Source organism: Quercus suber, unplaced genomic scaffold, assembly GCF_002906115.3.
Source record: "Quercus suber isolate HL8 unplaced genomic scaffold, Cork oak 2.0 scaffold_944, whole genome shotgun sequence".
In the NCBI taxonomy this organism is placed as follows: Eukaryota; Viridiplantae; Streptophyta; class Magnoliopsida; order Fagales; family Fagaceae; genus Quercus; species Quercus suber.
In genome coordinates, this window is record NW_027070365.1 from 127,399 (window position 1) to 198,996 (window position 71,598).

General features: G+C 33.9%; 2 protein-coding genes and 1 long non-coding RNA gene across 6 annotated transcripts; 2 read left to right on the forward strand and 1 right to left on the reverse strand.

Annotated features, from left to right (window-relative positions):
* Window positions 1-36,825: 36,825 nt before the first annotated feature.
* LOC112028973 (nudix hydrolase 7) lies at window positions 36,826-44,981 on the forward strand. 4 transcript variants are annotated; one of them, XM_024061661.2, is made up of 10 exons: window positions 36,826-36,931; window positions 37,019-37,136; window positions 41,769-41,986; window positions 42,103-42,168; window positions 42,439-42,576; window positions 43,155-43,232; window positions 43,321-43,371; window positions 43,482-43,516; window positions 43,787-43,895; window positions 44,529-44,981. In XM_024061661.2, exons 3-10 carry the CDS (start codon window positions 41,798-41,800, stop codon window positions 44,736-44,738), a joined length of 876 nt encoding a protein of 291 aa, XP_023917429.2. In that variant the 5' UTR covers window positions 36,826-36,931; window positions 37,019-37,136; window positions 41,769-41,797; the 3' UTR covers window positions 44,739-44,981. The 4 variants fall into 4 exon arrangements, with proteins under 4 accessions (XP_023917429.2, XP_023917428.2, XP_065624540.1 ...); XM_024061660.2 differs by lacking the exon at window positions 36,826-36,931 and having other exon boundaries at window positions 36,938-37,136; XM_065768468.1 differs by lacking the exons at window positions 36,826-36,931; window positions 37,019-37,136 and adding an exon at window positions 39,714-41,620.
* A 2,055-nt stretch (window positions 44,982-47,036) lies between these two features.
* LOC111988862 (MDIS1-interacting receptor like kinase 2-like) lies at window positions 47,037-47,984 on the forward strand. The gene is made up of 2 exons (XM_024020671.2): window positions 47,037-47,405; window positions 47,643-47,984. The coding sequence occupies exons 1-2, from the start codon at window positions 47,037-47,039 to the stop codon at window positions 47,982-47,984; spliced, it is 711 nt and encodes a 236-aa protein (XP_023876439.2).
* Window positions 47,985-48,575: 591 nt separating this feature from the next.
* LOC136065368 (uncharacterized) lies at window positions 48,576-51,425 on the reverse strand. The gene is made up of 3 exons (XR_010627001.1): window positions 51,171-51,425; window positions 49,925-49,993; window positions 48,576-48,610 (listed from the first exon to the last, which is right to left on the reverse strand). It is a non-coding gene; the product is annotated as an uncharacterized LOC136065368 (long non-coding RNA).
* Window positions 51,426-71,598: the final 20,173 nt, after the last annotated feature.

The following is a 71,598-nucleotide window of genomic DNA, read 5'->3' on the forward strand; positions in this document are numbered from 1 at the left end:
CATACTCATAAAAATAGGTGATAATTATCTTGGAAAAAATTGGTAAATGCCCTTTTTGAGCAAAAATTGTTGCGTTTTGCCATATTTTTCAAACTAATTAGGGAAATGTTCCTCTGTTGTAACTCGATTTGAGATAAATCAAGTTTTAAAAAAAAAAAAAATTATGAAGCCCTATAGTGCCATTCTAAGAACTTATAGTGGCGTTTTGTAACTCGACTTACATGAACTCGAGTTATAGGCAATTTTTTTTTATAATTTTTTTACCTATAACTCGATTTCATGAAGGTCGAGTTACAAAACGCTACTATAAGTCCTTAAAACGTCACTATAGACTATTTAAAAACGTCACTATAGGGCCTAACTCAATTTATCTCAAATCAAGTTTCAAAAGAATGTCATTTTCCTAATTAGTTTGGGTAAGGGGGCAAAATGCTACATAATTTGCCCAAAAAGGGCATTTGCCCATTTTCTCCTAATTATCTTTTTATTCCTTTCTCTTTTAGAGAAACAAACTAACACGCACACAAGGGAGAGAGAATGAAGTTCTAACACAATGACAAATTACAAACTCTACTATTAAAAGATAAATGAACCAGCGTAAGGGTCTGCAAAATTTCTTTTCTGCCTTTAGCTCTCTCTCTCTCTTGGCTCTTTTACACTGTATCACGGACACCAAATGAGCTTCTTATACAATGCAAGTGTATTTTAATCTTTCAGGGTTTTATCTTCCATATATATTAAGCATTGAAAGTTGAAACAACCAGAAGCTAGGTTAAGTCCAACTTATTTGTATATGATTGAAACATTGGCATCTTGCGTGTTCAAATTATTTTGTAATAACTAATAAGTTGATGTTGAAATGATGTGTACTGATTCTGTGGAGATTAATATTTTTAGCACGATGAACTTCATACAAATGCGTAAGCGTACTTGAATCAATTTTAGGTTGCTGATTTCCGCCTGTGTTTATTATTATTATTTTAAGGAAACAATTTGACTCCAAACTAGTTTATAGCTAGCTATCTTGCTCCAACCTATGATGTGGCGATTAAATGAGTCATCTATGTATAATTTTAGTCACATAACTTTTTTAATGAGTGATGTGACTTATTTAAATAAGGACAAGATTTCTCCCCAAATCTCCCCAAACTAGTTTGGGAAGAAATCCTTCAAAGTATTCCCTATATCAATTTATTTGATGTGAATTTTAAAAACCTAATCTCTAGGTTGCATTTTCTTTATATTATTAACAAGCATGTCAAATTTTGTATAAATTGGAAGTTATTTTACTATTTGATTAAAAAACTTATTTTTTATGCATAATTTTTACTATAAAAAAATTCAAATTTAAACATTTGATTGATGGCATGTGACTATTGATATTTGATCTTCTTGAAATTTTACAAGTATGAAAGATATAGTAAAAACATGAAATCCAATCATTAAATTTTCACAATTCACATTCAATAAAAAGATATAAGGGGAGTTTAAAAGATTTCTCTCTAAATTAGTTTGGAGAGCAAACTATTCCTTTAAAATATAATACAATGGATAACTTTATAGATAGCAACATAATAGGTTATAAAAGATAGTTCCAAACTAATTTGGAGCTATCCTTTCCTAGTTTAGAGCCAAACTTTGTCTTGTTTGAATGGCACCTAATGCTTACATGGCATACACTATTGGGGGTTGAAACTTACATTTGCTAATTCTGTTTTTCTTTTTCTTAAAAAAAAAAAAAAAAAAAAAAACACATTTCCATTTATAAGAATTATTTGTAATTTTTTTTTTTTAAAAAAAAAAAAAAAAAAAAAAAACACATTTCCATTTATAAGAATTATTTGTATATTTGATAGTCTTCATTCAAAATTATTCATTATTTATTTTTAAGAAGCCTTATGCCATGCCAGCATGACCACTAGATGATGCCTTGTGCCATGCGATTAGGGATGGATACAGGGTTGGTTTAGGTCAAATTGTGGGTAACCGTCCCCATCTTGTTCCCTCTTTGAGACGGGGAAAATCAATGCATAGTAGGTCAAGTTTAGAATAAATTGGAGATGTTTTATAATGCTTAATGTGGCAGATGAGCTAAAGATGAAAAATAAAAGGAAAAAGTGTATAAGAGTACTAAGAGATAATACAAGACAAGTACTTTGAAAATGGTAATAGAATATATATTTCTAAGAGTGTTGTTAAGGATACTACAATTAATTATAGTACATAATAGAGCTTACAAGCTAATGTGTTACCAATTAATCAAAAAAAAAATTTAATGTTTATTTATTAAAAAAAAGTACTCCAGACACATTTAATTCATAAGTTTTATGTAGTAAAATTTGTAGAAACTTTAGCATTTTTATTTTTCTAATATTACATGAGTTTCATCTTTGTCTTATTACTTATTAGTTAGATTTATTTAAGTGTAGGCTTTGTTTAGATTGTCCTCTTTTAGCCAAAAGATCGAGCTATTCTAAGCCATAAAGTAAGAGATGGGCATGATATATTCATATGTCCCATTGATACCAGACAAAATGGGCTTTTGCCCTTTTTGGGCAAATTAAATAGTTTTATACCCCATTTCTTAAACTAATTAGGGAAATGCCCCTCTTTTAAAACTCAATTTGTGATAAATCGAGTTATGTCTTATAGTGGCCTTTTTAAGGAGCTTATAGTGATGTTTTAAGGATCTATAATGACCTTTTTTAACTTGACCTCAATGAAATCGAGTTATAGGTAAAAACGTCACTATAAGTCTTTAAAACGACACTATAGGCTCCTTAAAACACCACTATAAGGTTTCAGAAATTTTTTTTTCTAACTCGATTTATTATAAATCGAGTTTTAAAAAAAAAGTATTTCCCTAATTAGTTTGAGAAATGGGATATAAAACTATATAATTTGCCCGAAAAGGGCAAAAGCCCATTTTGTCCCGTTGATACCAAATAACTTTCCCTCAATTGGATTACTTTTTTTATAGTGTTGCTTTTAGCTTTGTTTTTAACATTGTTGTAATTGTATACCATCTATGTTATGCTACATCAATTTATGAAGTCTTTTTCTTAGAAGAAAAAAATAGGGACTCGCATGTGTAATTATCGTGCACACCCCATGAAATTTATAAAGCTCTTAAGTAAATTTGCAATACATTAACATTATTTCATGAGTTCTTATCTCAACTGTCTCTCTCTGCCTCTTTTAAATGGAAACAAATAATATGAAAAGAGAAAAAGACTAATAAAGATGTATTTCCATATGATGTGAACATAATTCACGTCCCCGAAAAAGCAAAGATATGATAAGGAAATCTCAAGGAAATGACCCATTAGCCAAATAAAACAAATGAGATTTGACTCTTGAATGAGAATTGCTGAAACTTGACACCGATGGCTTGACACCAAAGCATCATTCAACATTTTGAGTTTTCCGTTAGCACTCTGCACAAGATATTGCCTTTACAAGTTTCCGAACTCCACGCTACGCAACTATGCATCAATTCCCTTGTATTTGTTTGTCGACCATTTTATCACGCCAAATTAACAACTTCATTAAATAAAATAAATACCCCCATCTCCTCAATTGCATTTTTATGTTATGTTAACAAGATCTGCTCTCATATGAGAAGGGTGTGATATATCGCGATGATACCAAATACTTTTTCCCTCAAATGGAGTATAACATGTAGGTAGAGCTCTAGTTGTAAAGATTAGTATTTAGTAATGAAGTTTTTGCAGTATAGAGCTTCAAGCCTTCAACTGAAATTTAGTTTCGCAAATTATTGTGAATAATAAATTGTAAAGCTTTTTCGTAATATTTTTTATTACAAAAGTTGTAAATATTTTTCTTGAAATTTCTCAATATTTCAATTTTTCCCCAAAAAATTACAAAAGAAATTTAACGAAATTTATTTATTACAATTATTATTATTATTTTTATTTCAAGAATTAGAGATTTACAAAATATAAAACCATTTTTTTATAATGATTACAATATAATAAAAATAAGTATTACAAAGAATAGAAGATATTAGAATGGAATAATAATTCATATTCAATCATTTGAATAGGAATTATATATTTCCACGTACTGGATTAGGCTTTGAATTAATTTTCAATTTCTTATGACATCAAAATAGATATAAATGACAAAACAAACTGGAGTTTCTCAATTTAAAAATATTAAACCAAAATATATATATATATATATCAAGAACCTAATTTTAATCTCATCTTTGCACTTTGCACCATAGAAAGAAAGTGATGCTGGGAATAGTTGAGTATTTTATCTTTTTTTGTATTAGTTTAAAATGATAATTAATAGGAAAAAAAAAATAAAAAATGAAAACTATCAATCTAGAATTGGTTCTATCATGACAGCCAGAAAATAAAGTTGGGTCCCTTCCCTGTGGTACTGGAAATAACAACAGAAACTAATAAAAGAAATCTCATTAATTAAGAATAAAGCCAAGAAAGACTACATAGAGAATAAATGAGTTAGAAAAATTACATGGTAGGGAAGAGTAGGGACTTTACTTAAATTTGTATAAATTAAGGAATAACAATTGCACCTCTTTTATAAAAAAATAATTATTTCTTATTTTAAAAAATAGTTATTCCTATGTATTAAAACTCCTTTAACTCTCCCTTGTATGTGTGTTTGTATGTTTCTCCCAAAAAAAAAATTTCCTAATCATTTGAATAAAAAAAAAAAAAATCAAACAATCGAATGGTTATTCTTAAGGAATAGCCACCCTATTACGGGATCTATTACAATTTACCAAATATACTCTTAACGTGACCAATTTAATTATAGATATTATAAATACATACCTAATTTTCATATTTACTTAGATTTAATAAACATTTCTGCATAAATGATGATAAAATAAATTAGTATTATTAACTGAAAATTTTACAAGTTTGTAACAAACATTCCTTATATATGCTTTTAATCTCTTTCATTAAATAAAAACAATTTATAGAGGATGTACGCAAATATATGATATATATATATATATATATATATAATAAAATTTAATTCACAATACGATTCGGATTTTGATAATTTTTTTTTAATAAATACTTTAAACATTCTATTAATTTAATTGTAATTTGTGGAAATTAAATTCTTTGACTTGAATGGTTGTCACTTGTCACTGCTGTCAGTTATATTAAGCTTACAATAGTTTTTTTTTTTTTTTTGAAAAGATCTTACAATAGTTTCTCTAAAACAAAATTCTTAAAATAGACCACCTATTAATTTGGATGCTTAAATTTATTTATTTTTTTTATCACTTTCATTTTATTTGTTTTAATGTTTTTTGACTTGGTTCATCACAGGTCCAAAAGTATTAACCCTATTTCCGGGTAATTTCGATTAGAACACAATTATAGCCCAAACCTGAGTGGATCAGTGGATCAAAATAAAACTTAAACAAAATCTTTTTTCTTTCTTTTTTTCTTTCTTTCTTTTTTGAGAAGATGATCTAAATAAACAATTGCCAAGTTTACAAAATTAAATTCTTACTCACTGCACCATTATCCTCATCTTCCCTCATATCTAAATGACAAAGTTATCAAGTAGCGATGGAGACTACATTTTCTTTGACGACTTCTGTTGCCTTTCTTTTTTCTTTTTCGTTTTCATTTTATTTTACTTGATTCAGATGTGTTTTGGTTTCACTGGATGTCTTTACGGTTTGGTATGTTTATCTAGCTAAGCTGTAAGAGCGTGGTTTGTTTGTGGTGGATGAGGTTGCAATTTATTGCCTATTGAGTATTTTGAAGTGATCATGCATCAAATTTTATCATTTTTTCTATAAAAAGAAAAGGAAAAAAAAAGGTATTAGTGAATTACTAATTATTGAATAATAATTATATGGGAAGTGCTAACCATGCCCTTAGGATAATGGTTAAGAATTCATTTTAAAAAGTTTTTATGGGAAAAAAAAAAAAATTAACATTTTGACAGCTTTTTTCATTTTTTATAAAAGTGGCATCAAAATATTCCTAATATAGGTTATTAATCATTGCCCTAAAGGCGCTCGTTAGCATAACTCTAATTATATTAATCTCATCAATGTACAGTTCAAATTCTCAACGCACTCAGTTATGTTCTCATTCATTAGTCAAAAGTTAATCTTCCAACGCTAGCAACACTATATTCTTCTCTGACTTTTCGTTTTACCTTTGAAATGGTCAAAATAAAAAATCAAACTTCTTTCCCCCTCCTAGTCTCATTCATCTTTACTTTACAAAATTAAATATAAACCTGAGTCCACCAGGACATCATGACTAGTTAAATTTTTAGAGGTTTCTCTATTAATTTTAGAATGTTTTACTATTTACTAGAAGAATAATAAGAAATTACAGTAATTAATTTATATTTTAAAATGGTAATGCGATGGGAATCCAATATATATATGATAATGAGATGCATGTGATATGTGAAGTAAATGATAATGCATTACATGTGAATTGTGATCATGCATAACATGTGAAACGTGTCAAGGACAACTTTAAACGTAATGTTTGGTTCATTCTATAATAATCTTGACTTGTTTCTTGGAAGTTGTAATGCAACTAGCTTTTCTTTTCAATTCAAAGTCTTCACAGAAATTGTACTATAGAAAATTACACTTTACCAACTTAAATTATACCTTAAATTATATTTTGCACCCTAAGTTTTTCTAATGCACATTTTACACTTTAAACTATGACCCTTATTACACTTTACATATAAAGTGTAATCGAGAGTATAGCATAGGATGATTCTAAAAAAAAAGTATAGTTTAGAGTAGTAAAATGTAATTTTTTTCTTTGTTCTTAAGGAATTGAGAAGAGGGGCAATTCAGTCTTTTCAAGTGGTGTCATACTTTTCCATCCAAGTTAACTGCAAACTTAATGTCAGGGTGCAAAGTGTAACTAGGATTCTAGTTTATGGTGCAAAGTGTAGTCGGGATATAGTATAAGGTTGTAAAATATAATTTCCCTCTGCAAATTTATGAAACATAGGTTTTCTTCAGCCCAAACAACAATATATATATATATATATATAGGTAGAATATGTTTGTGTACACTTTTCTTGTAAATACTCCTTTGGTCTTCTTTGAGTTCTTTCTCTTCATCCTTTTTATTTGATTATCTTCGATCTACTTTTTTTTAGAAGTACTACATTCAAAATATTTTTACAACAAATTAAAAGTAGTTAGTTGTTATTGATTCTAATTTGACCTTATCAGTGAAATTATTTTTTTAACCCACTAATAATAACATGTAACAACCGGCCACCTATGATTTGTTGTGAAAATGTTGTGTACACAACATTTCTCTTTTTTTTTCCTCTGTTGTTATTTATTCAATAACTTTAGCAATGGCGTTGGTTCCAACACATTTTGATGGCCGGATCAAATTTAGATTTTCTAGTACCCTTAATTAGGAGTCAACTTTGGGTCAAAGTTGACAAAAATCTCTAACAAGCTTGGGTTTGATATAAAAAGCATGAAAGATGTTATTTCAAGATGATTTTGACCAACTGTGACTTTTGGTCAACCTAGGGTTGACTAGGGACATTTTGTTCAATTTAGGGGGATTCTAGCCTTTTACCCATATTTTAAAAAATATTTGGCAATATGCCCCTGTTTCCAAATTATTTAGATCTGTGCCCCTGTTTCGAAACTCGATTTTATTAAAATCAAGTTTCAATAAAAAAAAATAAAAATAAAAATAAAAAAAAAAACTCAATTGGTAGAAAAATCAAGTTTGGGGCAATGAAACCTTTAAAAAAAAAAAAAAAAAAAACGCATAGAACTCGAGTTCATGGAGTTTGAGTTCCATGCAAATTTTTGTTTTTTTCCCAGTTTGATGGACCTATAGCTGCATTCAGGAACGCCTATAGTAGCGTTTTAAATGGAACTCGAGTTCCATGAATTAGAGTTCCATGCAATTTTTTTTTTTTTTTTTTAAGTTTGATTGGGCATAACTTGATTTTAAACCAATCGAGTTCTTCATTGAAACTTGATTTTGAGGAAATCAAGTTTCAAAATAAGAGCATGGACCTAAATAGTTTGGAAACAGGGGAATATTGACAAATATTTTTAAAAATAGGGGTAAAAGGCTAGAATCCCCTCAATTTGACCCCAAAAGGCACTTCGAGTGCCCTGATGCCCAAACGGGTTGTACCATGTTAGTCTAAATGTTCCTATGGTCTTCCAGTGAAAAATTAATATTTTTGGACAAAATACAATACCTACAATATATATATTTCAAAAATATATAATAATAAAAAATCTGCAATTTAGTGAAATCATTTGACATAACCACAGTTTTTAAGTCCAACTTTTATTATATAGTATACTAGTCGCAAACTCGTGCAGTGTATGGGAAAGCTATTAAAATTTAGAAATAGGAAATTGAGTTAGTAATATGAATATTATAGACATTTTGCAAGGTAGCATTTAAAAAAAAAAAATGAACAATCGTAATAAAATAAAATACCTGACATATGTGCTTATGCTATCTTTTTTTTTTTTTTTTTTTTTGGTAGAAAGGGTAGTAACATAAAAACTAAAGAAGAGGTACAAAGTTAGTAGGACAACGCCGTTTAAGTCCAGATCAAAGTTGTCAAACTCAATTAATTCAACTACATCCACAGGCGAACTATCAAATAAACAAAAATCTTCAGATTGTTGAGTTCCCTGCCTAGCCATAAAATCAACACATCTATTAGCTTCTTTGTAGCAATGGCTAAAACGAATCTGGGAAATTTGGGAAGCCAGTTGCCTGCAATCATCCAAAATAGAAAGAATGAATTTATTAGATTGAACTGGGTTCGCAAGCACATCAATGATAGCTTTTGCATCTAATTCCTCTTTAACAGTAGGATATCTTCTGCTAGTGCAAATCAACAACCCATCCTGCATATGTGCTTATGCTGTCATATATTCACTGCAGGTGCATAGTTACTAAAACCTACAAAGTAATTCACAATTCTCAAAAGCTATACAGAACTAATACATTTTAAACACATACATATTATATAACCAAGTCTTAATTTTCCCATCAACAACAGCCTTTGAAAATATAAATGGCAAAAATATAAACAAAGTCCATGACGTAAGGACACATTGAGCTTCAAATTTGAGCAAACAACCTTCTGAATTTTCTGTACTTATCACTACTGTTGCACTAAAAATATTTATAATTAAAAAGAATAAAAAATTAAGCTCATCTCCTAAAAATTAATGATATGTCTAATTAAGCAAATAACCTTTTGTCTCGATTTGCTTGAATGTCTCTCCTTTAATTCGCCAATCATCCCAAATCCACATAACGCATGAAATAGAGTACCATATGTAGACAAATCTGGAGTACACCCATGATTAGGCATATCACCAAATATCCGAAGAGCATAAATCCATTGTCCCAGCATGAGCGAGACGACCAAGATGGGTTGAGTTCTAGCGTGATGCCACCATAGACTGGCACCAGAGGAACTCTTCATCATCTGACTTGATGCCACCTAGATGGATAACTTTGCCTTACCAAGTTAGGTTTAGGGTTTTGAGATGTGGGAAGAGAAAAGTCCTAACGTGAGTCTCTTTCTTTTTTCTTTTTAATACTAACATGAGTGAATCTCTTCTTCTATTTTTTTTTGAATATGAGTCTTTTATCCTCTATTATTGAATAGATGATATGATATGATATGATATGATATATATATATATATATGTGTTGAGAATTAAAATTCCCATGTAGTATACTATTTTCACTCTCCCACACGTGGCTATATTATTCTAATTATTGATAATATTAAAATATTTTTGCATATAAAGTTAAAAATTCCTAGGAAAGTTTATTTTAGAATTTACATAAAACTCTAACTCTATTATATAACAATTTCAAAAAATTTAAAATTCTACTTTAAGGTCGGTTATTTACGCTTAAGGTGAATGTTTCTCTTAAAAAAAAAAAAATACTGTACTTCAGGAGGACGTAGTGGAGCTGGATACAAACCCAAGACCTTAAAATTGTGCCACCACCATGACCATAGAGTGAAAGGAAAGATATACGCAGTCTATTAATGCTGACTTCCTCCCCTTCCATGATGTCTCATTATGTACCGCCAGAGCTAATCAACAGTATACTACCCAGATTACCAGTGAAGGCTCTCATATGTTTTCTCTGTGTTTCTAAGGAATGGTCCGCCTTAATCAACGGTTCAAATTTCATCAAGAAGCAGCTCAATCACTCCATCGAGACCAACAGCGACCGCACCCTGATTCTCAAGGAAACATACATAAATCCGCCGTTACAATCACGTTTCTTCTTCGTTTCTTACTCCGACAATGATCAGTTCGGCAAGGCCGTCCAAATTTACCAACCTCTACATAATTGGGACATCTTGGACTTTTGCCACGGCTTGGTTTGCCTTCTCTTTCATAAGTACAGTGTTGGAAAAAAATTGAAAAACAATTGCCAATCAAGGAGATATGGTCAATGCAGTCAGTTTCATTGAATGGAGCTTTCCAATGGATAGTTGAACAGGATGATGGGTGGAAATATATCCTTGCTTTTGATCTTGCCAATGCGAAATTCCAACTTTACAGAAAGCCCCTTAATGAAGGGGTGCCCATTTTGGATGTGTTGGGAGGATGCCTATGTTTTATTGAGGTTGTTGAGGAGACTTAGAGTGATTTTTGGTTGATGAAAGAATACAGGGATGAGAGTTCTTGGACTCGGATTTATAAACTTGAACCAGGTGCAGTGCCTTGGAATATTGACTATTTCAAGCCTCTACTCTTTTCCAAGAATGGCAAAAAGGTTTTGATGGAAGAAGTCAATCTTTTTTGGTATGACATAGAAAAGAAAAGAGGCAAGAAGGTTAAGAATCAGAGTTTTCCTAAGCGGTTTAGAACCGCAACTTGTATGGGCAGCCTTCTTTTGCTTGATGGTAATAATGTGATTGATCTGAAGTAGACGAAGAATAAGAGGAAGAGGTAAGACAATGAAGTTTAATTAGATTGTTTATATTTGCTTAATTGGCTTTCTTAGTATTGATTTACATATCTTTAAGTTGTGGTTTTACATGCTGGGGAGTTTTTTGTGAATTTCTCATTGTTTGAGTGGTAAGCGTTAGATTTTATTGGCTTTTCTCTTTTCCAATATAATTCTAATGATTGAGGTGAATTTTGTGTACACCTTTTGTTTATTTTGATAAATGTTAGATTTTAAATATTCAGGATTAAAAGTTTAGATTCTTAATTTATGTATGTTGGCAAACTGAGAACAAAAACTTGTCTAGATTAGGTATTAGACATTACTCAAGATTGTACAAGTCAAGATTCAATAACATGCAAACTGCAAAAAGAAGAAGTTAATTTCTGTGAATCTTGACCCATCGAAAGAAAGATTCGACCCATTGAAAATTTCAGTTTGTATAATTTTAATTAGGCCCAAAGCTTGTGAAATGTTTAGGGTTTTAGTCCAACACTACTAAGTATAAAAAGAAAACCCTAAATACGTTTCAGAAATTCTTGGAAGTCTTGTGAGTTACTCCAATGAGATTTGTAAGGTTTCTGTTGCCTTCTAACTCAACAAGCATCTACCAGAAGCTGGATCTACAATCAAGAACTGATGGAAACAAGTTGCTACATAAAGATCAACTCCTTTAAGTGGGATCTCAAAGTGACAAACGGGGGTGTTTGTTTTTAGCAAATTCAAGATAAAAGTCCGTGGAGTTGAAGTTGCATGGGGTTGTGTGAGTAAGTTCTACAAGAGGTAGTTTTAGATTTAGGGAAAATTTTATTGTAAACATTCATTCTATATATCATAGTGAATTTGTTTACTTTGAGAATGGCTAGGTCAAATCCTCCCTTTTATTACCTTGAAACTGTTGGTTTCATTGGTTTTTCTTGGTCATCATATTACTTGCCTTCTTTACTTTTCCATACTAGTAATATGATTGCATGTGTTTAACCTAAGTAACTATTTGGCTTTTTCATTAGGTTAAACTAATCTAATTTAAAAAGGGTTTAAACAAACAAACAAATGATATCAGAGCCAAGGTCATAAATTCGAGTCACAAGAGTGTCATTATGAGGGATGGATTGTTGGGAGGATCACAATTCGACTCTCTACAACCATTCTAAAAACAGGCCCACAGGGTGTGATGTTAAATGACATAAAAGATTTGAGTGTGTCTTCCTTATCACCAAAGGGGGAGATTATTAGATTCTAAATATTAGGATTAAATGTTTAGATTTTTTTAATTTATGTATGTTGGTAGTAGAGCCAAGGTCATGGGTTCAAGTAATGGGAGTGACATTGTGAGGGAGAGATTGTTTGTGGTGGGGGGGGGGGGGGGGAGGGGGGGGGGGGGACCACAATTCGATTCCCTATAACTATTCTAAAAGCAAGCCCATGGGGTATGATGTCAAATGCCTTAAAAAATTTAAGTGTGTCGACCTCATCATCAATTGATTTGTTTGTTTAGACCCCTTTTAAATCATATTAGTTTAACCTAATGAATTAGCCAAGTAGTTAATTAGGTTGTTTATTCAGATCTAAGTTAAACATATGCAACCATATTACTTAGTACGGAAAAGTAAAGAAGATAGTAATATGATGACCTAGGAAAACCAATAAAACCAACAATTTCAAGGTATAGAACCAGGGGAGGATTTAACCTAATCTATCCTTAAGGCAAACCAATCCACTATGATAGAATGGAAGTTTACAATAGATTTTTCCCTAAATTTAAAGCTATCTTTTGTAGAACTTACTCACATGACCACGTGTAGCTCCGACTTCATTGATTCTTCTATCTTGAATTTGCTAAGCCCAAACACCCCCGTTTGTGACTTTGAGATCCCACTCAAAGGTTTTAGATTACTATAAAGTAGTTGATCTTTATGTAGCAACTTGTTTCCACCAGTTCTTGATTGTAGATATAGCTTTCGGTAGATGCTTGTTGAGTTAGAAGGCTATAGAAACCTCACAAATCTCACTAGAGTAGCTTACAAGACTTCTAAAAACTTCCAAAATGTATTTAGGTTTTCTATTTTACCTAGTAGTGTTGGACTGAAACCCTAAATATTTTTGCAGTCTTTGGGCCTAATTAAAATTCTATAGACTGTGGTTTTCAATTGGTTAAGTCTTTCTTTCAATCAGTCAAGCTACATAAAAACTGGCTTCTTCTTTTTGCAACTTACGTATTCTTGAATCTTGACTTGTACAGTCTTAAGCAATGTTTAACATCTAATCTAGACACATTTTTGTTCTCAGTTTGCCTACATAAATTAAGAATTGGTAATGAAGAAGACACACTCAAATCTTTTATGGCATTCGACATCATACCCCACAGGCTTGTTTTTAGAGTGGTTGTAGGGAGTCAAATTTTGGTCCCCTATAACAATCCCTCCCTCATAATGAAACTCCTATAACTCGAACCCATGTCCTTGACTCTGATACCATTTGTCGTATCATGAGTTGTGTCATTCTATCTCAAAACCAATTGGTGATGAGAAAGACACACTCAAGCATTTTATGGCATTCGACATCACGCCATGCGAGCCTGTTTTTAAAGTGGTTATAAGGAGTCAAATTATGGTGCCCCCAACAATCCCTTCCTCACAATGACACTCACTGACTCGAACCCATGACCTTGGTTCTGATACCATTTGTTAGACTGTGAACTATGCCACTCTACCTTAAAACTAATTGGTGATGAGGAAAACACATTCAAATCATTTTTAGCATTCAACATCATGCCACGCGGGCTTGTTTTTAGAGTAGTTGTAGGGAGTGAAATTGTGGTCCTGCCAACAATAACTTCCAAGAACTTCTGAAATGTATTTAGAGTTTTTCTTTTCTACAGACTACAATTTTCAATCAATCGAGCCTTTCTTTTGATCAGCCAAGCTTCACAGAAACTAACTTTTTCTTTCTATAGCTTTCATATTCTTGAATCTTGACTTATACAATCTTGAGTAATGTCTAAAACCTAATCTAGACATGTTTTTGTTCTTAGTTTGCCAACATATATAAATTAATTAGAATCTAAACATTTAATCCTAAATATTTAAAACCTAACAATCCCCCCCCCTTTAGCAATCCATGACAAAACACACATAAACATGAATTGCTTAACTTAGGAACTATCCCAATTACAAAGTATTGCCCCAATACAATTCTATCACAATCTACTATCTATCAATTGCTAAAATAGGCAGCATTTGATGGAAGAATTAACCTGTAAATTCCTGAAACACTAAAAAAAACCATATGCATATGTGTGGAAAATACAATATAAGCCAAAAACTGAACTTGATTTCACAAAATAGAAATAAGAATCAAAGATCAAATACCATCAGTATCATCAATGTATCAACAATAGATATCAAGTTTGTGAAAAAAGAACAAAAGATAAATATATATATACACACACATCAAAAAAATAAAAATCAAAAATCAAAATTTCATCTACTCTCCCCGTAAATGCAAAATCTCTCTTCCCCTAAGTACAAGAATTCTCTTCACATCTACTTTCCCTTTTTTTTATGTATTGCCAAAGGCAATCATTAAGGATTAGAGGGTGGAGAAGGTGGAAAAGCTATCCTATACTCAGATTAAAATCCACTCTCAAAGCAGCAACCTCAATAATAAGCTCATCTAGAAGCTATCCATGAGTTGTTTGAGTCATCATAAATATCTACATCATAGCACGAAGAGAAAGAGGAGGAATAGTAGGCTCAGCATCAGTAGTGTCAACATCTACCTCATCAACATCATCATCATCAGCAACAACAGCTATAGGATCAAAAGGAATCTCCTTAGCATGCACATCTTCAGGGGTAGACTATACTTGTGATCTCTTTAATAAACCAACACTTGGCTCAACAGCCTTCTTTTGAGCATTCTGCTGTTTAAGAAAAAGGGATCTTATAGGTGCAATGAGATGAACATAATCGGAGGAAGGAAAATCCTCAAGCTCCAAGTATGCTAAAATCCTACTGATGAAAGTAGGAAAGAATAGACAATGTTTCCTAGACTTGTTTCTGTGCACCTCAACTAAGGTTTGAATGAAAAGAGATGACGGCATATAGAACCATAAAAAATGAGGGCATATAGAAAGAAACATCTATCGATAGGAATCATATGCATATTAGAGATAGGGAAGATGTTGTGTCATGCTATCCTAAAAAGCATATAGTTAACCTCAGTTAATTCACGAGAGTTAAGTCTCATTTCAAAACCCTAAGTCACAGTTCTTCCACAAAGAAAAGGCATGACATCATCTATGGGAGGAGTCTGAGTATATGGATATTTAGGCCTAGGAACAAAAGGCACTTGAAGAGCTTCAGAAACTATCTTCTTAGTTATCTGAAATTATTAATTATAATGCATTGAAACAACCAGATGCTAGGTTATAAGTCCAACTTATTCCTAATATGATTGAAACAATGGCATCTTGTGTGTTCAAATTATTTTGTAATAATTTGATGTTGTAGTGATGTACTGATTCTATGGAGATTAATATTCTTAGCACTATGATCTTTATACAAATTCATAAGCATACTTGAATTAATTTTAGGTTGCTAATTTTTGCCTTAGCTACATTGTAAATTTGTGGTGGAGCATCCTTCACCCACACAATAAAATTTGAGACATTCCTAGCATACCTAGTTAGATTGTGAGCAACCATGGTTCCTCTCCAAACTAATTTAGAGAGAAACCCTTTAAACTCTTCCTATATCATTTTATTGGATGTGAATTTTGAAAATCTAATCCCTAGATTGCATTATCTTTATGTTCTTAACAAGCATGTTGAATTTTGCTCAAATTGGATATTATTGTTTGGTCAATAAATTTATTTTTTATGAATAATTTATACCACAAAAATAAGAAATCAAATTTAACACATATGATTGATAGCATGACTATTGATATTTGATCTTCTTGAAATTTTGCAAGTATGGAGAATATGATAAAAACATGCAATCCAACTATTAAATTTTCAAAATTCACATCCAATAAAAAGATATAGATAAAATTTGAAAGATTTCTCTCTAAACAAATTTGGCGAGAAAAATGTTCCTTTAAAATATAATACATGTGGATAACCTTATAGATCGCAACATAATGGGTTATAAAAGATAGTTCCAAACTAATTTGAAGCTATATTGTCCTAGTTCAGAGTCAAACTTTGTCTTGTTTGAATGGCACCTAATGTTTACATGGCATACATTATTGGAGGTTGAAACTTTCATTTGCAAATTCTTTTTTCTTTAAAAAGAAAAACATTTCCATTTAGAAGAATTATTTGTACATTTTATAGTATACATTCAAAAGTATTCATTATTTATTTTTAAGTAGCCTTATGCCATGCCAGCATGACCAACAGATGATGCCTTATGCCATGTGATTAGGGATGGCAACAGGATTGGTTAAGGTCAGATTATGGGTCCCCATTCTCAACTTTTTCCCTCTTTGAGACAAGGAAAATCAGTGCATGGTAGGTAGAGACAGATCCAGGACTTTAAGCTAGCAAGGGCCGAAGTAGGGGCAAAAAAAAAAAACTTCAAATAGATATCCATATAGTATTAAAAAAAGTATAAATACAAAAACTTGTTAGTTCTAAATACATTAAGATGCAATCATCGACCAACAAAGATAAAACCAAAACTAAATAATGTTTTTTTTTTTTTCAATACTAGGCTGACTAGGAATTATTTATTTATTTATTTTGAAGTTAGAGCATTCACAATGGTGATGTTAAAAATTTTAGCTTTTAATACCTCAAAAAGTTACTTTATATATTTTACCACCTAACTTTACAATACACCTAATATCAAATCTTCTATTTTTTTTAATCACTTTTGTTAGGACATATGTGTTTCACTTATTAAGAACATATGTCATTCTTTTATGTAATTGGTTAATCTTTTGACAAAATGCACTTTACTTGTAATTTGGTAGATCTAAGTGTTTTTAATACTTTAAGAAACAAGGTTTCAAGATCAAGTGTTAAAGTCATTCAAGTCTGTCCAAGAAACAAGCTGAATAATGCAAATTTATTAAAGCTCGATAGCTGCATCTATCGAGCTTAAGAAAGCTGTCTCAACTTGTGTGCTCGACACCTGCTCTACAACTCCTATTTGTTGAGGTTTAAGAATTTCAGAATTCTGATCTGATTTTCTTAAGATCCGTAAATGTGTCTTTGGGCCTTCTTTTCTTTTAACCCTAGACATATAAAAGGATTATTTTAAGGGCGGTCAATGTGTTCACAAGTTGCACAAGCATTGAGCAAAGTTTGTTCAAGCAAATTGTGACCGGAGACAGAGTTTCGCCCTAATTCATCATTCTTGTGAAGAAGTTGCTGTATTTGTACACTGTAAGGTTTTCTAACCAAGTATCTTCTTGATTTTCATCGTGGGATGAACTGAAAAACTTTACAACCAACAACCTTCTCTAGTTGGTGATTGAAGTCGCGTAATAGGATCCGCGCAATTGGTTAGTCACATATTGGGAGCCGTGCATCAAAAGGAGAAATTGTCACTACATAACAAGTCCAATTGGATACTGGGGTAAAAATTCAACTGTAAGTTGGTATAAGGTACTATGATTCCTTGTAACCGCTTGTTGTGATAATAGTGGAATTTTAGGAGTAGTGACCTTAAAATCACTCGGTGGGGTTTTTGCCATGTAAGTTTTCCCCATTTGTAAACAAATCATTATGTCAATTTATTTTCCACTGCATATTTAGTTTAATTGGTGATTTTTTTTGTATTACGATGTATTTGCATGTTAATTTGATTAATTAATTAATTAATTCATCATAAGGGGTCAATTCGTTTTTGGCCTATCAAATGGTATCAGAACAGGCACACTCTAATTAGGTTTAATCTTTGCTATGTTGATCCATTGTCCCTTGTTTGTCATGGATAGAGGACAGTCATTAATTATACCTCCTTTATTTGATGACATTAACTATGCATACTAGAAAGTATGCATGAGAGCTTTCTTGCAATTTTTAGATAAGAAGGTGTGGCAAGCTGTAGAGATTGGCTGGACCAAGCCAAAGGAAGCGCCGGCCGACTGGGATGAAGCCAAGATCAAGGCGGCAAACTTCAATAGCAGGGCATTGAATTTTTTATTCAGTTCGGTCACCAATGAGGAGTTCAAGAATATATCTTCTACTAAAACTTCTGAGGAGGTATGGACCATTCTCCAGACAACATATGAGAGAACCAAGGCTATCAAAGATTCAAAGTTTCAGAGGCTCACTACAAGCTTTGAAGAAATAAAGATAGAGGAGGATGAGTCATTTGATGAGTTCTATGCCAAGCTTAAGGACATAGTGAACTCAGCCTTCAAACTTGGGGAAACCATTCTTAAACTCAAGATTGTGAGAAAAGTACTTAGATCTCTACCAGAGAGATTTCATGCCAAGATTACAGTGATCGAGGAATCAAAGGATATTGACAAGATTCCTATGACTGAACTGGTTGGAAACTTGTAGACCTACGAGTTAGGGTTAATAAAAATTGACAAGTCGGGTAAAGGGAAGAGCATGGCTTTGAAGGCCAAGAGCAGTGACATTAATGAGTCTTCAGATGATGAGGATTTTAAGATGAAGTCCTACATTACAAGGCAATTCAAGAAGTTCATGAAAAATGCAAATGGGAAGGGCTTCGACAAGGACCGTAGGCAATCCAGTTCTTCCCTACACAAGAGCCAAGATAAAGGGAAGAAGGATGCTAGGGATAGTGGTCAGTATACTGTTCCCGCAAGACCTAAGTGTTTTGGGTGCCAAGGCTTCAATCACATGAAGTAAGAGTGTCCCACATATCTCAAAAGTATTGGGAAAAGCAAGGCACTTACTACTACTTTGAGTGATATTGAGCCTGAGGATGATTCCAACAATGAGGATGACAGAATCTTGAATGCCTTCACTATCACTGTCAATCCTACTGGGAGGATTTTTGAAGATGTGGATGAAGAAAAGGAATTGATGGAGTCCAAGTTTGAGAAAATGGATGATCAATATGATATTCATACAGCCTATGAGAAACTATACAAGTTGTCAGAGAAACACAAGAAACTCTATAGGCTGGCCACCAAGAAACTCAATGATGTGGAACATGATCGAGAAGAGTTTTCCACAAAGTTTAATAAAGCTAATCAGACAATTGGTGCACTGAGGATTGAGAACAATTTCTTGGCTGAGAAGACCAAAAATCTTAAAGCAGAGCTATTTCAAGTTAGAGATCAATTGGAGAGGCCTTCAAGTGCAAAAATTGATGAGATGCTCAGCATTCAAAAATCTGCTTCAGATCAAACAAGTTTAGGGTATGGTCTTTCTTCCTCTAATATTGCTTCTACTAGTATTACTATTTTTGTTCCTCTTGATAATAATGTTGAAATTGAAAACATTGATGTTAAAACTGATTTAGCTAGTGAGAATATAGACAAGGGTAAATCTATCTTAGGAGCACCCTTTAAACAGGATAAAAAAGAAGTTAAAAACCCTAGGGCTAAGAAGTTTAACTCTCAAAAGCCTAAACAAAAGAGGTAGCATTTCTATCATCATTGTGGAGTTGTCGGTCATACTCAACCAAATTGCTATAAGTGGTTAGCCATTCAACAAAGCAACGGCATGATAGCATCTGAAAGCCAAAATCAGCTTCAATCCTCTCTTGCTCCTCTTGGAGATCTTCTTAAAGTCCTCATGTTCCTTTTGAACTTGAACGGCTTTAATTCTTCCCCCTCACCACCGGTTCAAAGGTTTAATCAAAGGAAATGTTCTTACAAGGTGTGGAAGGAAAAGGGTTCCAAGTGATTCTATCACTTTCTTCTCTCTCTCCTTGTTTTTTTTTTTTTTTTTGCATAACTTATATGTATTGCTTTACTGTTTTGAATCAATCTAGTTTTTATGCTTTGCTTTGTTTAACATATTTTTGTTTGTCTGGATTTAGTTTTGTTTATTTTGTTTTTGATAAAAATTAAAAAAAAAAACAAAAACAAAAACAAAAATAGTGTGTGTTTTTGTGTACATTGGTACTTATGTACCTTGGATGGCCATTGAAACAAATTTTTCTAAACTTTGTATCTTTTGTAGCTTAGATGAGCATCTCTATGCACAACTAAGCAAGTGAGCTTTGTGGCTCTTGTTTCTAATGAGTAAGATTAAGTAATATCTTGTACTTAACACTCGTATCACTCTTTTTGATGGGAATGACTAAAAAATCCTAAGAGAAAAGCATAAATAACCATCTCACCACTGTTGCCGACCAATCATGAAATGACATCTGTATGCTTCGGCATAGCAAAAATCCAATGTCAATGACATTTGTGTGCTTTAGCATAGCAAAATTGGAATGTCAAATATCATTGGGTATTTCTTTTCTATCACTTGTATGCCCACGCATGATATGCTTATTAAAAAAAAAATATACAAAGAAAAATAAAAAGCAAAAGGATCAAAATGCTTTAAATATGATTGCAAGCATGTATTCTAGGAGATGTGGGAGTTATAGGATATACCTTAAAGGTGATAGTCCCCATCAAACATTTATGATTGTGTGTGAGTTAAAGTGATTCTCTCATATCTCAAATCGTCATAACTAGTTGACACTCATGCAGTCTTGCGATGTTTTTCACACACAACATGCAATATTCTTTGCAATTATTGATACATGTGCAAGTACAATGTGATTTGGCCATCATAAAGTTTACATATGTTTACGTATGCTCACTAAACTGTCTTTACTTGTTTTTAAAATAAAAAATTGGTTAGACTTGTTTAGTGTGTGTGTGTGTGTTTTTGGGATCATGTGCTTAAAACTATTGTTGAGAGATGTTTTTAAGAGTTTAATATGCTGATTGGATCATTGGTTGAGTTGCATGCTTGATTGCATTCATGTCTATGTTTTTCACTTCTCGAAAAACTATTTTTAAAAGCTAGCTCAACAGCTCCTTGATACCTCCTCGACACCTGGCTATTTGTCAAGCTTCTGAAGTTTTTTCTTATCGCAATCTCGATAACTTCTTGACACCTAGTGGATCGATCAAGAAAGTTCTTGACCTCTCGATAGCTTCTCGATAGTTAGGACAATCGATCGAGCTTCCTTTAGCCTTTTGTTGATCTGTCCCTCCACAAATTCTCAACAGCTTCATCTGTCGACGTTTAAAATCTCGACACCTCCCTCAACACATGGCTCGACACCTCTATCTGTCGAGATTTACTGACCTTTTATATAAAGGTTTAGAGCGATTTCACTCTCACTTTTCTTGATCTCTCTCTCAACAGATCTGACTTCTCACCTCCCAAATCACTATTTCTCACTCCAAATCTTCTTCCCAAGTGATTTTCGAGATTTTTCAAGTCTTCTCTTCACTTAGTAAGCTTCTAATCTTTCATTCATCATGCATTTCATGTTTTGAAACCTAAGTTTTAGGGTTTTTCAAAATTGATAAGTTACTGTTGAATTTTTGGGATGGGTTTTCGCTTAAATGAGTTTAAAAACTTCATGCATTGCATTTCATGTGCATTATAACTGTGTTTTCATGCATTTAGTTATGTGTTATACATGTTGAACAGTTTGTGTGCTGGTAGGATTGGATTGGGCTAAGCCCATGATGCAATTTCCTTTACATGTCACATGTTTATGCATTTTCCATGCATACGTAATCTCTTTTCAATATAGTTGTTATATTTGAACTATTTTGGAGCTTTTCTAATTGTCTCTCTCTCTCTCTCCCTCTCTTTCTGTTTACGTTAGTAGTGTCTATAGTACCTAAACGTAAGTTTGCTCCGTCCCAGAACCCTCTTCGTTCAGGGGCATCCACTTCATCTAATCCTACTCCATCACATATTCAGTTCCATGATGAGGATGCCCGTAAGGCCTTCTTGGAGAACTTTTCTCGACGAGACATTCATTCTGAATGCCAAGTCATTCTGGCAGACTTCGCCAACATTGACCTTCCCAATGTCATTCACAATCAAGGATAGGAGTCATTGTGCAACGTCTAGGTCACCTGTCCTTCCATGCTTATACAGGAGTTTTACTCCAATATGCATGGAATCAATCATTTAGTACCTTACTTCTTCACTCGCGTTCGAGGTACGCGCTTTCCTGTCATACCGCAACTTATTGCAAATGTGCTTCGGGTTCCTAGGGTAGAGTTTCCTGACTATCCTAGTTGTGAGCGTCTATAGACTATGTCCAAGGATGAGCTCATGTCTACTTTTTGCGAGGGCCCTTCTAATTGGGGTGATCGTTAGTTTGCACCATGTAAGCCATTTGCTAAAGGTCCTAGATTCTTGAATATGGTGATGACTTTTGTTTTACACCCACTCTCTCACTATAACTCTATCACAGAGTCTCGTGCTCGGTTTTTGTTGTCCCTCCTTGAGCATCTTACTATAGACTTCCATTCTCATTTTATTCTTTCCATTATAGATGTTCATCAGGATTTGGCGTCCCGTGATAAGCTTATCTTTCCTTCTGCTATCACGAGAATTTTACGTCATTTTTCCGGTGTCCGACCATTTCACTCATATTTGTGCCATAGACGCCGCTATCGTTAAACGTAGCGAGGCGTAGTTTAGGTCAAGGCAATCGGATTCAGCAGCTCCTCCATCCCAATCAGCTCTATCCACATCTGTTCCCTCCTCTTCTACGAGCGATGTGTCACTCAGAGACATCATGGCGGCAGGCGAGCATGGGTGGTTTCGTTTTTGAGGCCTCTCCTCCACCTCCTCTAGTGGCTTTTGATTCTAAGTCTGAGGATGATGATGATGATGGTGATGACGATGATGCTTCTGATGATGATGATGAAGATGTTAGCTCTACCGATGAGATGTCTACTTGACACTCTACCCTTTGTCACTCGTGACAAAAAGGGGGAATAGTTTTGGGTTATATGAGAGTAGTCATTCTTAGGGAGGGAGTTATTATAGGACATTTTGTTAGGGGAAGTGTTGATATGAGGGATGTAGTGAGGATGTTATGTATCTTATTCTTTTCTCTACTTTAGATACATTTATTCTTGTATATTGGGTCTTGTGACCATTTTTGACATACATTGTACTTATTTTCTTTATATATTGATGTATGTTTCTTTCACCTACCCTTACATGTGTTGTTTCTTTTCTCTCTTTATGCACATGCTTCTTATTACTTGTATGCGATCTATTATTTCTGTTTCACACAAAGATGTCTCGATGAGTTTTGTTGAAAGTGTTTCAAAAATATAGGTTGTCAAAGTCTACTTGCCATAAACTCTATTCTTACAAAGTTTTTCAAAAGTTTGTGTTAGGATAGATTTTATTATATTTAACAAGTGAATATGAGTTGAGTGATTTATGACTTCTCTCATATGCTCATTTGTTTATTGCGGTTTTGTCACAGATTACCAAATGGGGAGATTAGTAGGACATATGTATTTCACTTGTTAAGAACATATGTCATTCTTTTATGTAATTGGTTAATCATTTGACAAAACGCACTTTACTTGTAATTAGGTAGATTTAGGTGTTTTTAATACTTCATGAAACAAGGTTTCGAGATCAAGTGTTAAAGTCATTCAAGTTTGTCCAAGAAACAAGCTGAATATTGCAAATACATTAAAGCTCAACAGCTGGCTCGACAGCTACATCTATCAAGCTTAAGAAAGCTGTCTTAGCTCATGTGCTCGACACTTGCTCGATAGCTCCTATTTGTCGAGGTTTAAGAATTTTAGAATTCTGATTTGATTTTCTTGAGATCCGTGAATGTGTCTTTGGGCCTTCTTTTCTCTTAACCCTAGACATATAAAAAGATTATTTTAAGGGTCGTCAATGTGTTCACAAGTTACACAAGCATTGAGCAAAGTTTGTTCAAGCAAATTATGACCGGAGACAGAGTTTCGCCCTAGTTCATCATTCTTGTGAAGAAGTTGCTGTGTTTGTACACCGTAGGGTTTTCTGACCAAACATCTTCTTAATCTTCATCATGGGATGAACTGAAAAACTTTGCAGCCAACAACCTTCTCTAGTTGGTGATTGAAGTCGCGTATTAGGATCCGCGCAATTGGTTAGTCACATACTGGGAGCCGTGCATCAAAAAGAGAAATTGTCACTATAGAACAAGTCCAATTAGGTATTGAGGTAAGGCTTCAACTGTAGGTTGGTATAAGGTACTGAAATTCTTTTACTTGTAACCGCTTGTTGTGATAATAGTAGAATTTTGGAAGGGGTGACCTTGAAATCACCCGGTGGAGTTTTTGCCGTATAGGTTTTCCCTATTCGTAAACAAATCACCATGTTAATTTATTTTCTGTTGCATATTTAGTTTAATTGGTGATTTGTTTGTGCTACCACGCATTTGCATTTTAATTTAACTAATTAATTAATTAATTCATCACAAGGGTCAATTCGTTTTTGGCCTATCAACTTCATTTAAAATAATATAAATAACTCATTAAAATAATAAGAGAGAGAATTTGAGTTTTTTTAATTGAAGGAAGATGTATAATCTTAATAAAATATTGTATTTTATTTTTAACAACTTGCTACAGCCAACTAGTATTTATACCAATTTATTATAATTGTAAAAAATTTAGTTTTAGCTTCTTCAATAACACATGATTTTTTTGTTCTTTGGTGGTAAAAGAGTTTTTTATTTTTTTGGCTAAAATACAATTATCATTGTGAATATTTTTGTTATTTTTGTTAAGTTTTTAGGTTGGATAGTTGCTATTTGGATTAAGCTAACTAGATTGATTAAGAAGAAAGTTGCCAAATAAAAAAATAAAATATATAATGATGAAAGAAAAAATATTTTGGACCTAATGGGGGCCTGAGCCCTTGGGGCCTCGCCTGGGTCCGTCTTCAAGTATGGAATAAGTTAGAGATGCTTTATAAAGGTTAATGAAACAGTTGAGATAAAGATGAAAAAAAAAAAAAAGGGGGGTGGTTATAATAAGAGTACTAATGAAACGGTAATAGAATAGATATATATATATATATATATATATATATATAGAAAGAGCAAATGATGAAAATGACAAAATTAGATATCACCTGTAGTGGATGACAAGTCTATTTGTGTGAAAAATGAAATTGCAAAAAGTGCCTTACGATGGAAAAGAAAGATTTTAATTTTTCATTAAGAAATCAAGCAGAAGTACAAATAACTCTATCTTTGCTCTAATTCTCACATAGTATACCACTAAAGTCTCACATGGTGGTGAGTTTAGTGACTATAACAATGAAAAGATTATCTTATAAAAGGGTTTCATGGAGCGCCTTTTTAAACCGTGTAAATTCCACAAGTGTGAGGCCCATTAAATATGAGGACACCTCATGAGATTGTTTTAATGGATACTTTTTTGATGGTAGTCGATTGTATTGGTGGCTTTAAGAAAGGACACATAAACTTACAGCATCATGTTTGCCGTAGTTGTGATGTTTTAAAGGGAAGAGATAATGTGTGATCATGGGCAATGCTCAATTTGCGAGCACTAGGCAAAGAATTCTGGCTGAAGAGATCTGAATTGCTAGCTCGTGGATTCTCTTAGGAGCATTTGGAGGATTGTAGCAAGCAATGAGGGGCTTAATAGACAAAGCCACAGAGAATGAGTATCACAAGTAAATGGGAGAGAGGAGTGGGAGGGAAATTTTTCTTATGGACAAAGCCATGCGTTGATAAGTATTACATGAACTCAATGAAAACAAAATTGCTTGTTTGCTGTCATTAACTCATAAATCTGGATCCTGAATTGCAATGCAATAGTTATTGGCCCAACCCAAGTTGGAAATGATTTTTTTTTTTTTTTTTTTTTTTTGAGAAGAAAGTTGGAAAGTTATATTCTTTTAAAATATTACTTTTTCAATATTATAACTGTTTCTTTGCTTTTAGACCCTTCATCAGACTGCACTACACTTATTTGTTTTTAACATTGTTGTAATTGTAAAAAATGATGAGATAGGATTTTGTGTTTAAGTAGGTAATATTTATAATTTATATGATAATATATATGTAGCTGATGTTGTATACTTGTATTCTATCTATTTTATGCTAAATCATTTTATAAAGTTTTTTTTCTTTTCTTTTTTAACAAAGAAAAAAATAGAGCTCATATATGTAATCATCACCCATGCTCAGGAATGGAGCTAGGACTTAGAGTTGGGGGGGCAAAAGTATAAACAAATTTTTTTTTTTTTTTTGGAACTCCAAGTAAGCATTCATTTAGAAGAAAATGCTATTTCTACAATATTTTCACTACATTTTCACAACAAATCGCAAGTGGTAGGTTATTATTAGTTGTTATGAGTGAGCAAAAAAGTAATTTAAGTTGTGAATTCAAATTAGAACCAATAAAAACTTATCGCATGTGATTTGTTATGAAAATATTTTGAAAATGTTATAGACGTACTTCTCAATTTAGAAAGTTAAGCTTTTTTTTTTTTTTTTACTTTTTTTTTTTGGGTGTCTTGTGTGTTGTCAAATGTGTGTGGGTGTTCGTTTAGACTAGTTAGAATTGGCTTAGGAATTTTTTTATTTTATTTTTTATTTGTGTCTTGCATGGGTTTGTTTTGGGGTGTTGTTTGGGCTTAAGTTTGTTATTGGTAAATTTTGTTGTTAAGCTTGTTAAATTTATTTTAAATTTTAGATCAATAAATTTTTTATAGCCTTTAAAAAGATCAATAATATTGTTAAGAGGGCAAAGTGTAAATTTATTGAAACAAATTGCTAAAATTAATACACACATATATATATATACTAAAAAAATTTTGAAAAAATTTAGGGGGGGCCACTATCCCCCCAAGTCCAACTATAGTTCCGTCACTGTCCATGCTTTAGAAAAATTATTGAATACTCCGAGAGTATTATAAATGCATACTCCCTTCTTTTACATGAATTGTGAGTCTCACTATATATTTAATTTGTAAGACCTACAATTATATGAAACAATGAAATACACATTTATAATATTATTTTAAAAGTACCCAATAATTACCCCCACAATCCATGGAAGTTATAAAGTTCTTGAGTAAAATTGCAATACATAACATCATTATTTCATGAGTTCTTATCGCAACTATCTGTGTCTCTAGAAAAGGAAACAAATGAGATGAAAATAAAAACGCGGTAGGTTGAAACTTACATCAAATTAAAAAAAGCAAAGATATGAAAAGAAAATCTCAAGGAAATGACTCATTAACCAGATAAAACAAATGAGATTTGACTCCGAACGAGAATTGCTGAAACTTGACAGCAAAACATCAGAGTCAGCTACGACTAAATTTCTTACGAGGACTCTCCACAAGATGTCGCCTCTAATTACAAGATTCCCAACTCCACGCTATGCAACTGAACTACGCATCAATTCCCTTGTATTTGTCAACCATTTTATCACGCCACATTATCAACTTCATTAAATAAAATAAATATACCACTCTCCTCAATTGTAGTTTTTATTTTGTGTGCTGCGGACCTGCGGTGTTGCCTTCGAAACTGTCAACATCTTTTGTTTTAAATATTAAAATAAGGTTTACTTGGAAATCATCCTAAATATTGATAATATTAATTACATTTATTAAGAATAGATTAAATAAATGATAAATTTAGCTTAGTGTATTTGAAGTGAAAAAAAAAAAAAAAAAAAAGATTTGATTAGATGAGATTAATAAAATTATTATTCAATAATTCACTAATACCTTTTGTTTTTTTTTTTTTTTTTTTTTAAATAAAAATCATAGAATTTTATGCGTTAATTACTTGAAAATACCGGCAATAAATTGCAACCACGTCCACTAAAAAGTAAAAACTAACCACGCCCTTACAGCTTACCTAGATAAACCAAACCATAACGAGTAACGACATCCAATAAAACCAAACACACATCTGGATTAAGTTTTAAAAATATAAATAAATATTGATCCACTGATCCACTAAGGTTCAGACTATAATTGGGTTCTAGTAAAAGAGTCAGGCTTAGGCCTAATATCCATTAGTACTGAACCCATTGAGATAATGATATACGTCTACTTTTAGACATATGTCATCATCTGACCGAATTCAGTGCATTAAATGTACTGGACGTAAACCAAGTCCCAGTAGAAATTACCTGGAAATTGAGTCATTACTTTTGAGAGAATTATTGAGTAGTCCAAGGGTATTCTCTCTTCTTTTCACATGGAGGAGGGCCCTATCCACTATGAGGCTTAACTTTATGTGAGAGAGATGAAATATACTCTTGAACTACCCAATAACCACCCTTAATTTTGGACTTGTGATGGAGCAAGCATATCCTGTGCCGAGTACCTCACAAGGGGGCGAGACCCACACATGTGGGACCCGCCCCTCTGTGAGGTACCCGACATATATGCCGAGTACAGGATATAAAAATTGCTTGCACTGTGAGGCCTGCCCCTCTATGAGGTACCCGGCATATATGCCAGGTACAGGATATAAAAATCGCTTGTGATGAACCAAGTCAAAAATATTAAAATAAATAAAATGAAAAAAAAATCCAAATTAATAGGTGGTTTATTGTAAGAAATTTTTTTCCTTGAGTGAAACTATTTTAAGATCTTCTCAAAAAAAAAAAAAAAAAAAAAAAAAAAAAAAAAAAAAAACTATTGTAAGATTAATAGAACCGACAAGTGACAACCATTCAAGTCAAGGAATTTAATTTCCACAAATTACAATTAAATTAATAGATTGTTTAAAGTATTCATAAAAATAAAGTTGTCATATCTGATTCGGATTGTAAATTGATTTTTATTTTATGTATCTTATATTTAGGTACATCATCTATATATTATTTTTATTTAACGAAAAAGATTAAAAGCATATATAAGGATTACAAATTAGTGAATTTTAAATTAATAATACTAATTTATTTTACCATCACATATGCCAAAAAAAAATCTAACTAAACATGAAAATTAGGAATATATTTATAATATCTACAATCAAATCAGTCACACTAAGGGTAGGTTTAGTAAACTGTAATAGACCCCGTAATGGAGTGGCTATTCATTAAGAATAGTTGTTCAATTATTTGATTGTGTTTTTATTACAATGAATAGTTTTTTTTTTTTTTTTTTTTGAGAATCTACAATGAATAATTATTCCTCAAGAATAGTTATTCTTTAAAAATGAAAAATAATTATTTTTTATAAAAAGAAGTGTAATTGATATTCCTTAACTTATACAAATTTAAGTTCCAAAAACGCCTTCTCTCTCTCTCTCTCTCTCTCTCTCTCTCTCTCTCTCTCTCTCTCTCTCTCTCTCTCTCTCTCTCTCTCTCTCTCTCTCTCTCTACTAATTACGTAGTCTTTCTTTCTAGTTTTCTTAATTGATTAGATTTCTTGTATTAATTTTTCTATTGTTTCTTTTAGTACCACAAGGAAGAGACCTAACTTTATTTTTTGGCTAATAGACCCAATTCTAGATCGATAGTTTTCATTTTTCATTTTTTTTAACTATTAATTATCATTTTAAACTAAATACAAAAGGATAAATACTCAACTATTCCCAGCATCACTTTCTTTCTGTGGTGCGAAGTGCAAACATGAGATTAAAACATCGCAAAATTATAAGGTAGTCACATTGCAAAAATATAGGTTCTTGGTTTTTTTTTTTTTTTTTTTTTATGTTTTATATTTTTAAAATAAGATACTCCAATATGTCATAAGAATTGAAAATTAATTCAAAACCTAATCCAATATGTGTAAATATATAATATTGTATGATGATGTACAAAAATTGTCAGTGAGCTGATTGTCCACACACGCACCAATTAGGGTACTTGAAGGACAAGAGAATAATGAACCAACAGAGAGAACTAGTGGGGTGTTGGCAAAAGATCCCTCAAAGGTTAAGTCAGTGAAATTATCACCAAGAGCTCAATAGTGTGAGAGTTAGGAATTTTCAACGTACCTTAGGTATGAGAAGGCCTGGTGTTTTATATTGGTGGAGGTTTAACTAAGAACCATGAATGTAGGGTTTTTCCCTTTGCGGAGGATACGAAGTTAATGCTCTAAGATCTCAGGGCCTTACTTCCCATATTGGGAAGGCAAAAACATGGAATAGGGTCCTAGGAGTGGAGAGCAAGTTATTTCCATGTAGGCTTATGCTGAAGAATACACAAAGGTCTGTAGGGCCCAACACATCCGGTTGTGGTTCACGCAAACTCATCCCTTTGCCTAGGTGTTATTCTTTGGTCGTGCTGTGCATCTTACCCAACCGTCGGCTCTTAAGTGCTCGCCACCAGTTAGGATCATTTGCTGAGTACTCGACGAATCCCATGAAGTTGACAGATCTCCATAAGGCTGATGAGTCTTGTGGGGGAGGGGTAGGGCCTATCCTGAAAAGCTATCAGGCGAGGATCCTTCATCATTTAGAAGAAAACAATCATGCCGAAAATACCTTTAAGGAAAGAGGCAATCGCAAGGGAGTGCTGTGTGAGGGATAGTACTTGACTATTGACGGTCATGTGTTTTGTAGATGCTACTTTGGCTAGGCGATCCGCCTGCTCATTCTCTTCCATCGGGATTTGCATGAATTTTGCTGTGAAATTTTGATCCATCCACCTTTTGACAAGACTAAGGTACTTTTTCATCTATTCCCCTTTGCCTTGTAATTCCCATTAACATGTCCAACGATGACTTGTGAATTTCTATGGATGACTACTAACAAAGCCCCTATTGCTCTAGCTAAGTCAAGGCTTGTCAATAAAGCTTTGTAATCAACTTCATTGTTGTTTATCAGGAATTGAAGGCAAACCACACACTTTATCTCATCCCCTTGTGGGGATTGCAAGACTACTCCGACCCTGCCAACATGTCAATTGGACGATCCGTTAGTCCGAACTACCCATGGTACTACCCCTCAGGCTTCGTCCTTCATTGTGAACTCTGCAACGAAGTCAGCCAATGCCTGGGCTTTGATCGCGACCCTTGGTCGGTACTATACATTGAACTCACTTAGTTCAATAGCCCATAGAACTAATCATCCAATTGCCTCCGAATAGTTCATTGACTTCCTTAGAGGTTTGTCCATCATGACTACTATCATGTGTGCTTGAAAATATAGCCTAAGTTTGCGGGCAATTGTGCTCAGTGCAAAGGCCAGCTTCTCCATGGGAGGATACCTTTCTTCCTTTCCTCTAAGCGCTCGACTAGTGTAGTAAACGAGTAATTTCATGTGGTCCTTTTCTCAAGTAAGAGTTGAGCTAACAACCGTAGGGGATACAGTAAGGTAAAGTGAGAGCTCTTCATTAGGTTGGGACGGATTAAGCAGAGGTGGGGATGCTAGGTATGTCTTCAATTCTTCAAAGGCCTTCTGACATTCGTCGGTCCATTTAAAGGCTTTCTTTAGCATTTTGAAGAATGGTAAATACTTATCCATCGTTTTAAAGACAAACCAATTGAGGGCGGCAACCCTCTTGTTTAAACTTTACACTTCTTTAATGTTCTTTGAGGGTATTATCTCCAATATGACCTTAATTTTGTTTGGGTTGGCCTCGATGCCACTTTGGGACACCATAAAGTTGAGAAATTTTCCCAACGACACATCAAACACACACTTGCTGGGGTTAAGCCTCATGTCATAGAGGCGGGGGGTCTCAAATGTCTCCCAAAGGTCGCCCAGGTGATGATCTTCGCTCTTACTTTTCACAACATGTCATCAACTTATACTTCCACGTTTCACCTAATCTGTGAGAAAACATCTTGTTCATAAGCCTTTGATATGTTGCTCCCGCATTCTTCAGCCCAAATGGCATGATTTTGTAATAGTAAAGTCCTTGGCTCATAATGAACGAAGTCTTCTCTTAATTAGGTTCGTCCAACCTAATCTAGTTGTAGCTAGAGAAAGCATCCATGAAGCTCAATAGTTGGTGTCTAGCCATTGAGCCCATGAGAAGGTCAATCCGTGGGAGTGGGTAACTGTCCTTTAGGTAGGCTTTGTTTAGGTTAGTGAAGTTGACGCATATCTTCCATTTGTCATTTGCCTTTTTAACCATTATCATGTTGGCCAACCAATTAGGATAATATACCTCTCTGATGAAATCCACTTCTAGCAGCTTGCGAACTTCTTCAGCTATGACTTTATCCCTTTCTTGGGAAAAGACCATCTTCTTCTGTCGAAAAGGAGGAAATGATGGGGAGATGTTGAGCTGATGGACCATAACGCTAGGGTTAATCCCTGGCATGTCCTCGTGACTCCAAGCAAAGACAACTTGGCTATTCTTTAGGAAGATGGTGAGCTCTCTACGGATCAAAAGGCTAGCATGTGCACCAATACGGGTGATTCGATCTAGGCAGTTATCATTTAGGGAGATTTCTTCTAGTGCCTTTATTGGCTCCATGGTGACCCATCATTCTTCAATATTTAACACCTGCAAATGATCATCCATTTCCAACATAGCTATGTAGCACTTGTGAGCCACCATTTGGTCTCCACGTGCTTCTCCTATGTTGTACTCTATCGAGAATTTCACTAGTAAGTGATGCGTAGAGGTGGCTGCTCTCCATACGTTGAGTGTAGGCTGCCCGATGATGGCATTATAGGCAAAAGAGCGGTCAGCAACCAAGAAGGTGATCTCCCTGGTGAGTTGTTGAGAATAAGTGCCAATGGATATTGGTAGGGTGATGGTCCTAATGGGGAAGACTTTAGTGCCCCTAAACCCTATAAGTGGCGTGTTTGATGGTAAAAGTCATTCCTTGTCGATTCTTATTTGCTGAAAGGATGGGTAATAGAAGATATTAGCTAAGCTCCCACTGTCTACTAAGACCCGTCGAGTATTGAAGTCGGCTATCGACAGGCTAATGACTAAGGCATTGTCATAAGAGTGGTGGAGTCAACGGGCATCTGTCTTCTGTGAAGCCGATGGTTGGTTCACCGATTCTTGCCAGCTTAGGCAAATGCCCAGTGATCTGCACACTTTGCACCATTCATAAGTAGGTCTTTCTTGCTTTCTTGGAAGAACCAGCCATGGTGCTTCCTCCCACGATTACTCATATCTTTTTGATGGGAGCTTTTGGCCGCTCTTCAACTTGTTGGTTAGGTTATGGATCCTTTAGTAGATTATTGTCTCCCTTTCTCCCGACGAATCTTTGCAATTTCCTTACTTAATTAGGGCTTCTACCTTGTTGTTTCAAGTCATAACATTCAAAAGTGTCATGCTTATGGTTCTAATGGAAGTGGCAATACCTGTTCCTTGGCCTCTTATTCAGGTTACCCTTTAATTTGTTTAGACATGCCAATGCTGGGTCATTCCTTATCCGTATAAAAATTTGATCAACCGTTGTATTAAGTGGGGTGCAATTAGCCATCTTGCTGGGCGGGTGCAAATGTTATGCTCATGGTCCCGATGGAAGCGGCAATACTAGTTCCTTAGCCTTTATTTTAGGTTACCCTTTTATTTGTTTGGCCATGCCAATNTCTGAATCATGTAACTCTTTGTCTTAGAAGTGGTGATATGGCTAATCACTAGTCTCTATAGACAACGCCAACTAATGATGCACAAAATCATTAGTGAGCTATTGTCCACACACACGCCAATTATGGCGTACTAAAAAGAACAAAGAGAAACTAAGTTATCTAAGAGACTCAATAGTGTGAGAGTAGGAATTTTCGATACCTTAGGTATGAGAAGGCTGGTGTTTTTATTGGTGGAGGGTTAACTAAGAACCCATGAATGTAGGGTTTTCCTTGTGGAGGATACGAAGTTATGCTCTAGATCTCAGGGCCTTACTTCCCATATTGGGAAGGCACAAACATGGAATAGGGTCCTAGGGCATGGAGAGCAAGTTATTTCCATGTATGAACTTATGCGTGAAGAATACACAAAGGCTTGTGGGGCTGTTTCATATATTAATTTATTAATCATATTACATGCACACGTACAAATTCATACATATATACACAAGTATTGTACACATATTTTAGTATTTGGAATTTTCGTGTATATTTAGAACTAATGCCCTCTCCCCTTAAATTAGATTTTTTAACTTATTATTATTATTACTATTATTATAATGGTACACAGTACAATTTTATTCCACCTTCTAACTTTGTATACGATAAATATTAAATTTCTAGAATAAGGTTGCGTTTGATATTGGCTAAAAAATGTAACTTTTTTTATTATTTAGTTTAATTTTTGTTACTATTCATAAGTTTCATTGCACTTTTTGGTATTATTAATGAGTCCTATTGTACTATTTCAACTAACTTTTAGCTTTGTCTATAGTACTAGCTTTCAACAAAAATTTTTCAATTCCACCTAAATAAATTGTTCCCAAATGGACCTTAAATTGGTTTTGTTGTGATTTTACGAAAAAGTAAAAGAAATCCACATTTTTTTTCTTTACATTGCATTTAAGAAATCCACAAGATATTTAAATTTTCTTTTACACTTTATTTTTACAAGTTGTGATTAATGGACAAGCCTTGTCTTACATCATTTGTTTTAGCCTTGTCATACATCTTTCATGCTCCAACAACACTTCCATATCATGTGGTAATAAATTATGGGTAATTATACAGTACTTTTTTTTTTTTTTTTACAAGATAGAATTCTACTCTAACCTAATTTAAGTGTATATGTGTGTGAAACTCCCTCTTGGAGACATGAACCTCGGCCCTTACCCTCCACACCCCATAAGCACTTATACTTGTGGAGTGACCATTGCACCAAGGGTGTACGGTGGTAATTATACAATACTCTCGGAATAACATAAATGCATGTTCCTCTCTCTCACATAATTATGGATTCTACTAATTAAATTTATGATGGGACCCACAATTAATGTGAGAGGAGGAGTGCGTATTTATTGTTCTCTCGGAGTATACAATAATTTTTCTTCTGTAATGGCTCATCTTTTCTCCAAAATTATTTTATGTCCTTATTAAGTAAAATTTTAATTAATTTTCTTTTATTTAGGGAAAAAAAAAATCAAATTCATATTTCTCATTCACATTTGACTTCATACAATTTTTTTTTACCAAGTTTGTCTACATCTCCCACTGAAAAAATTAACATGGTCAACTATTATAATGTATGTTCTTTATATTTTTAACACATAAGTCAAATTTCATGTCAATTAGATATAATTTACTATTTAATCTATAAACTAATTTTATGCATAATTTTAGACTATAAAATTTTGAAATTTAAATATTTGATTGATGACATAATTATTGATCTTTTATTTTTTAAAATTTTACAAATATGGATGATATAAAAAGAAAATGTAATATAATAGTTGTGGGGGAAAAGGGCCCAGCCCAACATAATGGGCCGAAAGCCCATAGGAGAGCTATTTTGCGACTGAGAAGGAGATGGAAAAGGCAGAGCCCATCTAGAAGTGGGACCCTCAGAAGGAAGAATTATTACAATCTGAAGAGGATATCTCCTGTCCGAAGAGGTTGTAATCCTCTGACGCAAATATTATAAATCAATTGAGTGTGTGAAAGGCCAAAATGACCTTCCAAGGACTCCACCTGATCAAGATAAGCTCTGAGTATGCTGGGAAACGATAAGGATGGAGAAATATCTAAGGGGAAAGCTGCTACCACCGTATTTAATACTTTGCAGCAACTTTTCTGACCGCATTTATGTGGAGAAGACCCCTGAACAGTGCATCCTAACCTACCGCCACTCACACAGAGCTAAAAGAAGATGCTTGACGTGACGTACTCAAACAAACTCATGGATGAGGAACAAGTGGATGATAGAGATGAGGAGAAGGGTGGCTATATAAAGGAAGGAGGCTTCTAACGAGAAAAGGGGGGAAAAAGAAGAACAAAAAAGAGAAAGAGAGAACTTGACTGTAACCCTAAGACCTTTGTTCATCAGATAAACAATAATATAGCTATTCAGATTTTCAGGTTTTACGTGTAAATTCATGTTGGCTTGTGTTTGAAAGTTGTGATTCGTTATTGTCAATCCAATACTTAGCCTAGCTCTTTCACCCATACTCTACAAATTTATTGTTTGGGCTTGGGTCACAAATCCTAACCCTACAATAGTAGATTTGCCAAAGTTCATATCTAATGAAAAAATATTAAGTAGAGTTATAACTTTAGACTACAACCAAGTTTGTAGCCAAACTTTTCATTCGTTGAAAAAGTATTTTATATTAAATAATATTACATAATTTATGCCAAAACTTAATAAATAAAAAATATGAGTATAAAAATAACTATTTATTAATATATGTATTTCATTTATTAAAAAAATATTTATTTTTTTATTAACGTGTCTCACTCACATTTATTGAATATTGATATTCCTGACGTGAATTGATACAACAGATGCAGTTATGTCCTCTCACGCAACTCTGTTCTTCTCTGACTCTTCGTTTTACCTTTGAAATAGTCAAAATGAAACTCAAACTTTTTGTTCCCCTTCCCAGTCTCCAAAGCTTAAGGTTAAACATAGAAGAAATGGTCAATTCAATCACAAAATTATTTTATTAAATTCATCTTTAATTCATAACAAAATTAAATATAAAATTATTTTTTAGAAAGAAATTAAATATAAACCTAAGTCAACCAGGGCTTGACAAGTTAAATTCTTAGAGGTTTATCTATTAATTTTAGAATGTTTTACTATTTACCAGAAGAACAATATATAAGAAGTTACAATAATTTATATTTTAATTAAAATGGTAATGCCACGGGAATCCAATATATATATATATATATATATGTGTATATATTTATTTATTTATATAATGAGATGCATGTGAGGTGTCAGGTAAATGAAGAAGACGTGTGTTGACCAAAAAGAAAAAAAGAAGACGTGCCAATAATATTCTTGACTTTCTTCTTGGAACTTGTAGTGCAAACCGCTGGCCTTTTCCATTCAAAGTCTGCAGGCAGGGAAATTGTCCTCTGGGTTCTGAGTTATATAATCAGCTACTGGTAGATGCCTTTCTGATTCAGATTTTGGTTTGAAGCTTTGGAAGTTAAAAGCTGTACGATTACAATTCTTTTCTTTTACTTATGCAGAGGTCAAGAGTCTCAACCATCAATTTGTTGTATTTATATCTTTCAACAAACAAGAAGACCCTTCAAGCTTCTTCATTTGCAGCAGCATCCCCTCCACTTCCAAAGAGGCCTTTTCTTGGTATGTCATATTATCTTCCTTGTCCTTAAAATACAGTGTCTTTATACTGTTGCATTCATGGTTGGGTTGGGTGGTATAGAAAATACTACTCAAGCTACGAATTTAAAAAAAAGAAAAAAAAATATTTACGACAATGAGAGGAAATGATTCGTAATTCGAACCAGTTCTCCTTAAAATGAGAACTCGTGCCCAGTTAGAGTTTGGTCATAGTTTGAGACTTTGAGCCTTCAAGGCTTGACATTTAACACTAAAGAATATAATATAATCAATAGAAGTAAATATTGATCTCGTTATTGTTTCTATGTTTGAAAGGAAATTAATGCAATAGAAAGTAAGTTCGTCTGGAGTTGGATGGAAAGTAATGGAAATATCTTTATAAAAACATATTACGCCATTTCTATTCATATCTATAATCTATATAAAAATTCTAAATAATTAGCGGTTTTGTTGAGTTAATTGAATGAGTAATTCTTAATTATTTCCTGAACAAAGAGAATGATATTCTTTCATCAGTAAAATTCATTCATTAAATTGATAATGAAGCTCACCATAAATATGAGATTAAAAAAATATCATTTTTCAGTATTGTAGAAGTACCTACAAATTTTCTTAATTGGATAGCTGTTTTGTGGAGCAAGGCAGTTTTGTCGAGAAACTAAAATCAAGTTAGGCTGTTTTTGTAATGTTTTTGTCATGTTATGAACACCCAGTAGTTGTTTTGGTTAGGATTGGTAAGAATATTATTTTGTCTTCTGATAAAATTAAGCTTTACAAAACATGTTAGGAGTATTTGGTCTTTTCAGTTGTTTTGTAAGGTTAGCTAGAATGCACTAGTTATGTAATATATTATAAATTTGTTTTAAAATATTATTATTATTTGCGTATATATTCTAATAAATATTACGGTTTAATTTAAAAAAAAATTTATAAAGTCAGCTACAATAAATTTGAAAGAGACGCAACAAACTACCTCTTCGTCTCATATAAAGTTTTTCTTTAACTACACGCATTCCTTTACTGGTGGGAAATCCTACAACTTATCTTCAAATATATATATATATATATATATCCACTTGTTAATTTTTTATTTATTTATTTCTCTCTCTCTCTAATAGCTGTTTTGTGGAGCAAGGCAGTTTTGTCGAGAAACTAAAATCAAGTTAGGCTGTTTTTGTAATGTTTTTGTCATGTTATGAACACCCAGTAGTTGTTTTGGTTAGGATTGGTAAGAATATTATTTTGTCTTCTGATAAAATTAAGCTTTACAAAACATGTTAGGAGTATTTGGTCTTTTCAGTTGTTTTGTAAGGTTAGCTAGAATGCACTAGTTATGTAATATATTATAAATTTGTTTTAAAATATTATTATTATTTGCGTATATATTCTAATAAATATTACGGTTTAATTTAAAAAAAAATTTATAAAGTCAGCTACAATAAATTTGAAAGAGACGCAACAAACTACCTCTTCGTCTCATATAAAGTTTTTCTTTAACTACACGCATTCCTTTACTGGTGGGAAATCCTACAACTTATCTTCAAATATATATATATATATATATATCCACTTGTTAATTTTTTATTTATTTATTTCTCTCTCTCTCTCTCAAAGTTTGATGCAAATAACTGAAATAAGGAATTTTTATTCTACATCTTTGAACTATATATACTCATTAAATTAGGGTCATTGAATAGAAAAAGTCATATATTATGTAATATGTTAAAGTGAATGTTGAGAGAAAATTTAATTTAAAATATAAATTATATATATATATATATTTTGAAATCAAATTAGATTTTAATTGAACTTCAATTTTGTGCCAAGTTTCATTTGAATTGTCATATATTGATGCGATGTGTCGTTATAATTGCCTAATAATTTCATGTTAAGAGTACTTTTAATAATACTCTAATTTTGTTTTAATTATATTCACATACAAAATCATTCATCTAAACCTAAAAATAGAAAGGTTTAATTCAAATTTTTTTAATCTTTTATATAATAATATAAATATATATAGTCTGTTACTAGATAGAAACTTTTGTGTATATATTTGTGGTTGTTTTTAATTATATTTGTGCATATGCACGTATAAACTAGTTCTTAATGAAACTGAGAAAATTTTTTTTGTTTGTGGGGGGTGGGGGCGGGGGGGATGAGTTTATAAAAATATTCTTTTCTTTTCATTCAATTTTATTCTATTCTCTCCATCAAAAAAGTTGAGCCAACACATTTGCTAAGGTTGGATAGCTGTAAAAAGCTGTATATACACTAAAAAACTAAAAGAAAGAGAAGCTAATAATCTAAACTCACCTTGGATGGAACATTTCATAATATTTAATTCAAATCCTATTTATTTAACACTCTAAGACCGTCTAAATCATTTTTGCTAATGGGGCATAAGGGGTATTTGCTTTCACCCACCATTTTATTCTTTGTCAAAATGGGGTGTTTATTTTCAAGATTTGGTAATATTCTTTGAGTCATGTTTCTGATAAGTTGTTACTGTTGGATGTGTTAAAATCAAGCACCGCCTCTCTCTCATTCTCTAGAAAATTCTCTTGCATTCCGGAAATTTCTCCATGACACTCTTTCCAAATTTCTCTATGAGATATATCTAGAGACTTCTATATAGAAGTAAAACTCAGCCACAAATTGTTGTAATAGCCTAGAGGCTGTCATGGGCTAGATATTAAAATAATAATAAAATAAAACCTAGAACTACTAGAATTCTATTGTGGCAGAAATTAGACGAAGCTAGAAGCTGCAATGTCGGTTACTTAACTGACCTTATGCTTGTATAAATAGGAACCTCTAGTTCCTACTTGTGGTGTAAGAAGTGTGAGAGACTTGTTAAGTAGAGTGCAAGACTAGTATGAGGTGTGAGAGACGTGTAAGGTGAAGTGTGTGAGGTGCAGAATTGGATCGGGAAATTTACACGGAGCAGCCAAAGGGATTTGAGAGCAAAGCCCAACCAGATTATATCTGTAAGTTACGAAGAGCACTTTACGGGTTAAAACAAGCACCAAGGGCATGGTTGGTACAGTAAGATTGCAGAATTCTTAATTCAAAGTGGTTATTCAGTAGCTCCAGCAGATTCAAGTTTGTTTGTTAAATTACAAGGAAGCAAATTAGTAGTTGTCCTTGTATATGTTGATGATTTGATCATCACTGGAGATGACGAAGATGAAATTCGTCAAACAAGAGAAAATTTAGCAGTCCGCTTCCAAATGAAGGAGCTTGGAGAGCTTAAGCACTTTCTTGGACTTGAAGTTGATCGAGTTAAGGATGGCTTATTCTTGTGTCAACACAAGTATGCAAAGGACTTACTTCAAAATTTCGGGATGCTCAATTGCAAACCAATCGCTAAACCTGTGGAGGTCAATGCTAAGCTCTATGCACAAGAAGGCAAAGAACCAGAAGACCCAACCATGTATCGACAATTAGTAGGTAGTTTAATCTACCTAACATTGACGCGGCCAGATATTTCATATGCAGTTGGAGTGGCAAGCCGATACATGCAAAATCCAAGGAAGCCTCACTTGGAAGCAGTTTGCTGCATATTAAGGTATGTAAAAGGGACGAACATACCTTAATATGCAAGAACCAAGCATGTGGAGGTGCATTATCACTTTGTAAGAGAAAAGGTATTACAAGGAGAGATAGAAATGTGCCAGACTAAGACAGAGGACTAAGTTGCAGATATATTCTCTAAAGGACTTAACACAACAAAGTTTGCAGACTTTAGAAAGCAACTTGGTATGACGACAATGTCGAAATTGAGAGAGAGTCAGTCTTGAGGGGGAGTGTTAAAATCAAGCACCGCCTCTCTCTCATTCTCTAGAAAATTCTCTTGCATTCCGGAAATTTCTTGCTCTTTCCGGATTTCTCTATGAGATATCTCTAGAGACTTTTATGTAGAAGTAAGACTCAGCCACAAATTGTTGTAATAGTCTAGAGGCTGTCATGGGCTAGATATTATAATAATAATAAATAAAGCCTAGAAGTACTAGAACTCTATTGTGGCAGAAATTAGATGAAGCTAGAAGCTTCAATGTCGGTTACTTAACCGACCTTATGCTTATATAAATAGCAACCTCTGGTTCCTACTTGTGGTGTATGAAGTGTGAGAGACTTGTTAAGTAGAGTGCGAGACTAGTATGAGGTGTGAGAGACGTGTAAGGTGAAGTGTGTGAGGTGAAGAGAAGTCAAGTGTTCGGTGAAGTAAATTAAAGAGAAGTGAAGCAAAGTCAACAAAGGAGAGCTATAGTGTCGCTAGGTGTGCATGTGTATTTGGTGAAGTGAGTGCATGTGATAGTGCCGTGTGTGTATTGATGCAATAATAGTGCTTGTAAAGTGTTGTAATTGTAAAGTTTTGTAATTCAAAGAGTCAACATTCCAATTGGTTACCCAAAAGGCAAAAGGGGTTTTCCATGACTGCTAAGGCTTGAGGGGATTTTCTTTTTCAGGTGCTCAATAAGGGAGTTAAGTTTTAAATAAAAGTTATCTTGTTCAGTCTATTGTTCAACAATCTAATGTCAGAGTTTCCGGTAACTCAACAGGATGAAGTCTTAAACTGAACTCAATGCATGACTTTCTTTCTTTCTTTCTTTTTCTTTTTGATTTGTTCAGGTAATATATTTTCACTCTTGATCAAAAACATGTCGACTTCGACAAGCTCCATGTCAGTAGAAAAGCAATTCATGCCTGAAAATAGAGTTCAACAAGTTGAGCTACTAAATTCAGTTAATGATTTACATGGAGGAGTTGTCGTGAACATTGAGCAGCCTATGGACTCTAAGGTCTTTTCACCTTTGCTTAGAGCTTCAATATCACAATGGAGGCAACAGGTATATATAGTGTTTTATAATCTTATCAGTTTATCCCCTCACGTCCAATTAATCCATTTGATGTAGAAATTTCAGCTACCTCCTATTATGTTATAAACTTGGGATGTAATTTGCAGGGCAAGAGAGGTGTCTGGATTAAATTGCCTATCGAACATGCAAATCTTGTTGAAGCTGCAGTTAAGGTAAGCACAGTTTTCCAATGTAGATTATACACTGGGTTAGCCCAGGAACTTATTTTGAATGTAGAACTAATTATATTCTTGCATAATATAAATTAAAATGAAGCTGATTAGGTCAATGACAAATATAACCTGTTTATTTGCATAATTTTCATGTCCACTACTACGAGAGTGGGCGCTTTCTGTACAAACAAATTGAAACTCTCGTACCTTTTCATTTACCATTGACAATAGGTATATAATTTTTAATAATCTTGCTTGCTCATTTTACAGGAAGGATTTAGGTATCACCATGCTGAACCAGATTACTTAATGCTTGTATGTTGGCTTCCTGAAACCACTGATACTATTCCTCAAAATGCTTCACATCGAATAGGTGTTGGTGCTTTTGTCATGAACAATCAAAGAGAGGTATTTTTTTAAAAATTAATTTCTGGCTTTCCCTTTTCCCTTACCATGACATCAAAAAGAAGCAATGATTTGGGAATTCCAGTTTTGCTCTTGCTTTTCCAACAGTTTTCATATGTGTATATATATATATATATATAATTTGAAAAATCAAAAGTAATAATGTTAATGGTTATTAGAAAAGAACCCACTACATAATCAAATGATTAAAATTTACTTATCATGACTTGAGGAAATGGCTAACCGCATCTATGGTATACTCCAAAAGGTTTAATTAAGTTAATATTAGAACTATTCGTAATCATTATAGCCCGTATCAACTTAGTACATGCCTGATGTAGGACTCAACAGATGTTCCCAAAACACACTTATATCCAATCCAAAGAACTCGGTGTATCACATTATTCATGTTTGAACTTCTTATAATTTATAAGTTGCTTTGTTTATACTCTATATATGCAAAACAACTTGCTCTGGTGTCTTTGACTTACCAATTCCAATACTTAAATACCAGAAATTGAGTGACAGTTCTGTAATGGGTTAATATATCTGACTACTTAAATCAAATTATCTTATGGTAGGTGCTTGTAGTTCAGGAGAATAGTGGCAAATTCAAAGGAACAGGCGTATGGAAGCTTCCTACCGGGGTTGTTAATGAAGTAAGTACACCCTGAGTGCAATTCTTTACATATTCTTTAGAAACTTTTAGAAAATGTTTCAGTCTGTATTGAAATTTTCCATACGCAGGGTGAGGACCTTTGTACATCTGTAATTAGGGAAGTGAAAGAAGAGACAGGAGTAAGTGATAAAAACACAATTTGCGGACTAAAATGAGTATGATATTTACATATGTGTAGGTTTAAACATGAAACAGTAAATCTAAGACTTCTGCTTTTATTTTGTTTCAGGTTGAGACAGAATTTGTTGAAGTTTTAGCATTCAGGTTAGAAAATTGCCTATTACTATCTAATTCACCTGCATTTGAAGATATTATTTTTTAGATGTATGAATAGTCTTCCCTGTTAAAGCAAGTCTACTGATATTGCATTCTGAAAAATTTATTGGAACTTGTTGCACTAAAAGTTAATGTTATTATATGTTTTGCAAAAAGTTAATGTTATTATATTAATTGTTTTTAATAAAACTGTATGTTCCCTAATCTAATTTTTTAAGTTTTGGCTTCAATCTAATATCTCTCTCACACACAATACAGGCAAAGCCACAAGTCATTCTTTGGCAAATCAGATTTGCTTTTTATTTGCATGTTACAACCACGTACCTTTGACATTGAGAAGCAGGATTTAGAGATTGAAGCAGCACAGGTACTTTTTGATAGCAATAGTACTTCAAAGACTGTTTTGCTTGGCATCAACTTAAATTAGAGATTTGAGTATAAAATTGCATTAGTTTTGTTAGGCAAAACGATGTTGGACAAGTTACATTGTGGAAATAGGCACTCAGAATAATATATTCTTTTCCAGCATATAGTGTAGTCAAGTTATATAAGTCCTATAGGGAACTTTTTAATTGTGCTTATTCTTAATTCAAGATATTTTCTTTACTCTATTTATTTATGGCTTAGACTAGTATGAACTATTTTACATCCCCCATTCTTGAAACCCTCCTCTCATCATGTATCATTGAGGCAATTTTCCTTTTCAATTTAAACTTGAAACACATTTAGAGCCAATGTAAAACTATAAAAGATGAAAATACCTACTTTTCTTGACTATTTGGTGGTGGAAGATATTACCTTGTCTTGTCTATCAGCTTTATTGTGCTTTTGATTTAGTAGGAATAAAGTGGCTTATCTCCAATTTTCCTGTTTTGATTTGGAATGGCATAACTTAATATTGAAGAAATGGAAGTTAAAGAAAGTTTAACTCCTATTAGGCCTTCTATAATTACTGAACTATTGCAAAATGGTTTTCTTATGTTCTTTTTCCATTCTTTAGTGGATGCCGATTGAAGACTATGCAGCCCAACCTTTTATCCAAAAACAAGAGCTCTTCAATTTTGTTGCCAAAATATGCTTATCAAAGTCAGATAGGAATTATGTTGGTTTTTCTCCTCTGGCTACAACTACAGCCTCTGGCAAAACAAGTTACCTCTACTTCAACAATCAGAATATGAAACACCTTGTAACTTCTGATAATCAGCAGTAGAAATTCTGATGTGATGTGTACAAAAACACCATATAATATTTGCATGAGTTGTGACAATTACAACCCTAAGATAGAAACCCTTGACATACTGTATAGGATGCCATATACTGTGACAATTACATTTATTTGTAGTCTTATACCACAAAAAATAATTTTCTTAACATCACAGTGAGTCAACAAAGATGTAATTTGAAATATATTTATGCAAAGTGTGTTAAAAAAGATTCAATTTATGTTTGTTTATGCCCTCTATCAATGTACAGTACAAAATACATCCAATTTTATGCCACTAAAAAAAAATATTGTATCATTTTTTTAAGTACTCTATTTGACACATTGACAAGAAAACTAATAGGACTAGATGGAGGGACTAATTGCACTCTTTATTATTATTATTATTTTTTAATATATATATATATATATATTTTTTTTTTTTAAGATTAAAAACGCTTATTTGAAACATGATAAGTTAGATAGGAATTATGTTGGTTTTTCTCCTCTGGCTACAACTACAGCCTCTGGCAAAACAAGTTACCTCTACTTCAACAATCAGAATATGAAACACCTTGTAACTTCTGATAATCAGCAGTAGAAATTCTGATGTGATGTGTACAAAAACACCATATAATATTTGCATGAGTTGTGACAATTACAACCCTAAGATAGAAACCCTTGACATACTGTATAGGATGCCATATACTGTGACAATTACATTTATTTGTAGTCTTATACCACAAAAAATAATTTTCTTAACATCACAGTGAGTCAACAAAGATGTAATTTGAAATATATTTATGCAAAGTGTGTTAATAAAGATTCAATTTATGTTTGTTTATGCCCTCTATCAATGTACAGTACAAAATACATCCAATTTTATGCCACTAAAAAAAATATTGTATCATTTTTTTAAGTACTCTATTTGACACATTGACAAGAAAACTAATAGGACTAGATGGAGGGACTAATTGCACTCTTTATTATTATTATTATTTTTTAATATATATATATATATATATTTTTTTTTTTTAAGATTAAAAACGCTTATTTGAAACATGATAAGTTAACTTAATATATAAACTTTAGGAACCAATTGTTGCCCTCTCTCCCTCTCGTCGCCCACCCCTCTCTCTCTTTTTCAATTAGATTACCTTTTAGGCATTGTTCTAAAAGGTAGACAATTTAATATTGCTAATACGTTGGTTTTAAAGTGTTAGCAATAGAGTTTTTGTTACACAGGGCTTTCACTAAAATCCATTTAGTGTTTTAAATATTTAACAAATAATAGTGAACAGTGTTTAGAAACTCTAAATTTAAAGCATGAATTGTAAATTATAGAGTTTTTATTTAAAAATCCATATTTCAACTTAAAAAAAAAAAAAAACACTATTATTAAAAAAGCTCCAAGAGTTTTACGGGGCTTAAAAACCATTTCACCTACTTTTACTAAACATCATTTTCTTTTCATTTTTCCTAAAAGCACTTTAGAGCTCTTAAAGCCCTGTTTTGCAAGCTATATCCTACACAATAGACTCAGCAATATTGGATTTACTACAAAAAAAATTGGGTCTATAGTGGTGTTCGTGAAATGCCACTAGAAGTCCTAAAAATGCCACCATAAGTCCTTTTGGGCTCTAGGGGTTTTATATAGCGGCGTTTTTGAATGTCTCTATTGTACAATGACAATAGATCTATAGTGGAGTTTATAAAGTGCTGCTTAAAACGCCACTATAAGCTACTATATACCCTTATATATATATATATATATATATTTTTTTTTTTAAGAGCAGCATTTCAAAATGCCACATAGCCAAAACCATCAAAAATTTTTTTTTTTTTATTACCAAAAATTAATTTTCGGTAATGATTTTTTTTTATTAATAAATTTGAAAGCATAAAATTTTGATTATCCCATTTCATAATTTTCAAAATTTCATATAAATTAAATAGATTTAAAATTTATGAAACATAAAATTAAATGCTCTAAAATTTTAAAAATCCATAAACAAATAAAAATAAAATAAAACAACAATAACAGATTTAAAAGACAAAAATTTAAAGAACTAGAAAAATCAAACACAAAGCATTGTTCCCTAGCAGCAAAGTAGTTGCCTTGAAGAAACTTCATCGCTTAGAAGTTGAGGATCCAAATTTTGAAGGGATTGGTCCAATGAAGTTGTTATGGTAATGTATACAAAGCATTGTCACCTAGCAACAAAGTAGTTGCCTTGAAGAAACTTCATTGCTTAGAATTTGAGGATCAATATTTGACGAGAGTTTCAAGAATAAGGTTAAAATGCTATGAAAAATCTACATCGAAACATTGTGAAGCTACATGGCTATTGTTTGCATAAACGATGCATGTTTTTGGTCTACGAGTTCATGGAAAAGGGAAGCCTATTTTGTGCCCTAAGCAATGATGTTGAGGCTGTGGAATTGGATTGGGCCAAGAGAGCAAACATCATCAAAGTCATAGCACATGCCTTATCTTACATGCATCATGAATGCATCCCGACAATTGATCATCGAGATATATGTAGCAACAATATTTTGTTGAATTTTGAGTTAGAGGCATTTGTTTCTGATTTTGGCATGACTAGACTTCTTGATTTGAATTCCTCCAATCAAACTTCAATTGATAGGACTTATGGTTATTTTGCTCTTGGTGAAGTATATATAATTTTAGTAATACTCCTAGCTATAATTTTCATAATACTCATGCTAGTTAATTAGAAACAATACTCTTATGATGGAAGTTTTCTGCACTTGCAAGTTTTGTCCAAATGTCCAGAAAGAAAAGTATAAAAAATATGATTAAAGATAAACAAAACATCTTGCATTTTTTCGTACCTACTTTTTGTCCAATATTTGTAGAATTGGCCTATACTATGAATGTGACTGAAAAAGAGTGATGTGTATAACTTTGGAGTGGTGGCATTAGAAATGTTAATGGGAAGACATCTAGGCAAACTCTTGACATCATTATCATCATCTCAAAGTGTGATGCCAAATGAAATATTAGACAAGCGTCTCCCACCTCTGAATCATTTGGTAGCACAAGATATTTCTCTTGTTGCTGCAATTTCATTTGCTTGCTTACGAACTAAGCTAAAGTCTAGGCTAACAGTGAAATGGGTGTCCCAACAATTTCTTTCTCACAAGAAACCAACAATGAACTCCTTACAAGCAGTTCCACTATGGCAGTTGAGGAACAAAGAAACTTACACGGTTGGAGAGAGTGAAACTTGATATGGAAGTGCTTCTTTTTCAGTTGAGAACTATACTGTTTGATGAACTCCTATGAAAAAAATGTTGTGTATTACAATAGAATTATCTTAAAATTCCTATTTGTAAGTTGTATTTGTTGTTCTTTATGATTATTAGCATGTTTTGGTTGTTCTAATAATCTTATCATATGTAATTGCAGAGGTTGCAAAGGCTTATCTATATGCTTGATGCCTGACTCGAAGAAATACTTGTCCGAGTTATTCCATAAGATTCAACAATAGTAAAGACAAAAATTTAATGAGTAAACATTTAAAAGAAGTCCACCTCCCCTGCTATCTGCTCCCAACCCCATGCAATCCTCTCGTCCCCACGACCTCCTAATTCAATTCAACTCGCTAGTGATCGAGATCACTCCCAAAAATCCACTAAACAATAATCAAGTGGTTACAAGTATGAGGAATTTTACCACTACCTTGGCCTATCCCAAAATACCAACTTACAGTTGAACCTTTGCTCTAATACCCAATTGGACTTGATCTTGTAGCAGCCTTCTTTCCTTTGTTGCCCAAATCTCCAATTTGTGACTAACTCCTTTACACGGATCTTAGTTCATGACTAACTCCAGCAACTTGAATGATTGTTATTAGCTGCAAAGTTTTTCACTTCATAAACGAAGAAGATCAGGAAGCACTTAGTTACAAAACTCTATGGCGCACAAATACAATTGCTTCACATAGAGTATATGAGTTTTAGGTATCTGTTTTCGTTAATTATGACTTTTAAAATAAGTTTATATATGACTAGGGTTGTAAGAAGAGAAACCCTAATCAATCAAGTTATCATGAGTTGAATTTCATGTCTGGAAATTCTAAAATTGTAGATCTCGATATATCGAGCTTGTGTTGAGCTCCTACTTTAATCTTTGGTAGTAGCATTTGCTAGCTTGTGTCGAGACTTAATAAAATATCTTTTCTTCACTTCTTTCTTGGCTTAACCTTCATGTAACGCCCCAAAATCATAAATAATAGAAGTCTATTCAATCTAAATAATCCAAAAAAATATATATATTAAATAAAAGAAACTAACAACCTAAAATCTCATCACAAATGTCAGAGCTCTAATCCACCAAAGACAAAACATCCTCAAAATAATTTTCTAGTACCATGTTTAATGCCATTAAAAAAAAAAAAAATCCTCAGTTCCATAAAATAATTCGTAATTATTGTAGGGGAAATAAAAGAGAGGTGAGATAACTCAATAAGTGGAATTCACTAACATTGGGGTGTGGTAACAAACTTTTCAAATGTTTTATCATCAAATATTTCATATAAAAGAAAATATCTTTATATTGTGAGCCATCATAATACATATACTAATACCATCATAAAAATAATTTCCTAGGTTTTTCTCGTAATTAACGTTTACGCCCCATTGACAGGGTTGTGCTGTCCCCTTTTTAGGACTAGAACCTCCTTTACATACCTTTTCTTAAGGATGGCTCCTTTGGATCCTAAAGGTGCACTCCCTTGCTAAGGAGCTTCCTTTTTGGATCCTCAATAGTATACTCCCTTGCTAAGAAGCTATCAAATGTGCACCTTCCGCTTTTCTGGGACCGTCCCTTGCTAAGGACTAGCTGCAGTATGATTGTCCCTTGCTAAGGACTAAATACAATATTGAGCTTTTAATCATGACTTGTCATAGGTTTTCAAAACACATTTCAATATGCTCACAAAATAATCCATTCATAATTCTCAAAATATAAAGATATCTTCCCACATACAAGTTTAAATAAATTTAAGTTGTCCCACAAGTTTTTCATAAAACGAATAGTCAATGTGCACATCAAACACTTATAAAATATCAATTTATATATAGAATATCAACATATTTCTTTTATATGGAATAGTTTAATAATCAACACTGTTTTGGGAAAACCCCCAAAATTAGTAAACACGACTTACCTCTTAGTTGCAAAAATAAAAGAAATCAACCAAACCCATCAGTAGGTCCATCACCAAGAATCTCAAAACCTAGAAACATAAGGACCAAACCTATTAATAACAAGACCTATTGCAAAGTTGATCATCACATTTGTCTCCAAAATCGAATAGGATCCCCTAAAACAAATCAAATGCACTAAAGCCTAGCTTGCCCAACCTAAGACAAGTACCCATTCCGAAACGAGAACCAAACAAGCATACAAACTCATAGTGCCACAACACAAAACCAAAGCATTTTAATTCTCCACTGTAAGCAATGTGCATATATAAATATAACATAAAACACATAAATTCATAATAGGGGTAGCATATCTCATGAGTTTCCGTTAGAGCAATAAATGATTAAACCAAACCATTATTAGCCTTAATTAAGTAAAACACACGTTGATTAAAGCACATGAATTTACAAACCAATCCATTCAACAAAGATTTGAAGTAAATTCCACAAAATCCCAGCATTTTCATCGCACTTTTAGATTCAATACACAGCAAGTCAGCCATTTTGTAAAAATTGTTTGGTCCACGAAAGGTTATCCGATTAACTTGAAATTAAATAGGGATAAGCTCTTATATGTGTAGTATTACCATAAAAAATTCAGCCCAAAATGATTTTTCTATAATTTATTAAAAATCATGTATCGCAGCTAACTCAAATCTGTCAGGGACAGATTCACAATTCCAAAATAAAATTACTATAATCTTAATATTATACCAAAAACTTTCAGACTTGATTAACCTCAAAGCTACAAGTTTTAGCACATGATAACAACTATGAATGCAACCAATAACCTCATATAATAGTAATCACAACACGAGTCAAGAAATTCGATCCTCTAACTCATATAGGCAATTTACCAAACAGTTGACATGCAACAAGCACATGCCCACATTCACATATGTCAAAGGCAATCAAATGCAAAGGAAACACTTTGGAATCAACTCATGCAACAACAAAACCCATATAGCTGCTCTAGGAAACCAAACCTCAAATACCCATTAGTAAAATAGACAACCAAAACACCGCATCAAAGCAAACACCCCCAAATAGTTTGAAATTTTCAGATTTAATAAAAACTCTTGCTGCCCAAATCCTCATAACCCTCTAAACTTCCAGTACTCACCAAACCCATCAAGTATATACCATAAACATCATAAACTAGCCCAAAGGATTTCATAGAAGAAAATGATAGAAAACTTAGATATTTACCTCATCTATTGAATTAACCAAACTTAGAGGGATGGTCTTTCAAATGGGTCTGCCAAAATAGCCACTAGAACTCTTGGTGGTTGATTTTGATTGGAAAAGAACCTTCCATGAGTTGACCAAGATAGAAATTTAAGAGGAAAAAGTGAATAAACTTCACATGAGGATGAGAGAGAGGATTCTCAGCCATGGGGAATGGGAACACCAAAGGAAAGAGGGAAAGGTGATGGGAGGCGACACTTTAGAAAAATAGAGGAGGAAGCCAATGTGGGTTACATATAAGGCTAGGGCTAGGCTTGGGTCTTATCAAAAAAATGCCGCCACTTAAATAATTTCCAAAACAACCCTTTTATTTGTTTATTTATTTTGTAAAGGCTGGGGTGTTACACTTCATGTCTTTAATGATACCACTTGATATGTTTGAACAACATACTTCTTGATACATTAAATCCAACTTAGATCTACCTAATTACAAGTAAAGTACGTTTAGTCAAAGGATTAGCCAATTACATAGAAAATATGACCCTAACAATTAGGTTCTAAAACTTTAGAATAATTGGCATACTGTGAACACAAACTTGTCTAGATATTGATTCTTAAGTCTATAGGATAAATTAGACAATGCTCAAAGTGCTGCAAGTCAAAATACAAGAAAAAGGAAGCTACAAGTTCAAGAATTCAAAACATGCTAGATTCGACCAATCGAGACATGGATTTGTAAAATTTAATTAAAGCTCATCAGCCTATTAATCCCATTAAGTGATTAGGGTTTTATATCTAATTCTTCTAGTATTTAAAGGAAACCCTAAGACACATTTTGAAGAGACTTTAGAGGTGCTCTTTTGAGATCTAAAAGGTACTGTGTCTTCTCCTTTCAAAGTCACTATCAGAACTCCATCTACACATTATTAGAACTGGTAGATCTAAAGTTGTTGCAACAAGATCATATATAGCTAATGATTTAAAGCTTCGAGTGGGATCTTAGAGTTATAAACGGGAGTGTTTGTGTCCGACAAATTTAGATATAAGAGTCCATGGATTTAGAGTTGCATGTGGTTGTGTGAGCAAGTACTACAAGAGGTAACTTTAGATTTTAGGGAGAAAATATGTTTTAGAACTTTCATTCTATCATAGTGAATTTGCTTACCTTGAGGATAGTTAGGTTAAATCCTTCCGAGATTTTTTACCTTGAAACTATTGGTTTCATTGGTTTTCCTAGGTCATCATATCGTTATCTTCTTTATGTTTTCGCACTTTGTGATATGATTGCTTGAGTTTAAACTAGATCTAAATATTTAACCTAAGTAACTACTTGGCTAATAAATTAGGTTAAACAAATCTGGTTATTTTTAAGTTTAGCTTCAGACTCAGCTAACTTTTGTTCCAAACTTTTCATATTTTCATCTTAAGAAGAAAATTGATTTCTCACAAATTCATTCTTTTTATTGGATTCATCTAATCTCACAATCAATTCCTCTTTTCTAAGATTAGCCAATTTTAACTCTTCCTGAAATTTCTTAGCAATTTTCAAAGATTTAGATAATTACTTACGAAGAGTTTCACAGGCATCAATAAGATCAACAGAAAAATTAGTGTTATTTTTATTCAAATTATCACAGCCAAAAGTAGTAAGACACTTAAAATTATCCATGATAATAGGGATCAAGGATCTTACTCAAGACGTTAATCCAATCATAGTGGACCCACTTTGATACCAATTGTTTGTTTGTTTCACACATATTCATATATAATTGATGAGTTAATAATGATATTGTAAAATGCTAAAAGAAATGTCAATATTTAAAATATGAAGGACAAAGTTTGACTACAAACTTGATTGTTAGGCTACAAATTCCTTTAAAAATTAAATTTTGTTAAAAAATGAAAGTGCATAGAAAAAATGATTGTGAGAGAATCATTGACTAATAAGTATAGGCCTTCGTAGAAATGATGCCTATTTTGTCATCATCAAGACCAGCTAGTCTTACATCAATGACTAAGTTAAGGTGTTTTAGTTTAAATATTTTCTAATATTGTTAATTATATATTTTCATTAGAATTTCTTCCCTACAATAATGTCTCTTTGTTTTCAATAATGCAAAGAAGAAGCAAAAACAAAACTACAACTTCTCGTGTCATATAGGAATATTTGTAAACATCTTCTTTTTTTACTCCAAATTTTATCATCCACTCAAATGCGACAAGTATGGGCATCCCTATTAGTGTTGGAGTAGACTTTTTTAGGATTTGGTTGGCTAGTAATGAGTCTAAAATTTCATGTGGTGATAGTATAATATCCGCTTTATGGTATTGCTTTGTAATCATATATTCCATTGTTGAAATGATTGTCATTGCCCAACATAGGCAAAATGAGTACTGATTTTGAACACTGCTACGAAAGACACTGCCTCAAGGTCAGTCTCTCAAATCGAAGTTTTCATGATCCTAAAAAATCATACCCTAATTAAGAAAGCAACAATTTGTATCACAATCAATATTATTAAAATAAAAAGTTACCATGATTCTTGGTAATAGATAAATACTAATTTTTATGATAATAATATGATAATAAAACTCATACTAAAAATTCAAAATAATTTCACATGCAATACAACAACTTAGAAGTTTACACTTCTAGTCGAAAATTATTAAAAGTAAAACCACATTTTTGTCCCTACATTTTCATGAGATTCCCACTTTGGTCTCTAACTTTTTTTCCCACCGTTTTAGTCCATATCTTGGAGAACGCATCTCATTTTTGTCCCTGCCATTACATTGGAGACGAAATTTGCACAGGTGGCAAATGACATAAGTTAAAAATATTAAAATAATGTCCATATAAGCCACGTGGCTTTCCTGCCCTTCAGTTAGTCCCATTCCTGCTTGTAAGAGATCACGTGCCCCTCACGTGACTTTATAGACTTTATAATCAGCTCAACTCCTCAAATTCAGAAAGTAACCCTTAAATTTAGAATTCCCAACTCAACTCCTCGCCACAAACTCATCTCCTCACCACAAACTCAGCTCCTCGCTCACAACTACTATCATGGAATCAAGCTCAATGTCATCCAGTGGAAGCTTGAGCAAAAGGTGCCCAACCCGATGCTTCTGCTTTGAGAAACCCGTTTTGGTTGTTTCGTGGACACCTGACAACCCTGGAAGAAGGTTCTACTGGTGTCCAAATTACTGGGTAAGTTAGTATCTATAAAATAAACTACCTCTTTGTACACTTTTTAAATTTCTATTGATTTTCTGGGTGGGGAAAAAACAGAGTGAGAATCTGTTCAATTATAAGGGGTTTTATTTAAGCATAAAAAGGGTTTTTTTTTTTTTTTTTTTTTAACTCATTATAAGTGGTAAGAAAAATACTAGAAAATTTGTTCAATTTTTATCCCAGCTGATTAATTTTTTTTTTTTTTTTTTTAACTCATTATAAGTGGTAAGAAAAATACTAGAAAATTTGTTCAATTTTTATCCCAGCTGATTAAACTTGAAAAAATTTAAAGAAATTGAGTCTAATTCTCTTTGAATGTTTTAGGAAGCTTTTTTGTTTTTTAAATGAAATGTCGTAGGAAACTTTGGTTCTGCATGATTTGTAAGATCCAATACTTTAATAAGGGATTCAAGTAAAATTTACATAAGTAGCATAAATATGATTAGGAGCTAACTAATTAAAAAAAAGAAAATAAAAAGGGATTGGCTGGGTTGCATTCTGTTATTGGGTTCTTATTTTATAGCTATTTTCTTTAGTAGGTCATTTTTAGTTTCTATGATTTTAGTATTTTGCTAATACAAGTGTTGGATTGGTTGTGACTAGATTTTGCTAATACTTTTAGGATTTTAGTATTTTGTTGTTTTCCATGATTTTGGTTGAACATATTGTGGGTTTTATTTGGCTCCTGGGTGTCAGGTTGGACGCAAGTGTAAATTTTTTCAATGGCATGATGATGAAATCTGCGAGCGTGGCAAGGTGCTGATTCCGGAGCAAAGGCAATAGATTTTAACCCTTGAAGCTGACATTGCAGGCTATAGGAAGAGAGAGAGAAGAGGCTGGTCATCTGCCTGGGGCTATCTTTGGTGATAAGTGGGATGCTACTCTTCTTGACGCTTCTTTTGGTTGGCCAAATAGGTGGGGGGGAAATGGGTCATTAGGTGGGTAGGTATTAGTGTAAAAAGGCCATAATTTTGGTAGGTTTTGGCAGAATTTTTGAGTTGGTATGTATTAGTGAGAAAAGGTTTGTATTTTGGTGTAATTCTCTCTGTAATCTGAGACTTTAGCAATGGAACATCACTTTTTAATTATTGTATGACTTGTATACCAATTTATTGCATTGTTGTGAACTGTTTGTGCCTTGTGTGCACTTAATATTACTCTGCATAAGAAGCTGAAAACCAAAAAAATAGAGCCATATCTGATAGACCAAATAAACAGTGCAGGCTTCATGATTTCAATCTTTAAGAAATTTTATATATGATTTGGCATATAAAGAAAAAGGAAAGGGTCAACTCATAAAGCTTATAATATTGAATGCCTAATATTTATCAAAGAATTGCAAATACAATTGGAATGAAGAACACTTGGGTAGTTTATTCATTTCTCATATATCCTATACAATCCATTTCCCAGTCCTTTTATACAATCTGATTCCCTCATTAACTAGCTTCTTAACACTGATCACACACAATCCCATATATCCCATACAATGATCATTAGCTAACTAACTTCTTAACAATTTTTAACATTGATCACACACAATCCCATATGTCCCATATGTCCCATATATCCCATACAATCCACTTGCACTACACTGCACCACTTCACTGTTTCCCATATGCTGCACTGCACACATAGCAGCATTTCACTGCACTGCACTGCACTTACACAAGAGTCCATGTAATTGTTATCAACATTAACAATTTTATCATCTGTTTCCATCTTTGCAAGGAAATCTCTATTGCAGATATTTCCTGCAACCAAATTAATATAAACCACAATTTTATGGCAAGAGCTTTTTGAATGAACATGAATATAAAAATTAGATGCATGATAAATATATAAGTAAATTAAGGATAAATCAAAGAATAGAGACAAATACAACATAAACTGAAGGCTTGAATTTTCTTGCTACATAAAGATACCTGTTTTTTCTTCATGGTTTGAAATGTAAAGGTTGCTTAGTGTCTTTTCGTTGATAGAATCAACTGCTGGAAGATCATTGTTGTCAATGTATTCAACTTCAGCACTCTTGTAAGATTCACAAGTAGACATTGTCTCATCCAAAGAAATTGAAAGTCCATCTGATTTACTTGGAGAAACATCCATGCTACAAGATGCAGGAACAACAGCTGTGCTAGGGGCAGTTTCATTACTTCCAGGGAAAGATGTAATCTTGCTCACAAACTAAACAAGAGCAGTTGAGCCTAAAACTTGGGAGTATTGTTTCTACCTAAAAAGATAGAGAAAAATCATAAAATGCAGATGCTTATCACAAAAGCCAATAAACCTCTAAAAAAGCATTATAATGCCAATTAACAAAGCATTATTAGCCCAACTTCTAAAAAAGCCACTAAACCTAATCCAGTGGCTGCAACAATCCCAAGGATGAGAGAAAGAGCATCGGAACCCTTCGGCACATTAATTGCCATCATAAAACCTTATAGTGCTCATTTTAGAAACCATGTAAAAAACCTTTTTTAGAAAACAATATGTTGAAGGTAGAATATCTTAATGTTTTAGCTTATGCAATAACTTTACGAGGGTAATAGAATAATATATATAATGATGTTGAAATATATTTACTATCTAGTTAAGAATATAAAATAGTACTTTAGACCAAAGGGTACCTACACAGACCTGGATGTGAAAAAATGTGTTTCACAAACCTGCATGATCACAAACCTGCATAAGGGTACCTGCACAATAGCATTATAAACACAATAGCCCCCAATACCAGTCAAACAAATCTGGTTTCAACTAAACAGGAATTAAATATTCATCACAACAATGAATAGACAATAATAAATAAACAATAGGTCTTCACCAATTAACACCGAGTATTCATCCACCAGTAAATACTAATGATCTCTAATGAACACCAATGACAATTTTTGGTATACCAATAATTACAAAATATGGAACAAACTCTACCCAACACATTCATACAAAAAAAGGACTTGGTCAGCCATTATATAAGTACACTAGGATGATTCATACAAAAAAAGGCCTTGCAGTTACATAAACATATCAACTTTGGCTGTCAACATATAGAAAAAAAAGGTCCTACTTCAGCTTGCTATCTTCCAGCAGATCTCATTGCTTCCATATACCTTGTTGCATTCCTAGATGCATTCAAGGTCTTAATGGTGATTGCACTTCTCTTCCTCTGTCTTTTTGATCTTGGATTGGACTGGTTATCAGTGGGGGGTGGAGGTGCAGTTGTGGTCACATCACCATTAGAGCTTGGTTGTGCCCTATGAGGATTGGAGCCTGGTTGTGCATTGCCTATAGCTAGGCTATTTGCATGACCATCCTTGGCTGCCTGCAAGCACCAGCACTAGCACAATAGCCGTTAATAAGTTGCCAACTGAAAAACAAAACAACATAGATATCTAAGTCAAAGTAGTATTCTTACCCTCCTAATGGTCCTACTGACTTGGGATGCACTCCCAGGCAGGGAGGAGTTCCCTCCTACTTCTCCTTTGCAACTCCTGTTGTTGTGGCCTAATTTCCCACATGCCTTACATTGTTTTAAGATGCCTACACGTCTATTTTTTTTGTGACTTCTACGTTCATCAGGCTTCAGTGCCCTCTTCTTTTTAGGCTGGCCAGGAGGTCTCCTCTTGATAGGGGGCTGCATAGGTGGAAGTCCACTAGGTCTCCACATATTTTGGCCATTGATAGGCTCTATAATGGGGTCATAGCAATCAATGTAGGTAGTCCTTTTGTAGCAAGCATTGACATACTATTCAACATCATCCCTGTTGAAAAGTTACAGGAAATGGCATGGCAACATGGTATGCCAGCTATGTCCCACTTCCTACAGCTACAGCTCTTCTCTTCCAAGTACACAATGAAACTCTTCAGCCCATTTTTCACTTCAAACTTGGTATGACCAGCCCAACATGCTAGCCATTTGTTGCATGCCAACTTCTCCTTGTACAATCTCTTTCTTATCTTAGGACACAACTCAGATTCCACCTTTATAATCATTTGCCTATTTACTTGAAATCTAGTCATCAGATATAGCCTAATACACTCAAGCTGCAAGCACATAGAGAGAAATGGAGTATTAATCATTACTTAATGCACACAGGTCTATGGATCATAAGAGAAAGTGTTGAAGCTGAGTAGATTGCCTAGCATGGTGATTATAGGTTTGCTCCTGAACTTAAGTATCCTACTATTGAAGGTTTCACACATGTTGTTCAGGACTATGTCACTTTGACCATCACTTTTGAACATGCTCCTAGCCCATATAGTAGTTGAGTGAGACTACAACCATTTGAATGCATCTTCATCCACCTCCTTTAGCTCATTCATTGCCCTCTCCTATGCTTGCTGATAGGTAGCCTTGGCTACTTTCCAAAAATGGTTTCTAATAAGGACACCAAGATGATTCTTCCTCAAATTATTGTATAAGTGTCTGCAGCAGATCCTATGCTCGTACTGTGGTCAATTGACAACAAAGGCATTTACCAACCCCTGCAAAGCAATAAATATTAATTCAGCAAGCAATAAATATTGATTCAGCAAGCAATAAATATTAAGAAACTAGACCTTCTGCTGATTAGATATGAACACCCATCTTTTGCCACCTCCTATGTCAGCAAGTAATAAATTATGAAACCAGGTCCAAGAATCGTTGGTTTCATCCTCGATTATTGCATATGCGAAAGGGAAGTACTCATCATTGGGATCTCTACCAACAGCATACATTAGCTGACCACCTGACTTGGTCTTCAGATGGCATGCATCTAAACCAATGATTGGCCTGCACCTTGCCAAGAAGCCCTTCTTGCAACCCTCCAAGTAGATGTAGACTCTTTCAAAATATGGCAACCTAGTTGCTAAGTCATGCTCAGCTGCCAAATCACCATCATTATAAGTATGCACCTTCATCAATGCTATGCTCCTAAGACTACACCTTCTCAACTCATCACAGTACTCCCATAGCTGGTTGAACTGTGCAATGTGGACCCCATTAATAGCCTCTTGAGCTTTCTCTCTAGCCTACTACTTGCCTTGCCTGCACTTATGTCAATCACATACTTCTCACGCATAGCCTCCTGAATGTCCTTAAGCCTTATGTCAGGCTGTCTCCTAACCCTCTTCATTACCTTATTCCCAATATATGATGTTGTGCACTTTGGATTTCTATAACTTCTGCTATATGTGTGTTCCATGTTCAGTGTTTTCAATCTAAAACTCTTTTCCCTTCCACCTTTGGCTAGCATCCGGCTCTCATTCTAACCAAGTCATTTTTCACAAATTTTATACCCCACCCACCATGGACTGCATAATCAGTGATAGCATCTTTAAATTGTTTGGGTGAGAGGAATAACATGTCCTTCTCAAACCTAAGGTTCTCAGCTTTGGCTACTAGCCTAAAGATTGGGAATCTGCTCCTCCTAATAGAATTGTCAACCTCAGTAGTAGGATTTCTTATCTTAGGACACAACTCAGATTCCACCTTTATAATCATTTGCCTATTTACTTGAAATCTAGTCATCAGATATAGCCTAATACACTCAAGCTGCAAGCACATAGAGAGAAATGGAGTATTAATCATTACTTAATGCACACAGGTTTATGGATCATAAGAGAAAGTGTTGAAGCTGAGTAGATTGCCTAGCATGGTGATTATAGGTTTGCTCCTGAACTTAAGTATCCTACTATTGAAGGTTTCACGCATGTTGTTCAGGACTATGTCACTTTGACCATCACTTTTGAACATGCTCGTAGCCCATATAGTAGTTGAGTGAGACTACAACCATTTGAATGCATCTTCATCCACCTCCTTTAGCTTATTCATTGCCCTCTCCTATGCTTGCTGATAGGTAGCCTTGGCTACTTTCCAAAAATGGTTTCTAATAAGGACACCAAGATGATTCTTCCTCAAATTATTGTATAAGTGTCTGCAGCAGATCCTATGCTCGTACTGTGGTCAATTAACAACAAAGGCATTTGCCAACCCCTGCAAAGCAATAAATATTAATTCAGCAAGCAATAAATATTGATTCAGCAAGCAATAAATATTAAGAAACTAGACCTTCTGCTGATTAGATATGAACACCCATCTTTTGCCACCTCCTATGTCAGCAAGCAATAAATTATGAAACCAGGTCCAAGAATCGTTAGTTTCATCCTCGATTATTGCATATGCGAAGGGGAAGTACTCATCATTGGGATCTCTACCAACAGCATACATTAGCTGACCACCTGACTTGGTCTTCAGATGGCATGCATCTAAACCAATGATTGGCCTGCACCTTGCCAAGAAGCCCTTCTTGCAACCCTCCAAGTAGATGTAGACTCTTTCAAAATATGGCAACCTAGTTGCTAAGTCATGCTCAGCTGCCAAATCACCATCATTATAAGTATGCACCTTCATCAATGCTATGCTCCTAAGACTACACCTTCTCAACTCATCACAGTACTCCCATAGCTGGTTGAACTGTGCAGTGTGGACCCCATCAATAGCCTATTGAGCTTTCTCTCTAGCCTACTACTTGCCTTGCCTGCACTTATGTCAATCACATACTTCTCACGCATAGCCTCCTGAATGTCCTTAAGCCTTATGTCAGGCCGTCTCCTAACCCTCTTCATTACCTTCTTCCCAATATATGATGTTGTGCATCTTGGATTTCTATAACTTCGGCTAATGTGTGTTCCATGTTCAGTGTTTTCAATCTAAAACTCTTCTCCCTTCCACCTTTGCAAGGTAGGCAACAAACTTGCACCCTGGCTAGCATCCGGCTCTCATTCTAACCAAGTCATTTTTCACAAATTTTATACCCCACCCACCATGGACTGCATAATCAGTGATAGCATCTTTAAATTGTTTGGGTGAGAGGAATAACATGTCCTTCTCAAACCTAAGGTTCTCAGCTTTGGCTACTAGCCTAAAGATTGGGAATCTGCTCCTCCTAATAGAATTGTCAACCTCAGTAGTAGGGGTTTCACCATCACTTGAATCATTTCAATGCTCACTGCTTAGTGAACTCTCATCAAGGCAAAGCATCTCCTCACTCTCATAGTTAGAATTCATGACACCACCACCCATTTGTCCTGGTTCAACCTCACTATCTTCAACTTAATTATCCCAACTATTAGCACTGTCTTCACCAATGTCCATTGGTTGCATTTGTGGCTTTTCTTCTAAGTCAACTCCTCTTAGCCTCACTACTCTCCTCAACTTGGTCATCAACAACTGGTGTTTTGGCAGCCCCAACTTGCTCAACATCTACCTTATGTGGCTCTTCATGGTCAACATTAGTAGTTTCAGCATTATCATGGCCTCCAAATTGTGAAAAATCAGGTCTATACTCTTCATCAACATTATCATGTGCCTCACCATGGTCAACATTTTTTTGTTTCAGCATTATCATGGCCTCCAAATTATGAAAAATCAGGTCTATACTCTTCATCATCATCATCATCCTCATTAACATTATCCTCTTCATACTCAGCATACTCATAAAAGTGATCACTCTGAAGCTTACTATCATTGCTAACACAATAAACCACATCTTTATTTTGTTGATCACCACCAAAAACCTCTAAGGCATTTACCCTTTTTGGTTCACTACCAGGTGGTCTAACAGCTAAGGGCTCTAAATCCTTCACTAGTAAATCAATTGGTGTTGAGATCTAAAAAATCATAATACCAAGGCCCAAAAAATAGCACAATGGGCCAACTCTATAGAAAGTAATATTAAAGTGGTTGAGCTCATCATAAGGGAGAAGGATGGTAAGCCCAAAAGATTTGAAGCCTAAAACCCATGAAGGGATAGGCCTTAGGGCCCATGAAATGAAGGGAGGAAAGACAAAAGCCTAGCCTATCCAGAATCAGAAAATCAAAGGAAGTCTAGTGAAAGAACTAGGTTGGGATACCCAGAGGCTGCTAGGGGCTCGGGATCCTCAGGGCGTGCACCACAACTAGGAGGAGATTGAGACAGTTCAAAAAAAGAGTACCTAGAAACACAAGAAACGAAGGACAGATGCATCTTTCTCAATCACCCTATGACGCTAAAAGGAACTAGAAGCCTTGGAAAGTAACAATTCATGAACATGGGGGCTGGTACCTTGGGCAACCTAAAAAGAAGAACTATAAAGAGAAGTAGCCAGGAAAGCCTTTAATCTGGTAGGAATGAATTCGGCTCACCTGGGAAAAATGACAAAAGGAAGGACAACCAAAAAGCTGAGTCCGAAAAGGTAAGGTTTAAAAGCCTTAAGGGGAGAGAGATTAGATGTCAGCCCTTTAAGGACATCCTAGGATGGAAAGTCAGCAAGAAACTTTTAGAGAAACAATGCCAAAAGAAGAAAACTATAAGAAACAAGGAAAGGACCAGTCATTAGAATGGCTGGCGCAATGTGGGCTCTGGTACCCAAGGGAGCAGAGGAGGGGAATCAATGGTACCCTGGAACCATGGAGTGACACTATAAAAGGAAGAAGCAGCCAACATTGGAGAGGCATTTGGCAAGAGTGAATCAGAACAAAATCATTAAGAAAACTCTATCAAAAAACTTAAAGAAAATAGTAAAAGAAAGAGGAATATAGCCCGGTATCCCGAAACACTCACTATAGAACATACTTGGATTCAAATCTTGCAAGTCTTAGAGGCTTGTATAGCCATCTAAGTCTATAGTTTTTGAGCTTATTTGGACCTTGCAACACATCTTAGTGAGCACATTGTAAATTACAACTAATGAAAGTAATGAAATATCTCACAATGTCTTAAGGATCCTTAACAATTATTTTGTCTCTCTCTTTATTACATTATCCCTTTACTATTTCTTGCTGTTCAATACATATATTCTTGTTTGCTAGTATGTACGTATAGTAGGATTCTTGCTCTGTGCACCACTAGGTTTGTAAACAGCCCATTTAGCTGCGGTGAACCAAGCCTAATCCTTTTAAACTACAACTCAAAGGCTTAGGGTCCTTGCTTCAGCTTGGGCCTGGACACTGTCCAAAAAAGGAAACTCACAACTAGTTCATTCACTAGATGCTCCACAAAGACATAAATGTCCCCATATCCCTTCACCAAGTCAGTCATAAACACAGCAGCATCATCATCAACCTCCTTATGGAAATGTGCCTACTCTGGGTTCACACTAGGCATTTTAAACCATAACTTATCCACTGTAGTGTACCTAAAATCCCTACAGATACTCTCGATCTCTACTTTTGACCACTTATCTAGGTCATAGTTATCCACTATATCAATTGTCCCTCCCATATAAGCTTAAGCATCCCACGTAAAATGCCCACCATGGTGGACATGTAGAGTAAAACACTCGTCCATCTTGCATGCAAGTCACGGAAAGAAATAATAATGAAAACAGATATCCACTTTCTAAAATTAATAATACTTTGCTAGGCTAATAAACTAAAAAACAAATTAAAAAATGTATGTTTTTAGACCCCTTAAAACACAATCAGATTAACCTAGTTAATTAGCCAAGTGATTACTTAGTCAAATTATCAGATCTAGATTAACACAAACATATCATATCAATGTAAAGTGCGAAAAATATAGAATACAAAGATATGATGACCTAGGAAAACCAAATCAGTAAAAAACTTGGGGAGGATTTAACCTAACTATTCTCAAGGTAAACTGAATCCATTATGAAAGAATTGAAGTTTTCATAATAGCAACTTAGACCACTAATATCCTATTGCTACCTCGAGTAGAAAACTTACTACCACGACCCCATGATAGCTCCGAGTCCACGGACTACTTCTTTCTTGGATTCCTAGCAAGTACAAGCAGTCTCGCTTGTGTATTTTTAAGCTCTTGAATCTGCAACTGAATGATTACTAAGTTCTTGACATAATCTTGAATCTTGGAAACCCTAAGTATGTGTGAAGGCAAACACCTCTAGATCTTATAGAAGATTCACACACGCAGCATAAAGAGCAACCTCAAAATGTGGCTAAGGTTTTCCCTTTTATATTTAGAGTAAAATATAAAACCTTACACGTCAAACGGGCTTGGGTTGAGTTGGAAATTCTGCAGAAAAAACAATCTGCACGACTTTCGATCAGTCGAGCCTAATTTTTGATCGATCGAGCGAGGCAGATTTACACAGTAAATCTTGTTGCAACTTGATTTCAACTTTACATAAAAAGCATATACTTTGAGCAAGTCTAAACAAGACCAAAATGTTTTAATCATGATTTGCCAACATTACAAAATGAAGTTCTAATACATTAGTTCCTAATTCTTAGAACCTAACAAACTCCCCCCTTTGGCAATCTGTGACAAAACACAAACTAACTAAATGCTCAAAGTTTACACAGAACAACCCATTACAAAAACATTGCCCAACAAAACAAATCCAACCTAACTACTATCTATTAGTTGCAAGTGTAGATAGTAGCACAACTGAATCAACCTGTATATTTCCTAAAACACTCAACAAACGCATAAACGCATGTGTGGAAAATACAAGTAAAACAAAATAACTTCTTGATTTCACATAACACATAATAAAGACATATATCATGAATCACCTCATAAATATAAATCAATAAATAATGTGAAACAAGAAACATATATAAACAATGTATCTCCCCCTATTATGAATAACCCAATCAAAACAAAGAATACATCATGAGCCAAAAATGTAAAAAAACAATGAAGCACCTAGACACAATCTAATATCTCCACAAGCTCCATAAATACAAAATCTCCCCCTAACAACAAAATCTTCTCTACAAATGTACTCCCTCTTTTTGTGATGAAATGCCAAAGGGAAATTAGAACCCATCATCAGAAGGAGGTGGCGGAGGTGATCGTCTCAAGTGCTTTAAATCCACTCACAAAGCACGAAGCTCATCAAGCATGTCCACCAAAAGTTGACCATGAGCTGCCTAAATGGTCATTACAGTCTCCAACGTACGACGAATGTCAGAATCATCCGAAGTAGATGGTGGAGGAACAGCAACAGCAGCAGCAAGATTAACAGACACCTCAGCAGAAGTAGTACTTGTAGAAGAGGGAGGAGGAGGTGTGACACCAAAAGTCTCTACCCTAAGGCGTTTAGAGCTTGCTCTCAACTGAGCAACCCTCTGTCGAAGAAAGGTGGCATCGATAATAGCTATGATATGGATAGGCTCAGACACTAGAAACTCGACTAAACCAAGATGCAAAAGAATCCGGTGAATAAAAACGGGAAAGAAAAGAGCATGAGTAGTAGAACTACTCCTATGAAACTCAATCAAAGAGTGAATGAAAACATAAGGAAAGCTAATTGGAGCATCAGTAACAAGGGCATACAGAAATGCACAATGCTCTAAAGGAATGGTGTGCAGATGAGAGATAGGCCATAAGGAATGACAAGCAGTCCTAAAGAAGAGATAGTGAATCTCAATAAGCTCAGCAGTAGTGATTCGAGGATTAGAACCCCACTAGATAGAAGACTCAGTGATGTAAGACATGATGTTGTCTAGAGGAGGAAACTTATCATAAGGGTAAACAGGATGCTAAACCAATGGCACCCCAAGAGTAGCAGCCACTACCGAAGGGGTAATGGTGTACCCTACACCTCGTACCCAACTCCTCACTAGAGTGTTGGCATCATAGGAGTGGACAGAGAGGTTCAAATAAAACTCTCTAATCAAGGTGGCCGAAGGAGGATGAGAAATGTCCAGCAGAGGAAGTCACCATTATACTCAAAGTTTCCACTAATCTCACCATCTAGCTCATCTAATAAAACTTTTCTCTCAGCCCAAATGTTTCTCTTAAGGTTAAGCTTCTCATAGACTTCTTGTTTTTCCTCACTCAGGAACCTCTCACTATCAAAGGTGGGGGAAGGAGAAGAAGTGGAGGTCCTATTAGCTCTAGTTTTCCTAGGCATAATGCTAAAGAGCAGAAGAACAAACACAGAAGAGATAGAGAAAGAAAAACAGAAAGAAAAAAAAAATCCAAGGGTAGACTGTAAGTTAACACAAAAATATAGAAATAACAATTCTATATGATGCATGAACAGTATAAGCAATTGAGGCATGCTCTAACGCAATGAGAATATTTTCAATTGAACTTAAAATAACAAAATTGGCTTGACACAGAGTTTATATCAAAAACCCAAAATTTGAAAAACCACTTGTCCAATTTTCAAGAAATTGGACCAATTGATCATTAAACAAGATAGAGAACACAATATAATGATCATATGATTCAATCCAACAAGCCAATTTCATCAAATTAAACCTAATTGAACAAAATCCCCAATTCAGGTAGTTTCAAGCCCTAGAAATTTCAAAATTTCTCAATTCAACAAATTGATCAAAAAAATTCACCAAGAACAGTTGTATATCAGCCCATAACAAAAACCCAATGATCAATTTGGAAAGAAAAAACTTAAATCAACAAAAACCTCAAAAATTCTTACGTTCAAAATTTTCCCCAAAATACATGATTTAATGCATGAAACATGAAAATAAATGAAAAATGAAGGGTAAAAAGGTCTTACTAGCCTTAGATGAGAAAAACCTTGCAAAAATTTTGGAGGAAAACGACAAAAAATTGCTTTAGTAGCCTTGACCGATTGAATGAGAGAGAAAAGTGTTTTGAAAAAGTTTGAAATAGTGTAGAACACGTGATAAACAAAGGTTTTAAAAAACTCTCTATATGATTTTCTATCGATCGAAAAATAGGTTCGATCAGTTGAAAATGCTTCGATTGATCCATTAGCAATCAAGCACCGATCGAAACAGAAAAAGTCTGACCAAAATTTTAATCGCAATTTCGATCGGTCGAAAAACAAGTTTGATCAATCGAAATTCTGGAAAAATCACATTTTTGAAAAACAAAGCAATTTAATGTAGAAACTCCTCAAAGCATTGAATTTTAGGAATAAAATGCATTAGTGTGAGATGAAATGTTTTTCAAAAACACATGTTTTGAACCCAGTTTTCCTAAAATTAAGATTTTCAATCAATTCACCTTAAATTCTCACACAGCAAACATGTTTTGTATAAAACTCAAGGAATTTTCAAACTTGGTTGGCTAAACCAAAATCACACACAATAGCATGTACAAAGTTTAGCAAAGAGTAACTTGTGTAGTGTGTGCAACTAGCAAAAGCTTGAGATACATATGAGGTCATATGTAAATAGAAATCAAGCACAAAGTCTACAAAATTCTTCACATAGAATTTGAAAGAGACCATCACCTAAAGAGTTACGTCATATAACTCTCACAACTCCTAGAATAAAAGTTTGCAATCATGTAAGTTTCTTGATTTTGCCTCATAATATACACACTAATTTCAATTGATCAGAAACTTATTAAAATAGCCGGGATAATGTACACACCAATTTCATTTGATTGATTTAACTTAAAGTCCAATAATGTATACACCAATTTTAGCAATTAAATCGAGGCTACAACTTATGTTCTTTTTGTGCATGTGCTACACTTTCTCTAGTATAAAAATCTTACGATATGCACTAAGGTGTTCATAATTGGCTAGTAAACAGTGGTGAGATGATTATTTATGCCTTTCTCAATAAGATCAAATCCGACAATCAAAGGCATGTGACTTCAAGATCAAGATAGAGTGATAAAAAATTATAAACATCTTCCCACACAACATGCACTACTAAGCTCAAACTAGTAAAGTGCAAGAAATAAACTCATCAAAGATAAACAAGGTACATAAACATGTTATGTAAAAATAAATTGACCAATCTTGATTTTAAATCCAAAAAAAATAAAGCAAAACACATTATGCTTCCTTTTTCCCTTTTTTTTTTTAGTTTTTTATTTTTTAAAAAAACCTTGAATGAAATGCATGAATGTTATGCAATGCAAATTCTAGAAAACAGAGAAAACAAAACAGCAAGAAAAATGGTCATAAAGAGTAGAGCAATGAAGCACAAGGGCCATGTCAGAAATACTCAATTAGATCGAACCTTTTGTATCCAAAACTTTTTAGATGCACCTTGAGCATTGGAGTTATTCTTCACATTAGAATTTTGAGCAACTCCAGAATTGGAATAAAGGTTTAGAGCCTTTGCCAATTCACCAATAAGTACCATAGGATCTTGTACTTGAGACACAGGTACTTTTGGCTTATTTGCTCGCTTAGCAGCTTGCAACTTGAAACAGTTTGGATGAATATACCCAGACTTTCTAGAAAAATGACAAACCCATGCAGGCTTAACTTGCAACTTGCCCTTAGGAGGACCAGGAGCCTTAGGTTTAGACTCTTGAAGATCAACCCTAATCTTCTTAGGAGGTGTAACATCAACAGAATTAGTAGCCTCACTCACAGAGGGTTTGACAACCTCACTCACAAGTGGTTCAATAGAAGGAACAAAATTTGTGGAATAGGGTTCAAACACAGAGATGCTTTCTACAAAACCTAAGCTAGTTTTGTTAGGGGGAGACTTTTGAGCACTCAGCATGTGATCAAGTTTGGAGCTTGCAGACCTATTAGTTTGTTCTCTAGCAACAGATAATTCAAGTTCCAAATTTTTAACTTTATCAAGCAAAAGCATGTTCTCAGTCTTCACATTATTCAACAACTCATTAGCATCAAACAGTTTCACCAGCAAATTTTTCTTTTCAAGTTCAAGAAATGCAATTTTCTTTAAGCCTAAATCAACACTCATAGCATCCTTTGCAGCAACTTTGCAAAGTTTATTGTAGGCTTCTTGTAAATCTGCATCCTCAGAGAGTTCTCCATCAGAAGGGTTCTCTTCAACAACAATAATTTCATCAACTACAGTAGTAGCAGTGAAAGCTATGAAGTTTCCATCCTCGTCACAACCAGACTCATCATTGGAAACTTTATCATCATTAAGGGTTACAGCCATAGCCTTACCCTTAGACCTTAAATATGTAGGACATTCAGATTTCATATGACCATACCCTTGACACCCAAAACATTGTTGCCCCATAAAATTATTTGAAGGTTGACCAACTTTCTCTTTAGGTTTTTTAGTGTTATTAACTTTAGTGGGGTTATTCCTCCTAAAATTTTTAGGTTCAGCAATGTTCTTACCTCTTGCCCTTCTGTTATTGTTCATAAGAAATTTTCTGAAGTTCTTGGCAAGGTAAGCAATCTTTGTAGTAGAGAGCTTATCATTAAATCCATTCACCTCAACATCATCAGCAGACTTAAGAGCCATTGATTTGGATTTGCTAGTCTCGATAGGTCCAACTCATAGGACTGAAGTGATCCTACAAGTTCATCAACAGGGATGGAGTCCACATCCTTGCTTTCAGTGATGACAGTCACTTTGGGTCTAAAATTTTCAGTCAAAGATCTAAGAATCTTCTTAACAATTTTAGATTGATCATAGATTTCACCCAAATTATAAGCAGAGTTAACAGTATCATTAAGCTTAGCATAGAATTCATCAAAAGATTCGTCATCAAACATCCTAATGCTTTCAAATCTAGAAGTTAATTGCTGAAATTTGTTTATTTTAACTCCCTTTGTGCCTTCATGCACAGTCTGGAGGATATTCCAAGCAGTATGAGCAACATCAACATTAGAGATTCTCTTAAATTCCTCCATAGAAACAACATTAAAGATAGCATTCATAGATTTTCTATTGAAAGCAGCTACTTCTTTTTGAGAAGTTTGCCACTCACTCACAGGAGTAGTGGGCTTCTCCCATCCATATTCAATGGAGTTCCAGACTCTCTCATCAATAGATCTCAGGAATGCTTTCATCTTTATTTTCCAATAAGCATAGTTATTCAAATCAAAGTGAGGTGGAATAACAAGATAGTGTCCATGTTCCATGGCAACAATGGGTCAAGGATCAGCTCTTAGATCAAAGGATCTACAGACAGGAGTCAAGTGATTACTTAGTCAAATTATCAGATCTAGGTTAACACAAAAATATCATATCAATGTAAAGTGCAAAAAGTAAAGAACACAAAGATACGATGACCCAGGAAAACCAAACCGGTAAAAAACCTGGGGAGGATTTAACCTATGAAAGAATTGAAGTTTACACAATAGCGACTTAAACCACTAACATCCTATTGCTACCTCGAGTAGAAAACTTACTACCATGACCCATGATAACTCTGAGTCCACAAACTACTTCTTTCTTGGATTCCCAACAAGTACAAGCACTCCCGCTTATGTATCTTTAAGCTCTTGAATCCGCAACTGAATGATCACCAAGTTCTTGACATAATCTTGAATCTTGGAAATCCTAAGTATGTGTGAAGGTAAACACCTCTAGATCTCACAGAAGATTCACACACATAGCATAAAGGGCAACCTCAAAAGTATAGGCCTTAGTCTAGGCCATACATAATAAGTATAGGCCTTAATAGAAATGATGCCTATTTTTTAATCATCAAGACCAGTTAGTCTTACATCAATGACAAGGTTAAGGTGTTTTCGACTAGTTTCTAGGTGAAATGTATTAAACCCCCTGTGTAATTTATCGAAACCATTGTCTACCCATTCTTCACCCATCTGTATTTAAACCACCAAAATTTTTCCCCTATCAATGGTGTTATTCTTCAACCAGTAATTACAATTGCATATGCAGTCCAATTGATGCTCGTATTTTATGTGTAGGATTCCAAATTTTGCCCAATAGCAATTGATCTTCGGTAGTACCCTTATAGACTACGTTTTCTTCATATTTCTATTTGGATAGGTTTCGAAATGCCTAAATTGTTGCACACAAGAAAACTCCAATAACGAACATTGTCATCATTTGTTTCTCATTCTTGGCATTTATTGTCGTGAAATTGTGTACATATGACACTTTCATCGCCTAAAAGATTTACATTAGTACCTTATACCATCAAATCTCATTTTTTTACTTTAAATATTTTCTAATATAGTTAATTACATATGTTCACTCGAATGTTATTCCTTACAGTAATGTCTCATTGTTTTCAATAATGCAATGAAGAACGGAAAAAAAAATTACAAATTTTTGTGACATATAGGAGTATTTGTAAACATCTTTTGTTAATCCAAATTTCATCATCCACTCAAATGCGTTAAGTATGTGCATCCCTATTAGTGTTGGAGTAGACTTTTTTAGGATTTGGTTGGCTAGTAATGAGTCTAAAATTTCATGTCGTGATAGTATAGTAACCGCTTTAGGGTATTACTTTGCAATCATATACTCCATTGTTGAAATGATTGTCATTGCCCAACATAATGAAAATGAGCATTGATTTCAAACCCTATTGCGAAAGACACTACCTC

Bases quoted from the DNA above. Each gene is read 5' to 3' on its own strand.
- LOC111988862 (XM_024020671.2), top strand. From the start codon at position 47,037: ATGAAAAATCTACATCGAAACATTGTGAAGCTACATGGCTATTGTTTG. The intron at 47,406-47,642 runs GTATATATAATT...TGACTGAAAAAG, and splicing joins GTTATTTTGCTCTTGGTGAA to AGTGATGTGTATAACTTTGG.
- LOC112028973 (XM_024061660.2), top strand. From the start codon at position 37,013: ATGCAGAGGTCAAGAGTCTCAACCATCAATTTGTTGTATTTATATCTT. The intron at 42,577-43,154 runs GTATTTTTTTAA...ATCTTATGGTAG, and splicing joins TCATGAACAATCAAAGAGAG to GTGCTTGTAGTTCAGGAGAA. The intron at 43,896-44,528 runs GTACTTTTTGAT...TCCATTCTTTAG, and splicing joins TAGAGATTGAAGCAGCACAG to TGGATGCCGATTGAAGACTA.